Source organism: Pinus tabuliformis, chromosome 9 (genome assembly GCF_031772625.1).
Source record: "Pinus tabuliformis cultivar Carrire ecotype Pingquan chromosome 9, CPIR1, whole genome shotgun sequence".
Lineage (NCBI taxonomy): Eukaryota > Viridiplantae > Streptophyta > Pinopsida > Pinales > Pinaceae > Pinus > Pinus tabuliformis.
Genome location: NC_142307.1, coordinates 1,520,139,441 through 1,520,211,529, shown reverse-complemented (window position 1 = coordinate 1,520,211,529; position 72,089 = coordinate 1,520,139,441).

Here is a 72,089-nt window from a genome sequence, read left to right as displayed (position 1 = left end):
TAAGTTGCCCAGTGACATTCCCAAGTTCGAAGGTAAATCAGGAGAGGACCCGTCGAACCATGTGATGACTTACCACCTCTGGTGTGCGTCTAACTCCATTACAGATGATTCAATCCATCTCAGACTTTTCCAGCGCACTCTAATTGGTCTCGCGGCCAAGTGGTACATTGAGTTACCGCGAGGCACTTTTTATAATTTTAGTCAGTTAGCTACCTCGTTTTTGACTCATTTTCAGTTGCCAGTCCGATATGACAATGGCACGGAATTGTTAACTTCGCTAAAACAATCGAAATCCACTTACATTTCAGATCATATTCATGAGTGGAGACGTCGACGACGTTTAGTGAAGGTATTTATTCCGGATCAAATCTTGGCTGAGTGGTTTGTAAAATCTTTGTTGCCAAAGATCACTGAAGATGTTGCTAAAGCCGGAGTTGTTACTGAGGAGCAAGTAATTGCTCAAGCATAGTACCTTGACTTGGTCTATACTCAGTCGGGTACGTTACACGAAAAAATCCCCGATCTTCCCAAGCAAAATCAAATCACTGCAGCTCCTTCGAGATCTCATGCCGCCGATGGTATGATTGGCACGGTTAACACTAAAAGTAAGAATAAGTCTTCCAAGAATTCTTCCCCTATCATAACCTTGCCTGATTCCCCAACAGGAGATTCTTCTATAGAGATTTCCGCCGATATTCACGTTGTAGAGTCATCTACAGCCAAATCAAAATCTGGTGGGAAGAAGAAAGGAAAGAAGAAGAATAAAACGGACAAAAGTTCAAAGGAGAAACCTGAAAAGGCGAAATCCAATGATGAAAAGCGCAAACCTCATTATCCTTGTCTCATTTGTGACGATGAACATTTTACAAGAGACTGCCCTCATCGTGCAGAGGTTGCGAAGATTTTCAAGGGTTCCCAAACTCCTGCTGTTTTGAAGGATCCTTTTCCGGCTCAAGACAGTAAGATGATAGGTTCATCCTCGAATGCCAATGAAGAACCCATACTGATGATGTCCCATGTTCGAATTGCGACTCGATCGCAAGATTATGGTAGTAAAAGTCATGTTGATGGTAAAGAAGCAGAATCTTCTCATTCTAATCCATCAACCTCAGCTCCCGGTTCTGATCCACTACAGATCGAGAAACCTAATCCAGACTTGGTAATCAAACCGCCCGCTAAGGGTATACTTCGAAAGTCAGCTTTCAATCCACATGCGAGAGCGGCTCAAAATTATAACATTGTTGAGGATTTAACTGTTTCACCCTCAGCAATGTCGGCTTTGGAAGTGCTGCAATCATGTCCAGCACAACGTAAATTACTTTTTTTGGCCATAGGAGCTGTTGATGTTCAGGACCCGAACCTAATAATCTTTGATCTAGAAAATAGTACACTGTGTTTTCCTCATCAAATGGCTTTCCAGATTCCAGTGATAGTCAAAAACAGGCCTATTCATTGGACTGTAATTGATGAGGGAGCCTCAACGTGTATTATGTCGATATAGTGTTGGAGATCGCTTGGTTCTCCTTCGCTAAATCAATCCCCGACAATTCTAAAGGCCTTTGATGGCCGTGGGTTTCATCCTTTTGGCATTCTACAGGATTTGCCTATAGGGGTTGAAGGAAAAACCGTTAGTCTAGATGTGGAGGTGGTTGATGACCCTCTAGATTACAACCTTCTCTTGGGTCGAAGTTGGTCTTACGCTATGACAGCGGTCGTTTCATCGGTCTTTTGAGTAATAAAGTTTCCACACAATGGAAAGATCATAACAATAGACTAGCTGGCTTACTTTTCATCTGACCCAGCCTCTTCGGAGAGTATTTAGCATGTTGGTAAAACGACTATCCCATATAAGGATATTGGAGTAGGATTAGTTAAAGATGTCGGTTTACTGGAAACTTTTCCTTTTCCTCCAATCAACGCATCATCTTCATTTGCAACCATTCATATGATTACATCAGACACCATTATTTATGATGATCCTTGGATTGTCCCTTCTGAATCTGAGATAGACTCATTTGGTAATTCCATGCCTTTGAGTCCATATGGAATTTCCTATGAAGCCTTGCAGTCTTTTGCCGACCCATGTTCAACCGAAAATGACTTAATGAATGTGGTCCGTGAGGAATCACTTTTCACATCAACCTCGGCTTTAACTACGTTTTCTGAACTTGTTCACTCTAACGAGCAAATTCGTGAAATCCTATGTGTAGATGATTTACCATGGGAAGATCTCCATCACAGATCTTCGTTTTTACCTGAGGATGATCATTTTGAAAATGATTTCTCATCAATTTTTACAAATGAATATGTCAAGGAACCTCAGAATATAATGAAATATCCCGATTCAGAGTTAAATTTGGGAAACATCTCTCGAACTATTCCTATTGACATTTCGGTTAAGCCCGGAATTGTTGAGAACATTCATATAGGTGCCTCGTGTATAGATGACGAAATTCAATTATATAAGGCCCTATTTCAATAATTCCGCGATGTGTTTGCCTGGTCCTATGAGGAAATGCCAGGAATTGATCCCACGATTGTTGTTCATGAAATCAAGACTTACCCGGATGCTAAACCCGTCCAGCAACGTTTGCGTCAGATTCACCCATGAAAAGTGTTATGAAATCAGCTCAAGAAAAGATAGAAAAGATAGATCAACGCCTTAGAATTCAGCCTCTTCGAGGGGGCAACCTCCTTTACATTACATAAATGAACAATTCTTGGATGATTCAAATGACAAAACCTCCTTTCTACATATAGGAGTCTAAGGAGTCACAATATAATCCAGCCGACCTAACAATAATAATATAAAGCCACAAAAATAACAATAGAGGGATTCTATGGGGCACAGAAATAACAATAAGGGGGTAATAGGGGCACAACAATATAAATAAGGGGTATAACTATAATAGTAATGGGGTAATCACTAGTATTATAGGGACCCAACATGCCCCTCTCCTTCAAAAAAGTGTTGTCCTCAACGCTTGAGTAATTCTGGATACCTCTGCATAAAATTCTCATCCTCCCATGTGGAATCTTCAGCAGATAAGTTCTTCCACTTGATAAGATACTCTGAAATTGATCGATTTTGTAGCTGTCGAGTTCTTGTTTCTGTGACTGCTTCCGGTTCCAATATATTTTTCCTTCCTCGTCAAGTTCTGGCAATATTGTTTGAATTGGGAGCTTGTCGCCTATAACCTTCTTTAAACATGAAACATGGAAAACTGGGTGCAATCGAGAAGCTGCAGGAAGCTCCAATTTGTATGCCATAGTACCAATCTTTTGCAACACCTTGTACGGACCATAATACTTTGGTGATAATTTATTATCCTTCTTAGCTTGCTTTAGGGACATTTGCTTATATGGTTGTAGCCGTAGGAATACCCAATCACCTACATCAAAACTTCTTTCACTGCGATGTTGATCTGCCTGTTGTTTCATTCTATTTTGTGCCAACACGAGGTTATCCTTTAAGAGTTGGAGGACTTGTTGTTGATGTTCGATGTGATGTTCCACTGCCTGAACCTTAGAATTTTCTCTTAAATATGATGTGATGGATGGTGGTTGATACCCATAAAGTGCCATAAATGGGGTCATTTTTGTTGCTGTATGGAAGGAAGTGTTATACCACCATTCAGCCAGAGGCAACCATTTGACCCATTGTGTCTGTTTATCAGATACAAAGCAACGAAGATATCCTTCCAAACATTTGTTTACTATCTCAGTTTGCCCATCAGATTGAGGATGATAAGATGAGCTATGAGCTAACTGAGTACCAAGACAAGAAAATAATTCTGTCCAAAAATTTCCAGTGAAAATGGGATCTCTGTCACTTACAATAATCTTTGGGTTTCCATGTAGCTTTTGAACTGTTTCCATAAATGCAGTAGAAACTGTACTGGCTTTAAATGGATGTGATAATGCACAAAAGTGTGCATACTTGGTAAGTCTGTCAACTACCACCATGATGACACTCTTTCCCTCAGACTTGGGTAAACCTGTGATAAAATCCATTGAAACCTCCTCCCAACGTTGGCTTGGAATGGATAAAGGTTGTAATAGACCCGGTGTCTTAATTGTTTCAACTTTATTTTGTTGGAAAACCAAACATTCCGCCACAAACTTTTGAATATCTGATTTAAGGCCATCCCAAAAAAATTCCTTCTTAACCCTGTGGTAAGTTTTTAAAAATCCTGAGTGCCCTCCTAAGGGAGAAGTGTGCAATTCCATAAGAATCTTTTTTTTTAGCTGGGAATTCTTACAGAGGTATAAGCGATCTTTGTACCATAACGAATCATTTTTCCAGCTAAATGTATCAGAAGTACTGGAATCTTGTTGTAGCTTTCGAATAAGTGCCCACACTTCTTCGTCATTCTTCCATTCCTCCCTTGCTTCGTTTATCCAATCTGGTTGGATAATAGAAATGGCACACAACAATGCTTCCACATCCTCATCCTTTCTTGAGAGTGCATCTGCCACCACATTTTGCTTCCCTTTTTTGTAGATGATTTCAAAGTCATAACCCAACATCTTTGTGACCCACTTTTGTTGCTCTTCAGAGGATAATCTTTGTTCTAAAAAGTATTTAAGGCTATCATGATCCGTTTTTACCTTGAAGTGTCTTCCCATTAGGTAGGGTCGCCATTTCTTAAGTGCATGGAGTATTGCCAACATTTCCTTCTCATAAATAGCTTTGCTTAAAAACTTTCCCTTGATTGGACGACTTTCAAAAGCAATGGGTCTTTCATCTTGCATTAAAACAACACCAATTCCATTTCCTGAAGCATCACATTCCACAATAAAGGTTTTTGTGAAGTCCGGTGTAGCTAAGACCGGTGCTTGGCACATTGCCTCTTTAAGATGTTCAAAGGCCTTTGTTGCTTCTGGAGTCCATGAAAATGAATCTTTCTTCAATAATGTTGTTAGAGGTGCTGCTATTCTCCCATAATTCTTAACAAACTTGCGATAATACCCTGTCAACCCAAGAAATCCTCGCAGATGCTTTATGGATGTGGGGATTTTCCATTCCTTAATGGCTTTAATTTTGCTAGGGTCTACCTTAACTCCTTCATGAGATACAATATGACCCAAATATTCCACCTCCTGGACTCCAAAGAAACATTTGGATCTTTTTGCATATAATTGTTTCTCCTCCAATAGTTGTAGCACCCTGTCAACATGTTCAACATGATCCTTCCAAGACTTGTTGTAGATTAGTATATCATCAAAAAATACTAACACAAATTTTCTAAGGAATGGTTTGAAAATTGAATTCATCAAACCTTGAAATGTTGAAGGTGCATTGGTAAGGCCAAAAGGCATGACCAAAAATTCATAATGACCCTCATGAGTTCTAAATGTCGTTTTTGGAATGTCTTCAATCTTCATTCTGATTTGATGATATCCCTAACGAAGATCCAACTTGGTGAAGTAAATTGATCCATGCAATTCATCCAGTAATTCATCAATGACAGGAATGGGGAACTTATCTTTAATAGTGAGCTTGTTGAGCTCCCTATAATCCGGACACATGCGCCATGATCCATCCTTCTTGTGCACCAATACTACTGGAGCTGAGAAAGAACTTTGACTCGGTTGAATTATACCAGCCTCTAGCATTTCTGCAACCATACGTTCAATTTCACTTTTTTGGACATAGGGATATCTGTACGGCCTGATGTTTGGAGGAACACTTCCTGGAATCAGATGAATAGCATGATCATGATCACGCATAGGTGGGAGACCTTTGGGAGTCTCAAATACCTTGGAATGATTGTCCAGGACTTTTTGGAGATCTGGAGAAATAGATGATTCCAATGTGGAAACATCTAGCGAACATAATTGTGCAATTACACCTCTTTGCTCCTTTTTTAGAAGCTTTTCATGCCATTAGAGCTGATTATCTTTCCTGGTTTCCCTGCAATACCCCTTAATTCAACTTCCTTTCCTTCCACAGAAAATTTCATGAAAAGTTCTTGAAAATTAAAAGCTATTGTACCCAAGGATTGTAGCCATTGGACTCCTAGTACAACATCAGCACCTCCCATTGGAATGGAAAGCATTGGGCTAGTCAATACATATTCTCCCATGGATAGCTTGATATTATGGCACTTTCCAGAGCAATTTATTTTTCCTCCATTTGCAATCATCACTTGACACTCTGGTGCTGGATATAGGAAGCAATTCAATTCTTTTGCTACCCTACAATGAATAAAATTGTGGGTGCTTCCTGAATCAATCAACACTATTACCTTTTTCTTCTTGATTTGTCCTTCTATCTTGATGGTTTGAGGAGTGGTAATTCCCGCCAATGCATTACAAGATATGGTTGGATTTATTTGTTCTTCATCTAGGCTTTGTTCCTGGAATATATCCTCTTCTTTTGACCTTTCTTGCTCCTTTTCTTCTTCCTCTTCACAATCTATGTAGAATAATTTCTTCTCAGCACACTTATGACCTTTTGTGTATTTGCTATCACAATTGTAACAAAGCCCTTTTGCTCTTTTTTCTTCCAATTGTTGTGGTGTCAACCTTGTAGGTTGTGGAAGACTAGGGGCAACAACACTTCCGTCTTTATAGTTGTGAGTGGTATGCTTCTTAGTTGCCATAATTTTGCTTTCCATTTTTCTTGCTAACCTGAATGCCTTCTCTAATGAATCAGGTTCCCAAAGGCGAACATCATGTTGGATATTATCCTTTAAAGACCCTATGAACACATCAATCCTATGCTCCTCTGGAATATCTTTTACCCTTATGTTCAATTTTTGGAACTCCTCAATGTGCTCCATTATTGAACCCTTTTGTTTGAGACTTATCAATTGGCTAAAAAAAGTGTTGCTTTTTGTATCCTCATAATGTGCTATCAATTCTTCCGTAAAAATTGCCCAAGTGATAAATTGTTTACGAGAACAAAGCCATTGATACCATACAAACTGATTTGGTTCCAAATATACAGTTGCCATACGTACCTTTTGTGCGTTTTGCACATTATTGAGATCGAAGAATTGCTCCATCTGTAATATCCATGTGGCGGGATCCTTGCCATCAAACTTCCTCATATCGATTTTTGGAATATGGTGATTCTTTGATCCAACATTAGTATCTATGGAATCATGATTAACATTTCTTTTGTTCTCATCATGAGTTTCCTTTACTACCTTTTCACCATTAGTAAGTATTTCTTGTAGAAAATTTGTCAAATCTGTCTTCAAATCTGCCATGCCTGTCTTCAAATTTGTGTTCAAATCTATCTTCAAATTGTCCATCTTATCTTCCACGCCATTTATCTTAGCATTTGTTAATTTTTGTGAGCGTGACATTTGTTGCACTTGTTCTTGTAATTTTGATATATCATGTAGCATTTCTTCCTCTTCTTCATGAGTCATGCTAGAGCTTTCAGGTTCCTTACTAGGTGTTTGCATTTTCTTTCCTCGGGGCATCAGTTACCGATAATAATTCTCTACTATGCCCTTTGAATTCCTTCAAAATAAATTTTCAAACCAAGCTTAAGCAAAAATTTTAAAAAATCTACACACCTTTTTTCACTTTGTAGGAGCTCGATATTGCATCTGATGTATCTCTGTACTTTCCAATCATCTAGTTCTGAATTTGTGACCTGTAGTAGCTCTCTATGTCCTCTTTCCAATGCCACCAGTCTGATCCAAATTGGATTCTCCAAGAAAGAGTTATGCACAATCTCCCAAGATGCCCTGATTATAGACCTTTCCAGAAGATCGAAGTTGTATGAAGTGCCACATGTACATTTTTCGATATTTGATTCTGAAAATGATATACAAGAAACTACAGTCCGTCCTCTTTCTGTACCTTCTTACGAAATTTCAATCTGATTCCCAGAGAGAAAGTTATGACAATTTTCCCCAGGTCACCTGTTTTGAATGTAATTCAGGAGTCTGCAAAAAGACCAACTTCCTCAGATCATATCTCCGAAAATATCGCGCGAAAAGCTCTAAAATTCGGACCCAAGGTTCAGCGTGATTTCTTCTCAAATTTGTTTTTTTTGCGACTTCTGAAATGTCACAGAAAAAAAGTTATAGTGAAAATGCCACGATGACCTGTTTGGAGCAGCGAAACCCTAGAATCCAAAGCTCTGATACCAAATGTTATGAAATCAGCTCAAGAAAAGATAGAAAAGATAGATAAACGCCTTAGAATTCAGCCTCTTTGAGGGGGCAACCTCCTTTACATTACATAGATGAACAATTCTTGGATGATTCAAATGACAAAACCTCCTTTCTATATATAGGAGTCTAAGGAGTCACAATATAATCCAGCCGACCTAACAATAATAATATAAAGCCACAAAAATAACAATAGAGGAATTCTGTGGGGCACAGAAATAATAATAAGGGGGTAATAGGGGCACAAAAATATAAATAAGGGGTATAACTATAATAGTAATGGGGTAATCACTAGTATTATAGGGACCCAACAAAAAGCTGCTACAATTAAAGCAGAAGTTGAAAAATTATTGAAAGCAAGTTTCATTTATCCGATCCCGTTAACGGATTGGGTATCGAATATTGTTCTGGTTAACAAAAAGCAGGGAACAATAAGAATATGCATCGACTATAGGGACATTAATCGAGCCTGTCCAAAGGAAAATTACCCAACTCCCTATATCGATCAAATCATTGATGATTGTGCCGGCAGTGAAATATTTTCCTTCATGGACGGGTTTTCCGGATACAATCAAATCAATATTCTACCTGCCGATCAACCAAAAATGGCTTTCATTTGTCCATGGGGGACATTTGCTTATTGCAAATTACCTTTTGGGCTTAAGAATGCCGGAGCAACTTTTCAAAGGGTGATGTCTTATGCGTTTCATGACATCAAACACATTGTGCAACCGTATCTCAATGACTTGCCTGCTCATTCCTTACAACGAGCTGATCACCTCGTCCATTTACGAGCAATTTTTATGAGGTGTAGGCATTATCGGATTCGGTTGAACCCACACAAATGTGTCTTCTGTATAGAAACGAGTCGATTGTTGGGGTTTGTAGTTTCGAAAGCCGGCATTCACGTTGATCCCTCGAAGGTCGAAGCTATCATCAAATTGCCTCCTCCTTCAAGTCTTCGCCAACTCCAAAGTTTGCAAGGGAAAGCAAACTTTTTACGACGATTCATTCCTAACTATGCCGAGGTTACAAAGGGTTTTACCCGGTTGTTGAAGCAAAACACTCCATTCTATTTGGATGAGATAGCTCATAAATCTTTTGATGCACTCAAACACACGTTGACCCATTCACCATTGTTGCATCCTCCCAATTACAACCAGGATTACTTCTTGTATCTCGCCGCCTCTCATTCCACCATTGGAATGGTCTTAGTTCAGGAAGATGAATCAGGAACTGAACATGTGATATATTACCTTAGTCGAACTTTAAATCCAACTGAGCTAAAATACTCACATGTGGAGAAATTGGCATTGGCAGCCGTTCAAGCTGTCCAACGTTTTCGTCACTACATTCTACTACGCAAAACTACGGTAATTTCATATTGCAACCCTATGATCTACATTTTGACCAAGCAATTGCTAGAGGGCAAGTAATCTAAATGGATCATTATCCTGTAGGAGTTCGACTTGGAATTTGAGAAATCTAAGTCTAAGAAATCTTTAGTTTTTGCGGAGTTAATGTGTGATTTCCCACGTGCTGAAATGGAAACTGTGGCGGAGGAGCCCATTGCGGACGAATCCTTGTTTCTAATCAGCACTTTAGATCCGTGGTATGGGGATATCATCGTTTATCTCCAGACCCAATCCTTTCGGCCAGAAATATCAAGGTCAGAACGTCGAAAAATTCGATTCCAGTCCCAACAATTCAAGATTATTGGAGATACTCTTTATCGCCGTGGGGCGGATTCTGTTTTTCGACGTTGCTTAACTCACGAGGAAGCTGAAAGGGTTCTAAATGAATGTCACTCTGGAGCGTGTAGCGGTCATATGTCTGGGTTTACCACAGCCCAAAAGATATTACGCGCTGGCTACTTCTAGCCGTCTTTATTTAAAGATTGTATTACGACGGTCCGAAAATGCCACAACTGCCAGATTTTTTATCGTAAGATGCGCGCTCCACCTGCTCCTCTCCACCCTATAATTTTCGTTGGTCCTTTTGCAAAATGGGGTATCGATTTTAATACATGTAACCTGTTATCACTGAAAATTTTGTTACCAAAATTGCTCAGACTAGCTTAAAGACAAAGTATTTCCGCAGCGCATAGATCCTTTTAGCAGTTTCGCAGCGCAACATTGTTTAGGTGATTTCGTAGCGCATAACTCATAATTTTGCACTGGCTGCGCTACGAAATTGGGGATTCGCTGATCTGAGACATCTTCGCTGGCAGGCTCGATCTTAGCTTCTTCTTCTTGGTGTTTTTGTTGATTTTATGATGGTTGCTTCAGCTCTTGCCCCTGCTGTAAAGATATACTATCTCCCAAGGCACAGTTAACATTGTGCAGCTATTTCCAGGCTGCTGCTAGGAAGAAATCAAAAGACACATGGCAGAGACAGGTTTGCTTGCCTTCTAGTGAGAGTTTAAAGCTTGCTAACCTGGATAAAAGTCCTCAATCAGCTTCACTGTAAATGACAGCTGATGTTAATAGGAAGGTGGTTTGTGAAATGGGTGCTGGGGGTAATACTGATGTTCAATCAGAAAATCCAAATTCTGAGTCCTTGTTTTATGAGCCACCTCGTCTGTCAAATTGGGATATTCCATCTGCTAATTGTGATTTGATTAATTCATGTGGCTATCTTCATCAGGCATATAGTCCACTTGGTGTGCGGCAAATGATAATGTCATCAGTTGATTGTTTTACTCCTCCTGGCAACCCATGGGGATCTGCTTTCAATGACAAGAGCCCAGGATCTATACTGAAGAGTGCTGCCAAGAACTTTATGAATACTCCCTCTATATTAAGGAAACGGTTACGTGATGTTTCAACTCCTGTGGATGCAAACCAGAGTAAAAAAAGCAGCAGATAGAACAAAAGCTCATGATAATTTTATAACACCCGGTTCATTAGCTAAGAAGTATAATGAACTGTTGGAATCTCTAGATGATGTGTTGTCTGACTATTGAGTAAAGGATGGTGTCAGTGGACCTGGATTATGCCAAAGTAAAAGGCGGACTCTAGTCTCACCGCATATTTCTACAGGCAGATTTCTCTGTTTTAAGCAGTCAGCGTCCAGGAGGTATTTAGCGCGGCTGAAAGAATATTTTAGAAAACTGAAAGAGGTTTTTATTCCTAACATACTGAACTATAAAAACCTCTTTCATTTTCTTGAAATTAATTATGAGCTGGGAGAAACGAGTGACTAAAGGTTGCGCTACGAAACTGCTGTAGATGCAGTTTTTAATTTCCTGTTTTACACATCTTCTTCAAGGATCGATTCTGGGCAGCTGGAGTAGTTTTTCAAAAAACCAAAAGAGGTTTTTGTTAAGCACGGATGGGTTCACAAAAACCTCCTTCCTTTTTTCCAAATACGTTTTCTGTGTAAAGTTATGAGCTCTGTCCCAAGAGCTATTTTTCAGGCAGAACAACAGTTTCGTAGCAGCTGAAGCTAAATAATTCAATCTCAAACTAGAATTGAAAACAAAGGATTCAGTCCTCATTTGGATGATATGGGTGAAATTAAAGGTGACCAGCTGTCTTGCAATGAAAAATCTTTAATACAGTTTGAGGATGGGAACATCCTTGAAGATGTCAATGTTGACAAATGTGGCAGTGATTCCATCCATGAGTGCGTTGGTAAAGCCAGAGTTTTTAAGGCACCAAGACAAAGATGTCAGGCTCATTGTTGTTACTTGCATTAGTAAGAATCACACTGAAAACGTATATGCTTCAATGCAAACAATTATGAGTTTGGTTTGAATGAAAGGAAGACTGTGTTTTTTTTAATTTACACAGCAGTTTCGTAGCGCGCTACGAAACTGCTGTAGATGACTGTTTATGTGAAAAAATGAAATTGATGCTGAGGTCAGCAAATCTTAAAAGGGATGACTCGAGGCCAGCATGGAGATTATACAAAGCTATTCAGATATTCAAAAGGTGACAGGTGTGAGTATTTAAGGAAAAAGTGAAATTTTTGTCTTTTGTTAAAGTCTTCCTAAAGTTACTTTATAGCCGAATTATTAGGGTTCTGGTAGGGTTACCAAAGTTTTGAGTGGTACACCTGTTCAGTTCACAAAGTGTCCAGATCATAAGGCATATTGAATTATGCGTGGTTATTAGAAGAATTAAATGGCTTGGAGCATAGTCTTTTAATGCATGAAGACTAATGGGAGGCAGAGACCGTGGAAATAGGGCACAGATCCTTATCAGTTGATGAGTCATCCACATATCAAGTATCCGAAACTGCTCATTCAGTGAATGTTCCTCCAGCATGTCTTGCCTATTACTGAAGTGATACAGGTGTCAAATTTCAAGAAAGCATCAATGCACACGAGGAGATAGACTTAGAGTTTCAATGGGAATGGGACTCTATGTTTTCACAGCGCAATACCTTTGTAATTAATTAGTTTGTTTAGATATGGATAAGGCAATTAATGATAGGATTTCGAGCTCCCTTCATGCTTGTTGAGGAGTCTCAAGTAGTTGTATTTTTGGTTTTCCTATATATAGAAATGACTCTGATGTAAAAAAGGTTGGACATTTTATACAAAAACAGAGTTATTTGGGCCAATGTAAGACTTGTTACAGTAATAGTAAAACAGTGGTTATTTCTTCTCAAGATTCTCAATGGATTATTTTGTTCAAATGTGATGGTGGTGTTTTATCTTATATGTTCTTTTACAGACTTGTTATAGCACAATCACTCAGAATTCATATCTTATGCTCTGACTTCCTGTGTGTTTGGCAAGCTGTGGTTTTCGTGAAGTATGTTTGAACATTTAATGCAAAGAGCCTTGACTTCCATGAAATGACTATATTTTTTGTTTACTTAGTGTGTGAGACTCCATAGCCCAATGAGGACCGATTTGATATGTATCCAACCAGCTTTATTTTCATAAGTGTGTGAAGAGTTAGCCCTCTGTTGTTGTGATTGATTTCTATCAAAAGTCTGTGAGAGAGCCCTCTCTGATTAGGAAGGCTAATTCCTAGTCTAAAGTCTGGTCTGAAACAGTTACATGAAATCTTGCTTGGTTGCAGCCCCTAGTACTGATTTTGTGATAACATTTTGGTGCGTCTGCCGGGAGCCTGATGATTACTTATTCCCGAAATTTGAAGATTGAATTTCTGAAGGTAGCAGGAGTTCAAATGATTTTCGAGGCTGCAAAACTACCTTGGCGACTCCATTGTTGAAGAATTCAAGGTTTATATATTCATGGTGATTCCACTGGAGTTATGAAGGACCCAGAAGCTGCCATTCTTAGTTCAAGGTATGCATGCATTGATTTCTCAGGAATTCATGGTTTCCCAAATCATTTTCCCAAGGATGCATATTTTCTAAGGAATGGTCCAAAATTCAATGGAGAAGACTTGAGTTTAACGTTGAAGCATATCTCAGATTTCTGTCATTTTGCTGAGCTTCTTAGAGTTAAACATGAGGATGTTTGCATAAGGTTATTCTATGATTCACTCCAAGGAAAATGCAAACAGTGGGTTGAATGCTTTCCTGTCAAATCCGTTAAGTCATTTCAAGACTTATGGCTTATGTTCTTGGAGGAATGGATAGATAGGTCAGAGGTGGAGGTAAACTCTCCTTCAGTTGAGGGTTTCAAACAATGGAATAATGATCGTAGTAGTGGAGAAACAGTTGAAAATTTTTCTTTGTCCTTGTCCTCGTATCTAAAATCCTTTGACTGCAAGTCAGAGGATAAGATGAAATTTTTTGATGAATTTGCCAAAGACATTGAGAAAGAAATTGAAGGTTTAGAAGGACAAATTCAGGCATACAGTTTTCATGATCATGATCATTATTCTCAGAAATTTTCTATGGCAGAACGCAAGGAGACTATGCTGGTTCCTTTCTCTTTCACGATTGAGGAACTGAACACTGTGGTTGAAGATCAGTTTGCACAGCTGGAAAGTTTCAAGGAAAGACAAGCTGATCATGTGTTCTGGGATCCTATAGCTGATTACATGGAAGAGTTTTACTCTCCAGTGTTTCAGTTTTCCTATGAAGATCAGAGACAATTTCAGTGGCAGCGGTCATTACACTATCACATTGGCTCTGAAATCCGATGCAGTCAGAGACAATTTCAGTGGCAGCGGTCATTACACTATCATATTGGCTCTGAATTCCAATGCAGTCAAAGGAACCAAGTATCAGATAAAACAGAGGATTGGCTACATTGGAAATTTCATATTGATTGAACAGAAGGAAGTTGAAATGGTTAGGGTAGGTAGGTAGAGGTAAATGCAAATAAGCTCAAGGTTAGCTGAGCATGTTTTTTTTCAGTAGATGTAGTTTTCTTTCTCCTACAGTCATGCTTGTCAAGCAAGTTTCTATTTGTCAAAATGGATAAGGCACTGGAACTGCAGGTTCTTAGTGTACCACAAGGGCACACTATCCCAAGTGGAGCCACTGTTATCACTGAAAATTTTGTTACCAAAATTGCTCAGACTAGCTTAAAGACAAAGTATTTCCGCAGCGCATAGATCCTTTTAACAGTTTTGCAGCGCAACATTGTTTAGGTGATTTCGTAGCGCATAACTCATAATTTTGCACTGGCTGCGCTACGAAATTGGGGATTCGCTGAACTGAGACATCTTCGCTGGCAGGCTCGATCTTAGCTTCTTCTTCTTGGTGTTTTTGTTGATTTTATGATGGTTGCTTCAGCTCTTGCCTCTGCTGTAAAGATATACTATCTCCCAAGGCACAGTTAACATTGTGCAGCTATTTCCAGGCTGCTGCTAGGAAGAAATCAAAAGACACATGGCAGAGACAGGTTTGCTTGCCTTCTAGTGAGAGTTTAAAGCTTGCTAACCTGGATAAAAGTCCTCAATCAGCTTCACTGTAAATGACAGCTGATGTTAATAGGAAGGTGGTTTGTGAAATGGGTGCTGGGGGTAATACTGATGTTCAATCAGAAAATCCAAATTCTGAGTCCTTGTTTTATGAGCCACCTCGTCTGTCAAATTGGGATATTCCATCTGCTAATTGTGATTTGATTAATTCATGTGGCTATCTTCATCAGGCATATAGTCCACTTGGTGTGCGGCAAATGATAATGTCATCAGTTGATTGTTTTACTCATCCTGGCAACCCATGGGGATCTGCTTTCAATGACAAGAGCCCAGGATCTATACTGAAGAGTGCTGCCAAGAAATTTATGAATACTCCCTCTATATTAAGGAAACGGTTACGTGATGTTTCAACTCCTGTGGATGCAAACCAGAGTAAAAAAAGCAGCAGATAGAACAAAAGCTCATGATAATTTTATAACACCCGGTTCATTAGCTAAGAAGTATAATGAACTGTTGGAATCTCTAGATGATGTGTTGTCTGACTATTGAGTAAAGGATGGTGTCAGTGGACCTGGATTATGCCAAAGTAAAAGGTGGACTCTAGTCTCACCGCATATTTCTACAGGCAGATTTCTCTGTTTTAAGCAGTCAGCTTCCAGGAGGTATTTAGCGCGGCTGAAAGAATATTTTCGAAAACTGAAAGAGGTTTTTATTCCTAACATACTGAAATATAAAAACCTCTTTCATTTTCTTGAAATTAATTATGAGCTGGGAGAAACGAGTGACTAAAGGTTGCGCTACGAAACTGCTGTAGATGCAGTTTTTAATTTCCTGTTTTACACATCTTCTTCAAGGATCGATTCTGGGCAGCTGGAGTAGTTTTTCAAAAAACCAAAAGAGGTTTGTGTTAATCACGGATGGGTTCACAAAAACCTCCTTCAGTTTTTCCAAATACGTTTTCTGTGTAAAGTTATGAGCTCTGTCCCAAGAGCTATTTTTCAGGCAGAACAACAGTTTCGTAGCAGCTGAAGCTAAATAATTCAATCTCAAACTAGAATTGAAAACAAAGGATTCAGTCCTCATTTGGATGATATGGGTGAAATTAAAGGTGACCAGCTGTCTTGCAATGAAAAATCTTTAATACAGTTTGAGGATGGGAACATCCTTGAAGATGTCAATGTTGACAAATGTGGCAGTGATTCCATCCATGAGTGCGTTGGTAAAGCCAGAGTTTTTAAGGCACCAAGACAAAGATGTCAGGCTCATTGTTGTTACTTGCATTAGTAAGAATCACATTGAAAACGTATATGCTTCAATGCAAACAATTATGAGTTTGGTTTGAATGAAAGGAAGACTGTGTTTTTTTTAATTTACACAGCAGTTTCGTAGCGCGCTACGAAACTGCTGTAGATGACTGTTTATGTGAAAAAATGAAATTGATGCTAAGGTCAGCAAATCTTAAAAGGGATGACTCGAGGCCAGCATGGAGATTATACAAAGCTATTCAGATATTCAAAAGGTGACAGGTGTGAGTATTTAAGGAAAAAGTGAAATTTTTGTCTTTTGTTAAAGTCTTCCTAAAGTTACTTTATAGCCGAATTATTAGGGTTCTGGTAGGGTTACCAAAGTTTTGAGTGGTACACCTGTTCAGTTCACAAAGTGTCCAGATCATAAGGCATATTGAATTATGCATGGTTATTAGAAGAATTAAATGGCTTAGAGCATAGTCTTTTAATGCATGAAGACTAATGGGAGGCAGAGACCGTGGAAATAGGGCACAGATCCTTATCAGTTGATGAGTCATCCACATATCAAGTATCCGAAACTGCTCATTCAGTGAATGTTCCTCCAGCATGTCTTGCCTATTACTGAAGTGATACAGGTGTCAAATTTCAAGAAAGCATCAATGCACACGAGGAGATAGACTTAGAGTTTCAATGGGAATGGGACTCTATGTTTTCACAGCGCAATACCTTTGTAATTAATTAGTTTGTTTAGATATGGATAAGGCAATTAATGATAGGATTTCAAGCTCCCTTCATGCTTGTTGAGGAGTCTCAAGTAGTTGTATTTTTGGTTTTCCTATATATAGAAATGACTCTGATGTAAAAAAGGTTGGACATTTTATACAAAAACAGAGTTATTTGGGCCAATGTAAGACTTGTTACAGTAATAGTAAAACAGTGGTTATTTCTTCTCAAGATTCTCAATGGATTATTTTGTTCAAATGTGATGGTGGTGTTTTATCTTATATGTTCTTTTACAGACTTGTTATAGCACAATCACTCAGAATTCATATCTTATGCTCTGACTTCCTGTGTGTTTGGCAAGCTGTGGTTTTCGTGAAGTATGTTTGAACATTTAATGCAAAGAGCCTTGACTTCCATGAAATGACTATATTTTTTGTTTACTTAGTGTGTGAGACTCCATAGCCCAATGAGGACCGATTTGATATGTATCCAACCAGCTTTATTTTCATAAGTGTGTGAAGAGTTAGCCCTCTGTTGTTGTGATTGATTTCTATCAAAAGTCTGTGAGAGAGCCCTCTCTGATTAGGAAGGCTAATTCCTAGTCTAAAGTCTGGTCTGAAACAGTTACATGAAATCTTGCTTGGTTGCAGCCCCTAGTACTGATTTTGTGATAACATAACCCTCACTCGGTCGGGGGGCATGCGTATATCATCCTTGCGGTAGATTATTTTACTAAGTGGGCTGAGGCGATGCCTACATTTGAGGCAGACGGCAAGACAGCTGCAATTTTCGTGTTCAATCATATAATTGCTAGGTTTGGTGTCCCACAAGCGATAATCACTGATCATGGGCGTCATTTTCGAAACGTTATGATGACCGAACTTACAGGCCAGCTTGGTTTACATCACGATAGTTCAACCCCTTATTATCCACAAGCGAATGGTCTGGTTGAATCCATCAACAAAGTTTTAGTCATCATGATCCGACGAATCATTGGGATTCATCGGTCGAATTGGCACAACATGTTATTTTCAGTGCTTTGGGCGTACCGAACTTCAGTAAAAACATCAACAGGGTTCACTCCTTTCCAACTAGTCTACGGTTTGGAAGCTGTGTTACCCATTGAATGCGAAATCCCATCACTGCAAATGGCCATCGAGTTACTTCCAGTCACTTCCGAAGAGGAAAAGCGTTTGTTATACTTGGCTCAATTAGATGAGAAATGACGTGATGCTGCATTGGTGATCGAGACTCATGCAAAACGAATGAAAGCTCAGTATGATCGAAATGTGACCCCTCGAAATTTTTCGGAAGGAGATCTAGTCTTAGTTTACGATCAAGCTAATGATAAATTAGGCACTGGAAAATCCGTTCCTATGTGGCATGGTCCCTATGTTGTCAAGTGAAAGCTAGCCAAAGGGGCCTATGAATTGGTAGACTTTGACGGGGACTCTTTGGGTAAACCCAGAAATGGCCTTTACTTGAAGAGGTATTATGCTTAAAAGAATGGGTATGGAGATTTTTAGTTAGGATAGTTTTTCTTTCTAGCTGGTGTGTTTTAGTTTAAATAGTGTGCTTAGCTTAGAGAGTGTTTTTTCATCATTATTCCTGCTTATCTTGGTTTTACTCTTGATATTGCAGATGTCGATGCCTCTCCAAACATACATTGGTTTCGCTGATGGTGCTTGTCGTAATACACGGAACAATTAGCAGATGCAATTGCGTCTCGAATGTTATTTGCAATAATCATACATGTAAATTTAAAACCATTCCATAACATGATTTACAAGATAAGCCGGTAATAGTGATATATATATAGGAGTGTGTCAAAAAATACATCGTCCTCAATCATAGTTTGAAAAAACACCTTATGATCATCAAAAATGATAAGTACAAAAAACAAAAATGTCACAGGTGCCCACAATAGGCGATCATCCTATCACTGGTGATGATCTCTATAAGAAACCACTGCACGGGCCACCTTGCAAAGGAACCTCCTAAAAGGTCCCGCGACCCCAATCACATAGCGTTGAAGTCAACGAGGAATGTCATCTATAGTGGTCTCAGGAATATCTCCTGTCAAGCGCTCGAGATGACCCTCCAACTCGGCCAAAACCTCTGCTGATTCGTCTTATGGGGCTGGTGCGAGTGCAACTGGTTGCCTCCTCTCGTAAGGCTAGAGAGCGGCTGGTCACTGTGGACCCACATCTGCATTTGAAATTTTTACTATCAGTTTTGCGGCGATGAAAAAATAAAAAAAATTAAAATAGAAAAAATGTTGAAAAGGATTTTACCTGACTCGTCCCACTGCTCTCCTAGTGGAAGAACCATGTCTGGGTCACCACGAAAATCTATCCCAGCATAAGGGAAGTCCTGAATGGAAAAGACCTGGTTTTCCAACCATTGGAAATACTCAGGTTTTGAATCGAGCAACCTCCATCCTCTTGTCCGGGTAACGGGCCATGACTCCGACCCATCGCATCAGTTTGGGCTCTCAAGGAAGCCCAGCTCCAACAGTAAGGTGTTGTGGGATCAGCATAGGAACCCTCTCCAGGCCAAAACTCACAACCAAAGCCCCATAACCAAAGGTCTTTAGTTGTCCGTTTTTGGCCCTGGCCAGTTGGCCTTTAGATTGGCCAACACGGCATCGCACCAGTTGAAGATGGTGCCTCGAAAGCAATCAACTGCCATACGCATCTGGGATCTGGTGGCAATATGTAATGCGGCAGCTCCGCAAAGTCTGGTGACAGTGAACGCAATCACCATGAGCTTAGGACGGTATATGGTCTTTATGTCTATCCCTTTGTCTCTAGCCTGGCTATTGCAGTACTCTAGCCTGAGCCTATCGATAGACTGGGCACCTGGCCTAGCCCCAAACAGAGTCAAGTCTTCGCCTCTCTTAGGAAAACCAGTCAAGAAATATATGTCTGCCGGCTGGATTTCGAGCTGGTGGCCACCAATGAAGAAGCACTGGTCCTATATGCTCCATCTGTCAACCAACCACTGTAAGAAATCCACCTGAGCCCTCATGCCAGGAATGGCCCAGTATTTGTACAATCCGCACGCCCTCAAAGCATCAAGTGAAGGCCGATGATTCCATGCGGCAGGATCCACATCCTCATGCTCTCGTTCACGTCAATCTAGCATGATGTACTCTCTGCATCAAGTATAAAGACAAATTAAAATGCTAGAAAATATTTTGTGTGGTCCATTTTTGAGAATTTTTGGGTTAAAAACCCTTGCGATGGGGACCGCACCCTCCATGTTAGACATAGTGCGTGGGACCGCACTTTGTCTACATGGAAGGTGCGGACCCCGAGATTTTTCCCAATGGAGAAAAAGTCGGGGTCCGCAGGCCTGCAATGGTAAACCTGCGGGCCCTCGCGCGCGGGTTTTGTGCCTAAAAACCCTCCCAAAAATGAAATAAATGACTAAAACAAGAAATTAAATGGTTAAAAATGAAGAGTGGGATGATGTGGATTACCTGGAGAAGACGGCGCTCGATTCCGACTGTTGGATTTTCCGCAATCTTCACAGGAAGTTTTCTGAGCAAAAGCACTATTTTCTCACCCAAACTCAAACGGTAAAGATGAATTGACAAAGGCCCTTTTTATAAGTTTTTTGAGTAAATAAATTGCAAATTTGTTTATGTTTCACTTTGAAAAGGTATTTTGCGACATTTTTATCCATTTCAAACAGGTATGAGTAATGTTTGTGTTTTTGTGCAGAATAAAGGATTATTCAGCCAAAATCTATCATTTTCGGTGAAAAAACATGTAGAGTCATCTTTAAGCTCTTTTTTGACTCCTAAAACATGAACATATTGCCGAGTGTTTCTTTTAAACTCGTTAAAATGGAATTAAAAGACAGTCCACTTACAGCTCTTTTCCGACTGTAAAAACATGAAAAGATTACCGGATTTTTGTCGTTTCAAATTCAATATTGGTTATAAAACGACGTGTCATTGATCACTTTTTTACTTTTTCGGGTCAAGGGCACTAATAATGAAAAGTACTCCTTGGTCATAAAAGATCAAGCGGTTATCTCAAGTATTATTTTATACTATTTCGGGCTTGGGAGACACAAATTTACGAAAAAGGTCAACCCTGGAGTCTTCTTAAGTTTTTTCAGACTCTCTAAAATTGAAAAACACTAAGTTTCTCCTAGACTGGACTCGTTAAAATTTCACAGTAAAGGACCTGTTCAATTACAAACAGGAACGAACCACTCCTTCTTAGGGTTCGAATTTAAACTAAGTTGGACTCATCCGAAGGATGAGCTTATAATCAAGCAAATGTTATCCTCCTCAAGCTTGTCAAAAATAAAGAGGTACTTGCCAGAAATGGTGGGGGAAAAGAGAGAAAAATGAGCCTGTTTGTCATACTTTGTAACCACTCTTGAACACAACACTTTCATTCACCTGGGTTGGGAAATCCTTTACCTAACAGTTGATAAAACCGCATGGAAAGTCTTCAACCGATTTCTGGGTATTAACTTTGGGTCAATTGTCACCAAGCCATCTGTCGTGTCGTTATGTGTTCAAGAGGTCACTGCCAATAAGCCATTCATTTGCAAAATATCTGTCATCCATCTTGACCATCCCTGAGTCAGTCCTTGCAACTAAATTTCTTCAACTTGATCTATGATTTCTTGTTGTGGGCTTGCCTACGACGGATCACTTTCTATCGACATCAGCTCATTATCTAGAAAGATGATCTAGGAATCGTCAGTACCTTGAGATCTGCATGCCTCAATGGCAGGTTTCTCGCCTTTGACGATAGTTTACATCATTGACTTTCGATCAAAGGATTCCGTGACATGTTCGACATCAATACATTTATTCACATCTCATGGATTGTACTGGGTACTTTGAGAGCCATTGACATCACTGGTGGTTTCTCTCACAATTATTAACAGTTTACATCATTGACTGGTAATCAAGTGGTTTCTACCATGTTCAACATCAACACATTCATTCGCATGGATAGAATCGTACTGTTTCGGGAAGTAGAAATGAAGACCCTGGATCTAGTTTCCACAATCCAGGCTGCGAGGAATTTTGTATTCATTATATACTGGACTATTCATAAACAGATGGCTGCGTCCATACTGTGTTCACATGAGTATTTACTTGTGATGTTTTACAAGATCATTCCTATATCAGAGCAATAGTTAGTTTTTCTAGTCAGTTTTGGTCTATGGGAATGCCTACCTCAGTGATGATATGATCTCATATATATATTTTGCATTGAATGTTTTTACAGGTTCCAACCGGGCTCTCCACGAGATGATACTCGAAATGATAAAGTACTTCACTCTTCCTAAATGATAAGAAATCCTCATCTACTACAGACTTCGCACTTTAGGGGGCAATCTGTTACACAAAAATATCGTCACCATGATTATTTGCAGTCAGTATGGGTCTAACATCACTTGTACTGTCCTCCTAAGCAAGTCTCAAACCTCAGCTCTTCAAATCAAGCTTTGGAAATGAGAGAAATACATTAAAAATCAATGTAACTCTCGTTCTGCACTTTCTCTCATGGTCACCTGCGGTCCCACAATTTCTGTGTACAAAAACTGCGGACCTGCCCGCTCTGTCCCTAACGGTGTAGGTGCGGACCCTTGTGAAAGTCAAAAGGCGCAAGTTTTATCTTAAAAAACTCACTTTGGGTTAATTCTAGAGGTTTCTAGAACGAATTTTGATGTGGATTGTTCGCTCTGAGGTGGTTCATGCATCCCAAAAGTGAAGGAGCTAATCCCTTGATGAGAGGAGCTATCCCTTTGAAGGAGGGCTTTATCCCTTTGAAGGAGAACCTAGTAACCTCCCTCCATTGCACTATAAATACAGGCATTGGGCTGGTTGCTGGAGAGGTTAGAAGCTGAACATTTTTGAGGGTAAATGTTGGTGAAAACAAGACTTCCTAGTTGAGCTTAAGAGGAGAGATCACACATCTTTTTGGCTTCATTGGGGAGTGAGTGAAACTTGTCAAAGTAGAGGAGACTTCTTGCTGGACCCTGGGAGGAGCTTGTACAGCGTCAAGGCAAAGGTTGTAAAGTTCTTCTTCTTTTGAATTAATACAATCAAACTCATTTTTCTCAACAAGTATCTTATGTTATTTGTTTCATGGACTCCTTGACTTTCATGTTAAATATGTTTTATGCAATTGGCTTTTCAAGTGCTATTTAATTTGTTTGCCTTGTTTGTGTTTGCAGATTCGGGAAAAGGAGCTCATTTGGATCGAAGGAGCGAGGGCATCCACAAGCTTGCATTGGACCTAAGGTAGGCCCTAAAAACACTTGTTTGCTATTGTTCATCAAAGCATATTTAGAGAAAGATAGTGTCTGGTTGGTTTGCTTGTCATTAGGTCTTCTTTAGATTCTAGGAAGGTCTATCTTGTCCGCAAGATCGACTTATTCCGTGTGACAAGGTTGTCAGAGAGGATTGCGCAATTCCTGGAGGCAACTATTGGTTGCCCTCTAGGAATGCGCAATTTTCAAGGGGAAGCGGCTCATCCGGTCGCTGGACCAAGTTTGGGTAAGTAGCCTGTGAGGGGAATGGATCGACTGTGCTCGACAGGCTGCCTTTGTGCAAGGAAACTACTAAAGCTTGAGTACTTGATGAAGCAAGAAAAATTTTCGTGCAAGGTTGGTAGGGAGGCTTCAAAATAGGTTAAGGAAAAATTTTGGAGGGTGGTTGTAGATGCTACAGCACTTGGCGACACAATAGTAGAACTCCAGCTCTTTGCACAGACCTTGTTCGTGAAAAGCAAGTCTCACACCTCCGGAAGTATAGTTCAGTTCTTAGCTCATTTTCGTTTCACACTAACTTGATGTAAGATGTAGCATCTTCCAGACTCTTGGTCGATTGACATACATTCCAAGCCAAGGCAACACAGTTGTTTCGATTGGGGTTGAGGGGTATATAGGTGCACAAGCAGTATAGTGGTCAGAGTCTTAGTTTCATCTCTGGTGTTGCTCCACTACTAGTAGGCCTGGACAGTACCTCGGTGGAGTCACATAGGAACACAAGCATGGCTTCGTAGCTAAAGCGCCTGGTTAGTACCCCGACGAAGTTACTTGCATCACCTCCCTGCGCAAGAAGCCTTTCTCTTCTTTCGCCTTATTCACTTTTAGTTTGAATTTTTTGACTTTTCATTTTTACTGTGCATAACACTTACTCATTTTAGAGGCGGAAGAGGGATCCTGACTTATTGAGAGCAGAGGAGGTTGTTCCAGCAGAGAAGTAGTTTATTATATCTCTGACATGCTTGTTAATTTCCCCCCTCACCTTACTCTACTTGACTGAGTTGACAAGGGTTAACCCAAAAACAATAGACTAGAGAAGGTGACAAAGATTAGCGTAAAAGCGTTGTGTTTACACCAAGGTTCACTTGGAAGAGAACATATTTTCCTTCAACATATCATGGACTAAAAGTAACAAGTTCATCATACAAAGGCAAGATGATAGATAACCAAGTAGTGATAGTTGTACAAACGCTCTTGTACTTTACCCAGCTCGTTTCATGAGTCACACATGGTTTCATGTAAACTAACCTACGAATGAACAAAACACACAACAAAGAAAAGCAAGAGCAGAAGTAAAAGTGAAAGAAAAACAAGTAAGCAAACAAGAAAGAAAGGCGTGAAAGTAAACAAGCATGCAAGAAAACAACTGAAAGCAAACACTTCCTACTCCTACACTAACAGTGCATGGGCCTGATCACGTGAAGTGATACTTCCAATGTAGCCACCATGAATTGGTAGACCCATGTGGGTGAAAGCTTGGTCTGCGAATAACCCAGTTGTGCGGACCAGCATACAAGAAAGATATGACAGTGAAGATAGCCACACTTCGTGTTTCAAGGTGCCCATGCAACATAAGTGAGTGCATGTGCCTGACGGACAGTCTGTGGACTTATCATGGTGTTGTGTGACACTACATGCAACTTTGAAGCAAAATCACACTCTTGACTGAGACATGCAAGCAAATGAAAGAAACAAAGATAACTTGCGTCATGCACGAGTGCTTGCAATGTAAGACTCCTCCAATGCATGAGCAATGGGATCGTGTAGTTCGAGTGGAGGAAGTGTGATCTGTCTTTGAGATGGATCTTCAATGCATACAGATGAGTGATGAGGAGCCTTGGGTGACTGAATAGTTTCATGATCGGAAGTGAGACTAACCCCAAGAAAGTGAGGGCCTGACATAATCATCAGCTCGAGCTGAAGTGCCTCGATAGCCTTAGATGTCTTAACTTCATCATCAGGTAGATCATCATAAACCAGTGGCTTCGAAAGATTAGCTACGATAGATTAATGATCGTGATCAAAATTGGAAGCAAATGGATCATGACCGCCACGATAAGAAAAATTAATGAATTCTTCAGCATCCTCATGATTAGATGAAACAAATAGAGGGGTAGATTGATAGTGAATGAACTCATCCTCTGTGTTTCCGGAAAAGATAGATGAAGGATCAAGTGGATCTTCAATTAATAACTTATCCTCTCTGTTGTCAAATGATGAACTAGCGTCCGGTGAGTCCTGCGAGTGATCAACAATGGTTGCATCCGTAGATGAAGACACACATACAAAATCATGGATGGCAGGTTCACTAAAGAAGCTAGGAAGGAATGGAGGGGGCTAGGATGGAAGGGATTCATCCTTCGCCGAGTGTTGATGTTCAAGCTCCCACTCATACTCTTCATGAATGACAGTGCATGTTGGTTGTGCAACACCAACTCCGTCAGTGGGTTGTTCCTCATTCACAACAGGTGAAGAGTCCAAAATGGACAAACACAAGACAGCATCATTCGGAGGAACACCTGGGTGCGAAGATGGAAGTTGAAGAAAACAATGCATATGGGAACTCGAAGGACTAACAACCAACTCTGCATGAAAATTAAGTGGAGTGATGTTGGGAGGGTCTGAAGGATGAACAGAAGTGTGAACATGATCCTCAACATCACTAGGCGATGGTGGAACTATTGAATGAGAGGGAGGGGGGCAGTCCATTGAGAGAGTGCCTACTCCCACATGGGATTGCGCAGTTCCATCAACAAAGAAGGTTGAACGAGGCTTGACATCAAGCTTTCTCTTGGGATAGGTAGATTTCTTAAGACAATAATCGAACCAGTCCCAAATATAAGCAAACTTCATCTGGTTCTTCGAAGCTTGAAACTATAACTCACGAAAGCGCTGCCAAAAATCAATAACAGATTCATGCAGAGCCCTCTGTTGCTATAACATTTTTCGGTCAAGATGGTCTGGATCAAAATGATGGATGTGTCTTCAATAATATCAAAGAAGTGCTCACATGAGTGCACGGTGTCAGCTGGTAGGCTGAGCACCCAATGAAATGGGGATTCGTGAAGTGTGAATGCAAGCAGCAGACCGGCCTATTCGTTAGTAAACTCATCTTTGTCATAAATCATGGAAAGGAAGTTATGTAAGTGCTCAGGCTAGGCCACTTCACCTTCACCATCATACATGTGAGTGGACAAGAGATTGAAAAGCTTCCCCGAGATGTTGACATCTTCACGATTTGAAAAACACCTCAAGGGAAGAAGAATGCAAGACTCCATGAAAGATATGCAAAGGTTCAAAACTGGATGAGAGGACATTGATTGTCATCAGGACATCCTAGCACCAGAAATGTTGATGGTGCTAGACCTGCCAACATTTCAAGGGTATCTCCTCAGTAAGAAGTCCCAATTAGACCTCAGACCATTTGGTGTAGGAGTCCTAGCAGTGGGTCATAAGGTAATTCCTTGACCACGATGTCGCACAGAGGCAAGTAAGATAAGTCTGTTAGTAGCAAGGGTGTGACTAATGCAGTGAGTCAAGGAATGAGTATGAGAGGTTCCAAAACTTCAAAGGGAGAGGAAGGTGAAGGTGGGTTCCAGGTTGAAAGTTATCAATCCCAACTCAGCTATGAACACACAACAAAGGACATGCACAGCTTCCAGCAGAGCAGTCGACACGGATGCAGTAGTCCCAACATACAAGGTAAGATAACACGAACAACACTCATGTATCAGTCCGAGATGAATGTGACGGTTGATATAAAAAGGTTTAGAGAAAGGTCTGTCTAGTTTCCATCAGAGCAGTCGACATGGACGGTGACAACATTAACAACATATGCAACATAGTAGCAACAAGATTCATCTAATTAGATGTGAATCAATTCATACACAAGTACGTAAGTTAAACAACATATATCATTAAGGAAATTGGAGCAGTCCAACTACAATAACAACATATGCATGAAAATGTGTTGGCTTTTATTATATAAATAAGTGTAAGTCACAATCATACAATATACCATGTAAACTTGCTAGCCTTATCAGTAGAATTTACAGCCACATCTGCCTGCTCCTCCAAAGAGATGTACTAGCTCCATGTAGTGGAGAAGCCAAGGCGCATTACAATACTATCCAAGCCTTCTTCAAGATAGTCTTAGTAGAAGCTTGTCTGACCAAAAGCCTATACAATGAGTTATGAAGGACTATTTATAGCAAAGGGCGGGGTGACCCTTGACATTCCCCTTTGTGACTATTCAACTACCCCGATGACTCTTCACCTACTCTATGACTATTACATTCACTTTTGAGACTTGACTTACACTTGACATGACTCAACAATACAAAGCACATGTACCCATGTGAAACATGGCCTGAACAAGCGAAACTAGACACCACTCTGACTTAGAAAACTATAGAAGTCCAACTGCTCAACATCTTCATGTTGATCGATAGTAACGTATTTGTGTCAAGATTGGTAGTCTCTGATAGTGTCCATGTGTTTCAATGTGACATCCGTCGAGAACCTTAACCTTGCCTCCATGGCATCCGGGTACACTGCTTGGGCTCCTCTGTCCCACTCATATGAAAGAATGCACAAAAATGTCCTCAATGTGGCCGAACCAACAACATACTTGCGCATGATGTCTGCACTGATAGGAAAGTATGGACTAGTGGCTAAGCTCATCAACTCATTGAAGTAAGAGTCAAGCTCTTGTTGGACCTACTTCTTAGTCTTTTCTTGGGTAAGAGTCCCAAGTGATGGAATCACATATGTGTGCAGAGCATCCTCCATGCTCTTGAATAGTCGTGCATGGGAAGCCTGTATGCTAGTGATGAATTGCAGTAGGTCTTCATAGTTCAGGATCGGACTCCAGATACGTGCTTGCAGCTCAACTGCATTGGCCTTCATCATCTTGGGCAAATGAAGCAGGGCTCCTTTATACTTCATCGTCCATGCTTGCATGTTATCAATGGCAGCATGTATGTTCTTCAAGATGCAAGCTCTTCTCACACATGGATGCTGCCATCCATGATGATGATCGGAGAGGTGGGAGCGGGAGGAATATCTATGGTCGAGGGAAAAAGCCATTTTGGAGTTTTATAAAAACTCTACTGTATAAGTGGCGATTTGCTTCTTGATGCATGGTACTGAACTTGGAGTACAATGCCCGCATAACCATGTCCAAGGACAACACTTCCTCCAGTATTTCCTTCTTCAGTTCAACTTGGGTGGAATTTTTCACCAAGTCTCCTCCCTGCTTGGCCACTTGTATCTCCTTTGCCATTCGCTCATTCTCAGCTATGAGGAAGCGAACAGTGGAGCTAGTGGCTTCGGCATACACTCTAGTTGCGTCAGCCAAAGCAGCTGGGTCCTTGTGCACATTGGTCACGATCACTTTTTCTTCAACTTGCTCAGGGGATGTTCGGTCCTCCTGAGTTGCTACTCTGTCAGGGTGCACAATCTATGTTGAGATTCATCAAAGGAGCTGACACGCATCTCTGGCTCTGGCTAACCCCCAAGGACCTCAGTGCATCCTTGGTCATTCGAGACTTTCTCATCATCTTGATGTATTACAGCAGGCGAGTCGACCTCTCTATGGTGAGGCATGAGGTCAGTGTCCTGTTCCAATTCTGGCTGCTCCATGTTTGAATCCAACTATTCGAAAGCCTATTCTATCTCATGAGCAAACTCTTGCCCCTATGAGGGCTCACCCTTTTCACCTGATGCCAGTTGTTCAAAAGAATCAACTACTTGTATGGGTGTTGCTTCATCTGTCTGCACGTGATGTGCCCCCTGCTGAATCTACTACTGCTGCACTTCCTTATTCTCTTGGTGCAGCTCTTGTTCTTTCTGAAGTTGCTCCCTCAGCTCATGCAACTCTTTCTCTATTTCTTACATTCTCTTCTTATCTCTTTGCCTTCTCACAATTCTCTTTTCACGTTGCTGCCTCTTATTTTGAATAGCCATAGCTACTTGTTCTACAAGTGGATCTACTTGAAACTTGCAGCTTTGTTCCTCCTCCATGCAGTCGACAATATTTCTCTTCCCTTTTTCGTGTGCAGGTATGCTTGGCTCTACTGCCTCTATTGTTTCTGCTATTGTTGTTCTTGCTACTACTGCTGCTGTTGCTACTACTGCTTCTACTACTGGTGTTTTCCGTGGTGCTGCTTCATGTTGCCATGCTAACCATTCTATGGCAAAACCAACATGTTCATTGGGTCTAGAATGATGGTAACAATACCTACATGATTCTTCCTCGGCCCAATGAAATTCCCCATGGATCCAATTGAACTAAACTCTCATGCAGTTATCCTTGACAGTGCAATGTGGGCATACGGGTTGAAGCTTCAAAGGTCGAACGGGTACTTTTTCATTTGTTCAGATTCAACATATGCTTGCTTGGCACTCTTGATCTCATATAACCCAATCTACAATAGAAGAGTGGGCCAAGGTTCCTTCTTCTTCCGCTACAGCTGAGTTGTTAATCATGTTGAGATATGATACGCTACTTCCTACATGACCAATACGTCCAAAGTAAACTTTAGCAGAACATGCAGAGGCTTCTCTGCACTGAACACTTGGATGAACGTGTCATCTGGTGAGGCATACCAATCTACAATTCCTAACAATGCCTTCATCGCTTCTTCTAACATGCAAGGTGGATCCTGTTCAAATATCAACCTATACATTGGGGTGACAAGATGGTCAGATTTCCATTTGACCACTCCTTTGATTCTGCACACAGAGAATAGCTTGAAATATGTGCTCATAATAGTCTCCACCGGTGACCATGTGTTATAGACATATTTGGGCACTTCAACCCCAATCTTATATGTTAATAAACTAGGGCTCTTTAGCCCCTAAAAGAGTTGTTTCATACCCTAAAAGATCATGGTCAACTGATTACATCATTCCCCAAAAGTTCCACCTGAAAAACCATCTAGAACTGGCTTAAATTAGACCATACTGACTACTCCACTATCAGGGTGTGATGCATACTGACTTCTACACTAGCCAGGTGCAATGCATAATGATGAGGCCTTCTGTGCGGTGCGATGAGCGAGGATGGACAAATGTCTAAGACAGTTTGCTAAGTGGATGCTCATGGAATCTTCTGGAAACTTCTCCTATGACACTTGCCTCTCTGAATTCGCCCAGGGATGAGTATGAGATCCAAGAAATCTCCAAGTGGAACCAAATGTAACAAGTGGAATGACACTAATCAAAACCCAAAGATGACTCACACCCTTGCACACATCTATAAATGGATCCCTCATCTAAGAGATTCGGAGGCTGGAATATTGTGAATTGCAAGGAAGTGTTGATAGTTTGTATTTGAGAAAGAGCATTGTATTGTTGATGGGATCTTGCTATTTCATGAGGTGAAGAGGGCTTGATGCTGGGAGGATGATGCTAGATCAGACAACTGGGTTGTAATTCTCCCTTCTATTTAATAAAATTCTTCGAGTTTTCTTCCATATAATTGTGCAATTGTGAATGTGATTATTTGTGAATGCCATTGTATGTTCATTATATTTCTGATTCCGTAATGATTATGATATAATAGATCAAGATGCTTTGACGGTTCTTTTTTACTGTGTTTCTACAGGTACTCTCCAAGCGGGATAAGTACGGAGAGGAGTTGCAAGCTCTGTCAAGGGGGAGAGAGACCAAGCAAGGAGTTAAGCGGAAGATCCAGGTTGATTCCTTTGTATTTCTCTTATCTATTATACATAGAAGAAATCACGAATTGTTTTAAACTGTTGTTTCTAGGATCACTGCCAAACCTAGAGGGCTAGTCGATCGAAAAGACACTAGTTTTCCCAGAAAAAAATTGGCGACTCCATTGGGGATCGAATAGATGTTTGTTTGTTTTTATTGTTTGTTTTATAAACTATAGACAGAGCCTGAAGTCAGCCAGGTAGCCTTCGAACTGCTCTTGCTCTGCAATTGCATAGTAGATGAATGCTGCTTCAGTCAATCTCTGGCTTAGTTTATGAATTAAACATTTGACTTAAAAACATTCTATATGCCTTTTTGGTAGCTCAGTAACCTCTCAAGACATTCTTCTGTACTTTGCTCTTTACTATCCATCATAGCTCAGCTTAACTCATTGAAAACAGCTGCAAATTTGAACCAAAACCCACTTCAGTTGCGCTCCCTGGCCCATTGCACTGTCTGTCACTGTCAACCAATATGCATCACACCTCTCGAGTCTAAAAAGTGCGATGCATCCCTATTTCTGTGAAGCCCAAGTGAGATGACTGACTGAACCTATTTCCATTTTTGAAATTTGGGTTTTTGTCCTTGTTTTCAGCTCTGTTTAGTTGGTTTTTACTGCTTATGAACAGTACCTCATTACTGAAGCCCGCTTGCATCACATAGATCAGCCTCCATTGATTAGGATTAGTAAATGTTTTTATGTATTTTTCCATCATTTACAATCCTTTTTCAAAACATTGCTTAAATCCATCTGTCGTTTTGGTACAAAAAGTGTCGTAACTGTCATTTTGTGTCAAAAAGAGAAGTGGCATGGAGTCTTCCTTCCCTAGATAGTCGATTGAACTTTTTGTCATGTATTTTTTGATTTTTTGATATTTGAAGTGTCGAAAGAATTTTATATTCAAAATTGAAAAGTGTTGTTTAGTCTTCCTTTCTATTTTGAAAAAGAAATTGTCGAAAATGTCGCTTTGAAAGAAATATTTCAGATCTTTGCTACATTTAGTTTTCTTTTTTGGAATTTTTTACATTAAAGAGAACGAAAAACAAATACAGGCATTTGCATTTGCATTTAGTTTGTGTGTGAAATATGATCTAGGAAAATGCACTAGTGTGTGCTCTTTGCTCTTTGTTTGAAAGAATTGTAATTTTCTTTTCCTAGTAGCTAGGATTTTCATTGCTCAAAATAAACAACGATTGTTTATCATTATAGATTGCATTTTAGGAATTTCAAAATCATCATCATGCGGTGAACCATTGAAAGGAAAACTTTAAACAAGATCAACTTTAAAATAAATCTCAATGAAGTTAGCAATGCTTTGGAACTTAACGCAACATATCTAGAGGTCAAGGCTAGAGACATGTTCCGACGTCGTAAAATCTAGTAACTATCATTTTCATTGAAGGTTGGGTGATTCCTCCTCCTTGATACGACAAGTGCTAGCATGGACTTGTGCTCCCCGTACCATCGCATATATATTGGGAGACCACAATAGGCTTATATCCTTTATCCATTTGAAGCTGATTCTGCCACCTTATTGATCGCAATGCAATGAACACAACATTCGAGAAGATTGACTACCGTACATAAGTCCTTGGTAATTTCTCTTTAATTTATCACCAAGGTGTATTTTGTAGTTTTGTGATTGGTTTGGTAATCCCTCTGTCTAGATTTTCTAGAGTAGTCACTTTCGTTCCTTTTTTACTCTTTAAAAGAAAAGGTCCATCTGAGCACTTGTCACTTCAGGCTCATTAAAAATTGAAGGGGACTAAAGTCATCTTTAGCTTTTTCTCGACTCTTAAAAACTGAAAAAGCAAAGTTGTGTCAAAGCGTCATTAAAATTTAGTAAATACAGAATAACATCCCTATTACTTAGTTGATCTTAGGTTGAGGTATATGGAGTCCACCAATCAAGGAATCCCTCTCGAGGGGAAACCTAGCCCTTTTGCTTCTTGGGGAAATATTGGTGTTCCTCATATGGCCACATTGTCCCTTCCGGGACTTACCATTGGCCCGCCAGTATGGCTGCTCTCAACCTCTGTGGTTCAAAATGTCGTGATTCCTCAGCTTTCGAATCGATCTCCAGTTGATACTGAAGTTCACCCTTCTCCTTCTTCCTCGTTTGTTTCTTCCTCCCCTTCTTCCTCTTCGCTTAGTAAAAGTATTGATACTAGTAACCAGGTGGCTAAAAAAAAGAAGAAAGGGAAGAAGAAGAAGAAGAAGAAGAAGCCAATTCAGCAAGGGGGAAACCAGGAAACCATTGCTCTAAATGCAACATCTAATGAAAATATGTCCATTAAGCCTCACAAACCTAAATTTCCATGCATAATTTGTACGGGAGACCATTTTCATCGAGATTGTCCTTGATTTCCTCAGATCTTGAAAGAATGGTCTTCCTGTTCACAGCAACCTGTGTCATCAACCTCTAGAGATCATGTTGGTAACACACCATCAACTAGTAATAGTAAAGTTCATGGACAGAAGGGAAAAGTCAAGCTTCCATGTAGGTTATGTGAAGGTACACACCCCTTTCACCTTTGTCACTATTTGGATGAAGCCAAAAGAGTGTTGGATAACCGTCCTGCTTCACTAGGTGATGAACCTGCTGACTTAAATCAACCGTTGATTGAAACCACTCTCTCTTAACGTGAATCCTATGAGTCTATGCCCGACCAAAGTCAATAGGTCGAGGTGGCAATTGACCCGATTTCACCTTCAGCTAATCATACCTTCCCCTAAGAGAGTGAAAAAGATACCGCTCAGTTCTTTTTGTTTCCTTAGATTCAAACAAAATTGGGGGAAAGCCACCTGTTCCACCAAAACAAGAGGAAAATCCTCCAGTTCTCGTAACTCAAGGGGTTAATTCTCCCTTTTCTACGGTACCCCCTCTAAGTAGTCTAGTTACTTCCTTTGATTGGAATCAACTGGTAGAATCCCGCCTTCCTTCTTATATGCCTTTCCAGATCATGGTACAAGTATGTAATATGATTGTATCCGACACTATTATAGATGAAGGTGCATCAGTGAGCATCCTTTCCTCAACTGCTTGGCAAGCGCTTGGTTCGCCACCGCTTGTGCTTGTTACACAGAATCTGTTGGGATTTAACAAAGGAACCAATCAACCGTTAGGGTTCTTTCCTTAGTTACCTATCACTTTGGGAGGAAAAACGATTTATTTGAACGTGATGGTAGTCCTAGGACCTTTAGATTACAATTTACTTCTTGGGCGTGACTATGTTTATCACATGGGAGCTATTGTTTCAACACTCTTTCAAGTGATTTGTTTCCCTCATGAAGGGAGAATTGTCACCATTGACCATCTTCCATTTCTCGGTCCAAATATAACTCCTAGTCAACCATCGTTCCTAAATGTTCCATTTATACCAATGGTATCATCCCCGCCACGGGTTAATTATGTGGCAACCTCTTCCATACCTACATCAACTGACGATCAATTCAGTGATGTTGTACATTATGTACTAGGGGCATTGGAACCAGATCTTTCATTCATGACCCCTTATGAGTTGTGATCAAGGGTCTCCGAGGATAGTTTTTTGACTTGTGTCAACCTCATTAAAAAATGAAACCAAGGATCTGAGTAAAGTTCCTTGTCTTGTATCAAGCTCGTTAAAAAATAAAACAAGGACCCCTGGAGCAAAGTTCCAGTCGAGTCTTCCACTTGATCTCGTAAAAAAACATTCATTCCATCCACCCGATAACCATGAGTAGTCTGGTGAATGTAATGAAGCTTAGGGGGCATGCACACTTGTCTATTCTACGGACGAACCCAGCTGAAAAGATAAGTTTCCCTGTAGGTTATGTGATTAGTCTGACACACCATTCACCTTTGTCTATCCTGCGGATGAAGCCAAGGAAGTTTTTTGTCTGCTCTGCGGATGAAACCATACTGCATAACCACTGTAGGTTTCCATATAGCTACTGGAGACTCTCCTTTTCACCATGCTAGGGGCATGCAAACTTTTCATTTCTTTTTTCATTTTCTAGCTTTTTAGCTTTTTCATTTTCTAGTTTTTGTTAGATTTGTTGTTTCTAGCCTTCTTAGTTTTGAACTTGTGTAGAAATAGAAACTAGACCAAGCATAGGTTTGTTCATTTCAAGCTTGTAAAAACTATGAAACCCACACCGAGCATAGTTCCCATTGGGGTCAAGCTCCTTAAAAAATGAACCCACCTCGAGTAAATAAACTTTGTGATTGCCATTCTATCAGCGTTTTGAGCCTTGGTTGTGTACCTACCATCACCTCCATTCTTTTGGCCGATCATACACTTCCACTTGGTTGTTTACCATTTTGAGGAACATTTGCAATGAGTGGTCTTGTTAGCCAACCTCTTCACATCACCATGTTTTGAGAAGTTCCAAACTTACCCGGAACTAGTTGCTACCCTAGACACCACTCGTTCCCAAAAAACAAGCCTTCTTTAAACCCTTTTTAGACTTGTTAAATATGAAAAGATTGTCGAGCAATTGGCCTTTCCAGCTCATTAAAGTGATGGGAAATGCCATCCCTCCTGTATATTTTAATCTTTTTCGGACCTGAGGGATTATCTCACGAAAAAATTCGAGCGCTTGTCTTTTTCGGCTCGTTAAAGTGATCGAAAAGTCATCCCTTTTGTATTATTTTAATCTTTTTCGAACCTAAGGGATTACTCTACAAAAAAGAACCTCTAGAGTTTTCTTTTTGTCCCTTTTCAAACTCTCTAAACATGAAAAGGACCGAGTTATCCTTGTCATTAAACTCATTAAAACAATAGCAACAAACTCATCCTGAACGAGACAGAGTTTCCTTTTCATCCTTTTTCAAACTCTTTAAACATGAAAAAGATCGAGTTATCCTTGTCGTTAAACTTGTTAAAACAATAGCGACAAACTTGTCCACCCAGACAAGAACGAGTTTCACTGTCGCTAGACTTGCTAAAACATAGTGACAGGTTTGCCTGAAGGGAAAATTATAGAACAAGCATATGTTATCCTCCTCAAGCTTTACAAAAATAAAGAGGTACTGGTCAGCAATGACTAGGGAAAAACAAAAGAAAACTTGAAAAATTTATGGTAGCAGGTCGCTCTTGAACATGACACTTTCACTTCGTCTCTGTGATTGAGTTGGGTTGGGTTATTCCGCTCACCAGTCATCTCACCATTGGTCTTTCACACCATCCATATTTTGGGGTTAACGCTACCAATTCATCTCAGTGTCGCTGATATGTTCAAGAGAAGTCATTCAGTCGAGAATTCACCATCTAGTTAATGTCTCATCCACTGCAATACCTTCAACCTCCATTTTTCATGACCGCCATTCCTGAACCTTGTGTCGTCAATCGTTTTCACCTCCAGAAAATCATTTTCTTCATTTTGTGTCGTAGATGTGGGATACATTAAGGCCCTCCTATGACAAGTCACTTCTTGTCAATGTCAGCTCATTATCCAAGAAGTTGACTTAGAAACAACCCTTTCAGTACTTTGAATCTTGCATGCCTCAATGGCAAGTTTCTCACTTCCGGCGACAGGTTGACATCAATGGCCTTCGACTGAAAGATTTTGCGTGGTGTTCGACATCGAATCATATATTCACACCACGTGAATTGTACTGTAGTACCTTGAGGGTCATTATCATTATCACTGATTCCTCTTGCATCTATTAATAGCTCACATTATTGGCTGGTAATCAACCGATGTCTTTCCATGTTCGACTTCAGAACATCTTTTCACATGGATCGACCTGTACATCGGGCAAATATTGAACGAGTTTGAAGACCCCGTATCTAGTTTCATCCATCCGGGCTGCGATATATTTAGGGATATAAAGACATCAAATGTACACAGAAGCTGCACAGATGGTCATCCAAGCCAGGGATGATGACTCTACATATGAAGAATCACCAGTCTGCAACTGCAGATGATTATCTGTTCTATGTACATGAAATGAATTTATAAAAGTTGAGCATGGGAATGCCCACCTCAACTAGATCATGAAAAATTATATTTTGATGATGTATTGTATTGTATCTTATACAGGTCACCTTCCAGTTTCGAAACCTCAGATCCTCATGATAAAGCATTTCACCCGACATCAAGATTTATGACTTCATGCTTTAGGGGGCAATTGTTATAGACATATTTGGGCACTTCAACCCCAATCTTATATGTCGATAAAATAGGGCTCTTTAACCCCTTAAAGAGTAGTTTCACACCCTAAAAGATCATGGTCAACTGATTACATCATTCCCCAAAAGTTCCACCTGAAAAACTATCCAGAACTGGACCATACTGAATACTCCACTGTCAGGGTGTGATGCATACTGACTTCTACACTAGCCAGGTGCGATTCATACTGATGAGGCCTTCTGTGGGGTGTGATGAGTGAGGATGGACAAATGTCTAAGACAGTTTGCTAAGTGGATGCTCATGGAATCTTCTGGAAACTTCTCCTATGACACTTGCCTCTTTGAATTCACCCAGGGATGAGTAAGAGATCCAAGAAATCTCCAAGTGGAACCAAATGTAACAAGTGGAATGACACTAATCAAAACCCAGAGATGTCTCACACCCTTGCACACATCTATAAATGGATCCCTCATCTAAGAGATCCGGAGGCTGGAATATTGTGAATTGCAAGGAAGTGCTGATAGTTTGTATTTCAGAAAGAGCATTGTATTGTTGGTGTGATCTTGTTATTTCATGAGGTGAAGAGGGCTTGATGCTGGGAGGATGATGCTGGATCAGACAACTGGGTTGTAATTCTCCCTTCTATTTAATAAAGTTCGTCGAGTTTTCTTCCATATAACTATGCAATTACGAATGTGATTATTTGTGAATGTCATTGTATGTTCATTATATTCTAATTCCGTAATGATTATGATATAATAGATTAAGATTCTTTGACGGTTCTTTGTTATTGTGTTTCTACAGGTACTCTCCAAGCGAGATAAGTACGGAGAGGAGTTGCAAGCTCTGTCAAGGGGGAAAGAGACCAAGCAAGGAGTTAAGCAGAAGATCCAGGTTGGTTCCTTTGTCTTTCTCTTATCTATTATACATAGAAGAAATCACAAATTTCTTTAAGCTGTTGTTTCTGGGATAGCTGCCAAACCTATAGGGCTAGTCGATCGAAAAGACACTAGTTTTCCCAGAAACACCATGCCCACTCTAAGCCCAAGCATGCATGTCAGGCATAGAATGCATCTAGAATTTAGGTGGACATATAAATCTCTGCATGCATGCCTTCGGGCAACTTTCGAGCCTTCGTGACTTGCTCCTTCAGCTGATGAGCCAGTGTGCCAGACCAGTTGCATGGTCTTCCTTCTCTAGCAAGTTGGTCCAGCGCGACCACCCAACTCTGAGGGAAGGTCTCAGTGCTTGCTTGTCCACTTAGTCGACATGTGAATATGACCAATTATTGGTATGCCTTTCTCAATATCTTTTTCTTATAGATCGGGTTATGGGTCATCTTGAAACAAGATGGCTCCTTTACCCAATCCTTCATAATGTCTCTTGAGTGACCTCTGTAGTTGGGCAAGATGAACGGAGGAGTCATGATAGTCATAGGCTCGTACATCTTGTACACCTCATCATAGTCTCGTGCCCAGAAGGTTGCAAGCTTCTTCCCACTGACACTACTCAAGGTCATCGTTACACGGCCAGTGTGGGAGACAATCCAGTGAATCATATCCCCACATGGGAATGTATGGTATCTGCATGCAATCCAGTATAGCCCAGACTTATGAATGTTCATGTACACCTAATGGTCTTCAAGGTCTTCCAAAAAATTACCTGTGAATGTTTCATTCACCTCTTGCCACTTCAGTTTGATGTCCTTGTCTTGATACAGCTTCGTATCTTCGTAGATCGGCATGCAAGAGACACCTGTTCAACTATTGTTCCAACTGCAACACCATCAGTGTCTTGGGATCCTATTCTCTTGGAAGCCATTGAGATAGATGAACACCTGAAATATATGGAAACAAGAAGCATGCATGCCAATAAATATATCAGTGAAAAGAAAGAAAATCTGAGGAAGGTCGCAGCACATACCTAGGAACTGATGAGAAAGATTGCGCAAATTTCACTGGGAGACTGAGTGACTGGCCACCAGAACTGTGCAAAAGGTAGTCTAGACTGACTGGGAGGCTGAACTAGTAATTGGATCTACAAAATGCAGAATTCAGTTGGGAAGTTGGCTGCTGGGATTGTGTAATGTGCGATTCCAGCTGGGACAGACTGCTGGCCTGGAGACAGTTTTGCGCAAATTTTTGGGCCAAGCAGCCACTGACCTCTAGAAATGTGAAATTCAATCCATGAGGTAAGTGTTGGGTCAAAATGTGCAAATCTGGAGAGGAAGGTGAGCCTTCCTTCTCTAGCTTACGCAATGAAGCCTTGGTGAAGTCGGAGACCGGGTCAAGGTTGGCCCAACTTGTCGACGAGAAATTGAAAGCAAGTAAGTTGATGAAATGCATGACGACACTAAGTGATAGCAAAAGTGATAAACAGTGCATGCAAAACATGAATGGAAGATTGAGAAAACAGATCAACATGCATATGGGTGAGGTCGTTCACCGGTTGGGCGAATGTTCGTGCAAAACAGTTTCATGCATGTGACAACAGTGAGATAGCAACCAAAATTGAAACATAGATACGACAAGCTAGAATATATGTAAATGACAATAGGAGTTCAAAGAAATCAAGCAAACAACACTCACACAAGCGAATACACAAAAAGTGACAGAAATGGTGAAAAAGACAAGTTGAGGCCACTTACCTGTGAATAGCCAAGTCGGATGTGTCGAAGAGTCCTGGATGTGTTGTGGGATGTCAAAGCTCGAAGATTGATGTGAAAGAATGAGCTCTGAGTTATCAAATAAATAAGTTTGGTCTCTAGGCATGTATGCCACAAATCTAGGAAAAAGAGACACTTGGAGGGAAACTTCTAAAACAACTTTGCATGTAACCCCTGGCTGCTAAAAATAGCTCCCTAAATCATGGGATGCCTTTTTCATATTTCCTCTTGCTATTCTGGCAAGATCAAGTCATGCATGCATGCAAGTCAAGTTTCCCCGTTCCTTGGTGGAACTGGTTAACTGGACTATCCATGCATGCTAGTGCTCAATTGCTTAGAAAAAATGTGCATTCCTGACTGTAAGTAGGGATGACTGCCCAAGGAGATTGCACAGTTTATGGACCCAACAGCTGACTATTTCCCAGATTTGTGCAAATCTTGGGTTGAGCTTCCTGTTGGTGAGAAAAATTTCCCAATTCCTACAGGGAGGGTTGGCTGGCAGGATTGCGCAGTCCAGAAGTCCAATAGACTATCAGAGAGGATTTCACAATTCCTTGAGGGAATTGTTGGTTTCCCTCTAGGAATGCGCAATTTTCAAGGGGAAGTTGCTTAGCCTATAGTTGGACCAAGTCTGGGTAAGTAGCCTGTGAAGGGAATGGATCGACTATGTTCGACAGGCTACCTTTGTGCGAGGAAAGTACTTAAGCTTGAGTACTTGATGAAGCAAGACAAAGTGTTGTGCAAGATTTGTAGGGAGGCTCCAAAATAGGCTAAGGCAAAATTTTGGACGGTGGTTGTAGTTGCTACAACACTTGGAAACACGCTGGTAGAACTTCAGCTCTCTACATAGACCTTGTTCGTGAAAAACAAGTCTAACACCTCCGGAAGTATTGTTCAGTTCTTAGCTCATCTTGGTTTCACACTAACTTGATGTAAGATGTAGCATCTGCAAGACTCTTGGTCGATTGACACACATTCAAAGCCAAGGCAACATAGTTGTTTCGATTGGGGTTGACGGGTATATAGGTGCACAAGCAGTATAGTCATCGGATTCTTAGTTTCATCTCTGGTATTGCTTCACTACCAATAGGCCTGGATAGTACCTTGATGGAGTCACATAGGAACACAAGCATGGCCTCGCTGCCAACAAGCCTATTCAGTACCTTGGCAGAATTACTTGCATCACCTCCCTGCATAGGAATCCTTTCTGTTCTTTCGCCTTATTCATTTTTATTCTGTACTTTTCGAATTTTAATTTTTTCATTTTTTTCATTTTTATTGTGCATAGCACTTATTCATTTCAGAGGCAGAAGAGGGATCCCAACTTATTGAGAGAAGAGGATGTTGTTCCAGTAGAGAAGTAGTTTATTATATCTCTGATGTGCCTGTTAAGGTTTTCCCCCTCACCTTACTCTACTTGACTGAGTTGATAAGGGTTAACCAAAAAACAATCAACTGGAGAAGGTGACACTAGTTAGCATGCAAGAAATGTGTTTACACCAAGGTTCACTTCGAAGAGTACATATTTTCCTTCAACATATCATGGACTAGAAGTAAAAGGTTCATCATACAGAGGCAAGATGACAGATAACCAAGTAGCCACAGTTGTACAAACCCTCTTGTCCTTTACCCATCTCGTTTCATGAGTCACACATGGTTTCATGCAAACTAACCTACGAACGAACGAAACAAGCAACAAAGAAAAGTAAGAGAAAAAGTAAAAGTGAAAGAAAAACAAGTAAGAAAACAAGCAAGTACACAAACAAACAAGCAAAGCATGAAAGTAAACAAGCATGCAAGCAAAAAACTGAAAGAAAACACTACTCCTACGCCTACAATAATGGTGCATGGGCCTGATCACATGAAGAGATACTTCCAATGCAGACCTCGGCGCATTGGTAGACCCATGTGGGTGAACATGTTAGGCCCCTATACTACTAGTGTAGGGGCCTAACAGTCTGTGAGTAACCTAGTTGTGTGGACCAACATAAAAGAAAGATATGATAGTGAAGACAACCACACTTCGTGTTTCAAAGTGCCCACAGGACATAAGTGAGTGCATGTGCATGACGAATACTTCGTGGACTTATCATGGTGTTGTGTGACACTACATGCAACTTGGAAGCAAAAGCACACTCTTGACTGAGACATGCAAGCAAACGAAAGAAACAAAGATAGCTTGCATCGCGCATGAGTGCTTGCAATGTAAGACTCCTCCAATGCATGAGCAATGGGATCATGCAACTCGAGTGGAGGAAGTGTGATCTATGTGTGAGATGGATATTCAATGCATAAAAATGAGTGATTAGGATCCTTGGGTGATTGAACAGTTTCATGATCAGAAGTGAGACTAGCCCCGAGAGAGTGAGGGCTTGACATAACCATCAGCTCAACTCGAAGTGCCTCGACAGTCTTGGGTGTCTCAACTTCATCATCACATATATCATCACAAGCCGGTGGCTTCGAAAGATAAACTGCGATATATTCATGATCGCGATTGAAATTGGAAGAAAATGGATCATGATGACCATGATCAAAAAAATCAATGAATTCTTTGGCATCCTCGTGATGAGATGAATCAAACATAGGGGTACATTTAAAACAAACAAACTCATCCTATATGTTTTCAGAGAAGATAGATGAAGGATCAAGTGGATCTTTAATGAATAACTTATCCTCTCTGTTGTCGAATGATGGACTAGCGTCCTGTTGAGTTCTGCGAATGATCAACAATGGGTGCATCTATAGATGAAGACACACATACAAAATCATGGATGGCAGGTTCACAAAAGAATCTAGGAAGGAACGCAGGGGGCTCGAATGAAAGGGAGTCATCCTTCGCCGAGTGTTGATTTTCAAGCTCCCACTCATACTCTTCATGAATGATAGCGCATGTTGGTTGTGCAACACCAACTCTGTTAGTGGGTTGTTCCTTGTTCACAACAGGTGAAGAGTCCAGAATGGACGACCACAAGACAGCATCATCCAAAGGAACATTTGGGTGCGAAGACGGAGTTCGAAGAAAAGAATGCATATGGGAACTTGAAGGACTAACAACCAACTCTGCGTGAAAATTAAGTGGAGTAATGTTGGGAGGGTGTGAAGGATGAACAGATGTGCGAACATGATCCTCAGCATCACTAGGCGATGGTGGAACTGTTGAATGAGAGGGAGGCAGACAGTTCGTTGAGACATTGTCTGCTCCCATATGGGATTTTCCAGTTCCATCAACAAAGAAGGTTGAGTGAGGCTTAACATCAAGCTTTCTCTTGGGATGGGCAGATTTCTTAAGACAATACTCGAATCGGTCCCAAAGATAACTGAACTTCATCTAGCTCTTCAGAGCTTGAAAGTGTAAGTCACGGAAGCTCTGCCAAAAATCAATAATGGATTCATGCGGAGCCCTCCGTTGCTATAAAAGCTTCCAGTCAAGATGGCCTAGATCAAAATGATGGAACATGTCTTCAATAAGATCATAGAAGTGCTCACATGAGTGCATAGTGTGAGCTGGTAGGTTGAGCACCCAACGAAATGGGGATTCGTGAAGTGTGAATGCAAGCAATAGACCGGCCTATTCATCAGTAAACTCATCTTCCTCATAAATCATGGGAAGGAAGTTATGTAAGTGCTCAGGCTAGGCCACTTCACCTTCACCATCGTATGTGTGAGTGGAAAAGAGATTAAAAAGCTTCCCCGAGATGGAGACATCTTCATAATTCGAAAAACACCTCAGGGGAAGAAGAATGCAAGACTCCATGAAAGATATGAAAAGGTTCAAAACTAGATGAGAGGACACTACTTGTCATCAGGCCCTCCTTCTAGCACCAGAAATGTTGAAGGTGTTGGACCTGCCAACATGTCAAGGGGATCTCCTTGATAAGAATTGCCAATTAGACCTTAGACTGTTTGGTGTAGGAGTCTCTGATAGTGTCCATGTGTTCCACTCTGACATTCTTCTGGAACCTGAACCTTGCCTCCATGGCATCCGGGTACACTGCTTGGTCTCCTCTATCCCACTAATCCTAAAGAATGTACAACAATATCCTCAATGTGGCTAGACCAACAACATACTTGTGCATGATATCTACACTGATAAGCAAGTCTGGACTGGTGACAACGCACATCAACTCGTCAAAGTATGAGGCAAGCTCCTGCTAGACCTGCTTCTTGGTCTTTTCTTGGGTGAGAGTCCCAAGTGATGGAATCGCATATGTGTGCACAACATCCTCTATGTTCTTGAATACTCGTGCATGGGAAGCCTGTATGCCAGTGATGCATTTCGGTAGGTCTTCATAGTTCTGAATCTGACTCTAGATACGTGCTTGCAGCTCAACTGCATTGGCCTTCATCATCTTGGGAAAATGAAGTGGGCTCCTTTATAATTGATCATCCATGCTCTCATGTTATCAATAGTAGCATGTATGTTCTTCAAGATGTGAGCTCTTCTCACACATGGATGTTGCCATCCGTGAAGATGAACGACTACTTGATGCACAGTACTAAACTTGGAGTACAATGCCTGCATAACCGTGTCTAGGGACAACACTTCCTCCAGTATTTCCTTCTTTAGTTCAGCTCGGGCAGACATTTCCACCAAGTCTCCTCCCTGCTTGGCCACCTATAGTTCCTTCACCATTCGCTCATTCTCAGCTATGAGGAAGTGAACACTGGAGCTAGTGGCTTCGACATACACTCTATTTGCATCGGCTAAAGAAGCTGGGTCCTTATGCACATCGGTCATGATCACTTGTTCTTCAACTTGCTCAGGGGATGTTTGGTCCTCCCGAGTTGGTAGTATGTCAAGGTGAACAACTCTATGTTGAGATTCATCAAAGGAGTTTCGCGCATCTCTGCCTCCAGCTCACCACCAAGGATCTCAGTGCATCCTTGGTCATTCGAGACTTGCTCACCATCTGGATGCATTGCAGCAGGTGAGTCGACCTCTGTGTGGTGAGGCGTGAGGTCATTCTCCTATTCCAATTTCGGCTACTCCATCTCTGCATCCAACTGTTCGAAATCTTGTTCTATCTCATGAGCAAAGCCTTGCCCCTACGAGCGCTCACCTTGTTCACTTGATGCCAGCTGTTCAAAAGAATCAACTACTTGTATGGGAATTACTTCGTCTGTCTGCACGTGATGTGCCCCTCGCTGAATCGATTGTTGTTGCGATTCCTTCTTCTATTGGTGCAACTCTTGTTCTTTCCGAAGTTGCTCCCTCAGCTCATGCAACTCCTTCTCTGTTTCTTCCATTCTCTTCTTATCTCTCTCACTTCGCGTGATTCGCTTTTCGCGCTGCTGCCTCTTATCTTGAATAGCCATAGCTCCTTGTTTACAAGTGGATCTACTTGAAACTTGTAGCTTTGTTCCTCCTCCATGCGGCCGACAATCTTTCTCTTCCCTTTTTCATGCACAAGTATGCTTGGCTCTGCTGCCTCTGTTGTTGCTGCTACTGTTGGTGTTTTCTGTGATGCTGCTTCATGTTGTCGTGCTAACCATTCTACATCGAAACCGACCTATTCATTGGGTCCGAAATGATGGTAACAATACCTCCATGAGTCTTCCTCAGCCTAATGAAATGCCCCATGGATCCAATTCAACTGAACTCTCATGTAGTGATCCTTGACAATGTAATGTGGGTCACATGGGTTGAAGTTTCGGAGGCCGAACGAGTACTTCTTCATTTTTTTAGCTTCAACATCCGCTTGCTTGATTCTCTTGATTACATATAACCCAATCCACAACATAAGAGTGGGCCAAGGTGCCTTCTTCTTCTGTTGCAGCCTAGCTATTAATCCTGCTGAGATATGATACACTACTTCCTTCATGACCAGCACGTCCAAAGAAAACTTTGGCAAAACATGCGGAGGTTTCTCTGCACTGAAAAATCAGATGAACATGCCATCCGGTGAGGCATACCAATCTACAATGCCTAACAATACCTTCATTGCTTCTTCTGACATGCGGGGTGAATCCTCTTCAAATATCAACCTGTACATTGGAGCAAAAAGATGGTCAGATAGCCATTTGATCACTCCTCTCAACATGCACTTGGAGAATAGCTTGAAATATGTGCTCACAATAGTCTCCACCAGTGACCATGCCCATTCTAATCCCGGGAACGCATTTCGGGCACAGATTGCATTTGGAATGTAGACGGACATAAAAATCTTTGCATGCATGCATTCGTGCGACTGTCGAGCCTTCGTGACTTGCTCCTTCAACTGATGAGACAGTATGCCAAACTAGTCGCATGGTCTTCCTTCTCTAGCCAATTGGTCCAGTGAAACCACCCAACTCTGAGGGAAGGTCTCAGTGCTTGCTTGGCCACTCAGACGACATGAAAATATGACCAAGTATTGGTATGCCTTTCTCAATATCTTTGTCTTATAGATCCAGTTAGGGGTCATCTTGAAACGAGTTGGCTCCTTTATCCAATCCTTCAAAATATCTCTAGAGCGACCTCTACCGTTGGGCAAGATGAACAGAGGGGTCATAAGATTCATGGGCTCGTCCATCTGATACATCCCATCGTAGTCTCATGCATAGAAGGTTGCAAGGTTCTTCCCACTGACACTACTCAAAGTCATCATTTCGGGGTTATTATGGGAGACGATCCAGTGAATCATATTTGCACATGGGAATGCGGGGTATCTGCATGCAATATGGTACAAGCCGAGCTTATGAATGTTCACATACACTTGATGGTCTCCAAGGTCTTCCCAAAAAGTATATGCAAATGTTTCATTCACCTCTCGCCACTTTAGTTTGATGTCCTTGTGTAGATACAACTTTGTATCTTCGTAGATCGGCATGCTAGAGGACACCTTTTCAAATGTTCTTCCAATTGCAACACCATCGGTGTCCTAGGATCCTATTCTCTTGGAAGCCATTGATCCAGATGAACACCTGAAAGATCTGGAAACAAGCAGCATGCATGGCTAGAAATATGTCAGTGAAAACAAAGAAAATTTGTGGAAGGTCACAGCACATACTTGGGAACTAATGAGAAAGATTGCCCAAACTTCACTGGGAGGCTAAGTGACTGGCTGCAAGAACTGCACAACAGGCAGTCTGGACTGACTGGGAGGCTGAACTAGAAATTGCATCTACAAAATGCGGAATTCAGTTGGGCAGTTGGCTACTGGGATAGTGCAATGCGTGATTCCAGCTAGGAGAAACTGCTAGCCCAGAGACAGTTTTGCGCAAATTTTTGGGCCAAGCAGCCACTGACCTCCAGAAATGTGCAATTCAGTCTAGGAGGTTAGTGTTGGTCTAGAATGCACAAATATGGAGAGGAAGGTGAGCATTCCTTCTTCGGCTTGCAGAATGAAGACTTGGTGAACGCAGAGACCAGGTCAGGGTTCGCCCAACTCACCAATGGGCAACTGAAAGCAAGTAAGTTGATGAAATGCATGATGACAGTAAATGAAGTGATAAACAGTGCATGCAAAACATGAATGGAAGATTTAGCAAATAGATCAACATGCTTGTGGGTGAGGTCATTCACCGGTTGGGCAAACGTCCATGCAAAATAGCTTCATGCATGTGACAACACTGAGATAGAAACATAAATCAAAACAAATCTAGGACAAGCTACAATATATGTAAGCAATAGTAGGCGTCTAAATAAATCAAGCAAAAAGAACTCACACAAGTGGATACAGAAAAAACGACATAAATGTTGAAGACAAGTTGAGGCCACTTACCCGTGAATAGCTTAGCTGAATGTGTCGAAGAGTCCTGGATGTGCTGTGGGATGTCATAGCTCCAATATCGATGTGAAATAATGAGCTATGATGTGTCGAATAAATAACTTTGGTGTCAAGACGTGCATGCCACAAATCTAGGAAAAAGTGACACTTGGAGTGAAACTTCTAAACAACTTTGCATGTAACCCCTGGCTGCTAAAAATAGCTTCCTGAATCATGGGATACCTTTTGTATGTTTCCTCTTTCTATTCTGGGAAGATCAAGTCATGCATACATGCAAGTCAAGTTTCCTCAGTTCCAGGTGGAACTGGCCAACCGGACTGTCAATGCATGCCAGTGCTCAACTGCTTGGAAAAAATGTGCATTCCTAACTGTAAGCTGGGCTAACTACCCTAGGGGATTGCACAATTTCTGGGCCGAGCAACTGACTACTACCCACAATTGCACAAATCTAGGGCTGAACTACCTATTGGTGAGAAAAATTGCACAATTCCTGTTGGGAGGGTTGGTTGGCAGGATTGAGCAAACTAGAAGACCAATAGGTTGTCAAAGAGGATTGCGAAATTCCTGGAGGGAACTGCTAATTACCCTCCAGGAATGCGCAATTTTCAAGGGGAAGCTTCTCAACCTGCAACTGGACCAAGTCTGGGTAAGCAGCGTGTGAGGGGAATGAATCAACTGTGTTCAACAGGATCCAAAACAGGCTAAGGAAACATTTTGGAGGGTGGTTGTAGCCACTACAACACTTGGCGACACACTAGTAGAACTCCAACTCTCTACATAAACCTTGTTCGTGAAAAGCAAGTCTAACACCTCTGGAAGTATTGTTTAGTTCTTAGCTCATCTTGGTTTCACACTAACTTGATGTAACATGTAGCATCCGCCAGACTCTTGGTCGATTGACACACATTCCAAGCAAAAGCAACACAGTTGTTTTGATTGGGGTTGAGGGGTATATAGGTGCACAAGCAGTATAGTCGTCAATCTTAGTTTCATCTCTGGTATTACTCCATTGCCAGCAGGCCTAGACAGTACCCCAGTGGAGTCACATAGGAACACAAGCATGGCTCCTCTGCGATAGAGCGTGGTGAGTACCCCGACAAAGTTACTTGCATCACCTCCCTGCGAAGGAAGCCTTTCTCTTCTTTCGCCTTATTCATTTTTATTTTGAATTTTTTGACTTTTCATTTTTTCATTTTTTTCATTTTTATTGTGCATAGTGTTAGGGTCCTATAATAATAGGATTCATAATTTTGAATTGGCTATGGTAAGTCTTGTAATATTGTACATACTTTTGATTTCTGAAAAATGTTTTCCCATATTAAAATTAAAAAATGTAAAGAGGGTATGTCCTAAAAGAATAATCAAAGGACAAAAAGAAAGGAAAAGTAAAAAAATATGAACCCCAAAAAGAGATAAAAATAGATCATGAAAGTGTGCAAATTCAAATGCCACTACCTTTTACGTTACTTTGAAAAATAAGATTATGTGCAGCTTGTCAAGAATGCCACAATCCATGATGGTCAAATAGTTTAATCTTGACTCATTCATGCTTTAAATTTCATGTTGATAGATAGAGAATAAAGTTCTAGCCAAACTGTTTAATCTTGGTAGATTAGTAGTTAGGTAGAGAATAATAATCAACTCATCAGTTTAATCTGAGCCATTGGAAGTTATAAGGTTTGAATTAGATAGTTTTCTTATCAAAAGAAAATGAATAAAGGGTCAACAAGCTCAAATGCATCCAATGAATGAAGAAAAAATGTTAGGGTAAATAAAGGGTAGGTAGAAGAAGTTTCGCAAGTGCAGAAGGTTGCTAAGTCAAAAAAGCACATTCATCATGCTTAATCCTATGTTTCATGTGCAGGAGGAATTGTGAAAGAGAAAGGATATTCACTGAAGATTATTTACTAATTTCCCCTCATTTCACTACACCCCCACATACTTATTTGCTAATTTCCCCTCATTATCCCTTCATTACTCATAAAAAACCTTTCCCTTCATTTTGACCTTTTATCCCTTTGTTTCACACATTTCCCTACACCTTACCCTTAAAAAATTCCCCCCTTCCCAAAACCCCTTTCCCTAGTGTGAAACACATTTCCATCACAAATAATACTTCCCCCCCCATATTAATTTCTCATTTCCCCTTAAAAACCCACAAAAAACCCTTTATCCTAAGTTTTTCCTAAAGTCCCGCTTTATAAATCCCCCACGTTATAATTTCTCGACACCCTTTTTAACCCACCAACCCTTGGTACAGTTAAAAAACCCTGTCATATAACCTATGGTCCCACCTTTATTAACCATTGGCTTATATTAAAAATCCCGACATTATTCGTTAATTAATTACAATTCTTTGTAATTAAACCTTGGGCCCTACCAACCACTTTCTCGACTCCATTCGTGAAACTCAACTGCACGATATCCCTCTTATCTCCCACCCCTAGATCCAACGACTGACAACCATATCACGCAGATTCATCATCCGACTGTTAATGGCCTGAGAGCATGTGAGATTTGCTATTTTGGTTGGGCACTGTTCTGCTACACAGCGGCACCAGGTTATATCGCGTGCTCAGGAAAAATACCACCCGCCATCCAAAAGTGGTGCAATATCACACAAAACCATCTCCCCACCTAAACCAAAAACTTCCCACTGTTCATTCAATAAATTCCGCACCAAAATGTAATCGTTATCGGTTAAAAGGCCAAAAATTCCCCATTTTACTCTTTTCGCTCGTTTTTGCTGTAAAACTCTGTTAAGCCAATTGTGACACCCAGAACCTCTGAGCAACCAATTTAGCCACCTATTGCCATCTGAAGACACTGCAGACACCAAATTGAAACAACAAATAGCCAGTTCAAGCCTTATACCATCTGCAGCTACCACAGAACCCCGTTTGCACACCAAAAACCGTCAAATTCCAGGTATTCCTGATATAACCATAACAACCATGTAATTTGAAGTTATACACAGTAATTATCCAAGGTTAATTAATTAAATTAATTATAAAAACTTCCTAAACTGAAGAAAAGCCCAATATGCAACCAGACCCCTTTTTACAGATTGAAATTATCCTCCCACTGTTCCAGACCTTCAGACCTTACCCCTAAAGCCACAGAAATAGTAATTTGGTTGAATATACCAAATTATGGCTTCCAAAACCTCTCTTGATGTAAGACCTTTGCAAACCCCTCACCTGGATATTGACCACCTCCCTTTAGCCGACAAAGACTTCCAAATTAAAGATATTGCTTCCCCTGCCCACTTACTGCAGCTCCATTGCTGGAGTAAAGACCAGTTTTTGAACCAGAATGATAACATTCACCTATGGGAGTCCAATTTTCCCAAGTACTTGTTCCCACAGGTACACATATTCCCAAAAATCATCCACTTCTACCAAGCTTGCTATGTTCCCATTCAAAGAGCCATAATCTCCCTTGACCAGCAAGTTTTGCTCACCATTACTGCAGAATCAATTAATCAAATACTACAAAATCCAGCCAGTCCCAAATGAGACCCCACTTTCCATTGAAGGTTTGCTTGAACTCTACATAAAGCTAGACATTCCCAGGAAGGCTCAAATTTTTCAAACTTTCATCATAGAGGAGTCTCATACTCCTACAGATAGTCCTCCATATGCTTCCACCATTTTCTTTGAGAGAGGCAGATAGATTATTACCATGCTCTATTGCATTCTAGGTTACACCACAAATGAACATGTAGATTAGGTTGTTCTTGCTTTCCTTTCTATCTTTTGCTCAGGCGAGCCTCCTACTATAGTTTAAAACTTTGCTCAGTTCATAGCAGACAGAATCCATGAACATTTTATCATATTACCAAATGAGAGAGTTTTGAAATACTCAACAGTATTGTTTCACATGTTCATATATTTTCAGTCAGATAAGTTTCCAGTTAGCATTCAAAATTTAAACACCAAGGGCAATCCAATATCTGTCATCTTTTGGACACCATTGATTCAAAGATATTACACTGTTTTTTCTTATAAAGAGTTCATTGACTCATTTGTTCATCCTGTTATAAACATGTTAACCAGTGGCTATCAGCATAAGGTAAGTGAGAAGATTAAGAGAGTTTTACAGTTGGCAAAGAACATTAGAGTGGGAGACTGGTATCTATACCAGGACCACATAGAAATCAGAATATATGGATGCCAACTAGCTCCCTAGAAACTGCCCAAATAACTCCCCATGAGGATATTTGCATTAGAGTACTTTAGGAAGATTATAAACTCTGATGAAGTCAATTTCCTATCAGCTAGGAAGAAAACCCAGTTCAAAATGAAAAATCAATTTGGCCCCTTTATTTGTAATACTATGGAAGCTAGACCAGAGGTAGATAAAATTTTGTAGCAGATGAATTTCAAGAATAGTTTTATGTGGCAATATGACCCTCATGGAGTCATAAATAAACTAAGGCTCAAAGTCAAATTGGGTCCTTTCATACATCATCCCAGGCTAGACATTGAGAGATTTTCCAACCAGTCAGAATGGTTGGAAAACACTTTGATAGATATGGACAGTATAGTAGTAGATGTGGAGAATACTTTGATACATATGGAAAATCAGATTGATACTAATTCCTTTCTGTAGGTTTCATCCCTAGAAGAACAAATGAATATTACTCCCATCCTACAAACTCCAGCAAATGAAGAAAGGAATGTGAAAAGAACCAGGGAAGAAGGTTCTAGTTCAGAAATGGACACTACAGATGAACAATTTGAGATCAGTTACAGGAAGAGGCCCAAGCTTAATCCTGTAACTAAACAAGAAGACACCATTTACACAGTGGAAATTACTGACACTAAAATAATGGTTGGAAGGAATAAAAGCTCAATAGCTTCAGAAGAAACACACCATCCTTCTACCTCAAACACCCAAGTTATTGAGAAACAACTCAGCATTGAGGTCTCTTCATCCAACAAGTCTGTGGATAAAGAGAAATACAAAAAAATTAAGTTGAGGAATGAGGCATTGAAGGCTGAGACTTATGCGCAGTACTTCAAGCAAACACCTACCAATCAAAATAGGTTAATGTCAGCCTTTGACATTAAGACTAAGAAGATGCAAATGACATTCATGCAACCTACAGTCCAGTAGCCAAGATCATCAGCAGACTATAAGAAAACAGATTTTGAAGTTTTGGCTAGGGATGTTCACCCCATTGACCAAATTGTGTTCCATAAGAAAGCAGGTGAGATGATCTATTCCACCATGACAAATAAAGCTATGGTTGTGCAAAAACTTCAAAGTTCATTGGATAATATCACTACACAGTACAGGCTGGAAAAGGCCTCCTCACAGGCCAATGACAACAAAATCAAGTCACTAGAAGACTTGGTGATTGAGCTTGGGTATAATCCTAATGATGTCAAAGCTGTTGAGAAACTAATAAAGAAGAAGACTGAGGATATTGCTGCTTTGAAGAACCAATTGAAGCTACCTCATTCGGAGCATCCACAGACAAAGGAAGTCCTTGAAAGCCAAACTCAGCAGGAGGAGATGATGGACCTCATTCTGCAATTGAATGATCAGTTAAAATAAATGGAGAAGGAGTTGGACAACTTAATACAGCTGAAACGGGGCAACCTTGAGACAGCCACTGCCACTGCCATTCCAATAGTGACTATAGTAGTTCCATCAACTTTGGCAGCTTCATTTGCCCCCACAGTTCCATGGGCTACAGCACTTCCAGCTACAACAGCATCTACATCAATGACAGGTTCGACAACAGCAGCAGCTCAGCCAAGTGACGAGGCAAGAAAATTGGTCAAAGCAATGGAGGACATGTCCATTCAGACCTCTGAGATAAATAGACTCAAAGAAAAGTTAAGGAGTCTGGAGGATGAGAAGAAAATTTCCCAAATTATGCACAAGGATGAAGTTCAGAAGTCAACCAGGTTGACTGAAAGAATGAAGAGCTTGGAAAAAGAATTGACATTAAAGGAGCCACTTGGCCAAGCTAAAGAACAACTATGGGCCAATATCATTGACTCTATCAATGATATTTGGCCATCTATACAAGTCATCTTTGAACAAAATGACTTAGTCAAAGAGGCTATAGAAGAAATTCAGAGAGTTAAGGTTGAACTTGGAGACATGCCTGAAGAAGCCACCAGATTAATCCACTTCCTTAACTCTAAAAACAAATATGAATTGCAGGAGCTAGACATAGCTGATAAGATTGGCACCATACTAGAGGTGAAAAAGGTGCTCACCAAGAGGAATTTGATGATGAACCTTGAGGACAAATGCCAAACCATGCAGTTGGCTATAGACAGGTTCATGGTAAAGTTTGATGTTTTAAGGCAGAAAGGTCTGCCAAATCCTTTGGTGATAAATGACAAATTGATGCCACAGGAAGACTACAATAGGAGAATCAGAGAGGTGGCAAGAGATCAAGCCAATAATTCCTCTATGAAGGGAATGCCTACAGGAAAGGTTCTGTACCAAACATTTGAGAACCTATTTTACCTCCAGCATGAGGTAAAACACCTTTTTGTGAACAAGCCCACCTTTGCTAAGTACACAAAAGGAGATGAAATTTACAGAAAAATGGTAAATATCAAATTACTAGATGCAGACACGTGGGAAAAGTTAAATGACTTACTATAAAAATGCACAGTAAAAATGAAAGCAGCACAGTGAAAGAAAAGTGACAGATCAGCCAGATGAAAGAGTATCAGGTGAAAGTGTATCAGTTGAAAGGGAAAAGTAAAAAGAACAACCAGCGTAGAAGACCAACAACAAAGGAGAATAAACAGCAAAAGATCAAAGCATAAAGACAGCACAACCAAATAAACAGGGACAACTTACATCAGTTGAATATCTGTCTCTATCTTCTTGCAAGAAGATATTTCTTTTTTCCTAGATTAATTCCCAAGACAGTTTGGGATATTTTGTAAACTATTTTTGTATAAATAATTCATAATTCGAAGTATAGGGTGTGGATTTATAGACATTTCTATAGTTGTATTGATCTGTAACCTATGGTTCATTGTGCCAATTTTTCAAGTCAGCAGACTGGACTGAATAATAAAGAGATTGCATTACAGGATTCATGTGTTGAGCTACTTCAGTGGAGTATTTTCTTTGTCAAATTAGTTATTTTCTTAAGTGTTTCACAAACTTGCATGTTATCTAAATTGAATTATTTAACTGGAATTATATTACAGAATTTGTTTAAGTACACTCTGTCTTAAAAAGTTAATCATTTTATTGTTTTCTTCTGATATCTAGATTAGGGAACCCTTCATTTCTCCTTAGTTTCGATTGACCCCTACCATTTCCTTCATTATACAGATTAGGGAACCCTTAATTTCTCCTTGGATTTGATTGAAAACCACTTCACCATCCAGCCTTAAGATCTAAATTTACTCAGCTACCTTGCCCTGTAAACACTATCTGTAGAACTTGATCCAGACATGTTTTCTTGACACTTGACCCCATAGCCCAATTGTAAAAGACATCCCTCTATCCATCTAAGTCAGTAATCCCACCACCAATTCAAAATCAAAACTCAAGTACAATCATAACTAGCCTAAAATCAATTAACTAAACAAAGTTAATTCATAAAGAGAGAGCCCTCTCTAAGCATTGGGAAGGCTAGATCCTAATCTCCAAAGTAGGTTTGTGGTTACCTCTATCATTTCTTTCACAACTCTAGAGAAATTTTGCAGTGATAACATATTGGCGACCATACTGGGGACCTGTCCTCAGTTTAATAAAACTTTAAGGAAATATTAAATCTTATCTTTTGCCCCTTAAGGTCATTTTAGAGTTGATAAAAAGTTTCATAAAACAATTAAAAAATTAAAATTTCGGCTTTGAGGAGAACACACTATACCAGGGAAAATCGAGATCCGAACCCTGCTACAATAGTTGATAACCTTGACAGAATTTTAAGAAAGCCAAAAATGGTAGAAACTCAAGCAAGTAGTACCCAGTTAGTTAAAGCAAATTCACTCCCCAAGGAATTATCAAGTTTAGAGAATATTCAGTTTGATTTGTCATTTGAGCTTTCTTTGTTTAGAACCAAATCAGAAAATTCAATTCATGAAACTGTGATAGACCCTAATTTTATTCGATTCATTGAGTCAAAGAAGGTTCCTATACATCCAGATTTAGATCAACATGTTTTGGATACTTTTGACAAACTAGAAGCTCTAACCTCTACTTTGATCAGACATATAGACGAGGCCTATCTTCAGCAATCAGTTGAATTAGCTATCTTAACTGCTGCTACCCCTGAAATTTCTACAAAGTCTTCAAAAACTGTAAATACAACTTCATTTACTACCACCTCACCTATAATATCCACCACAGTTCATTCCCCTAAACCAGTTATTCCTCAACTTCCTCTCCAACCAAACATCTCAAGCTCATCTAGCTCATCTACAACCATCTCAAGTTCTTCTTCAAGCACCACTACTTTGCCCCCTAGTCAAACCAAAATCTCAGCCATGGTAGACAGATATGCACCTTTGGTCCTACCAGCTCAACTACATGCCATGCCCCAAGATTACCAAAGTAAGATCTTTCTGTTTGATGCTACTGGCCAGTATACTTCCCAACAACATGTAAACAAAATGACTGACTATTTTGAGTTGCATGAGATTGATGAGTCTAATGTGCAAATGAGGTTATTTGCCCAAACATTAACAGGGGATGTTAAAAAATGGTTCAAAGGTTTACCTGCTAATCATATTGCAGATTTAGCTGCTTTCCATAGATTGTTTATTGATAGATGGGAAAGAAAGAAAAACCCCTTACAAATACTATCTGAATATGAAAACATTAGAAGAGCTCCTAATGAGTCTGTTCAGGATTATTGTACTAGGTTCAACAGTATCTATAATGCAATCCCTGCTAATATTAAACCTCCACCAGACCTAGCATTAATCAAATTCCCTGATGGTTTTGACACTGATATGTCATACCAATTAAGAGAAAGAAACCCTGAAACATTAGAACAAATGCAAAGTAATGTTGTTAGTGTAGAAGCCAATTTATTAGCTAAGAAAGCTAGGATGAGAAATGAAAAAAGAGTAGTCATTAAAGAGGAAACATCCACTTCGGATGGTAAAATAGATAGTTTAGCCAAAAGTGTAGAAAGGATAATGGATAGATTAGAAAACATGGAAAGAAAATCTCAGTGGGAGAATCAACAAGCACCCCCAATTAGAAACCCCAACTTTAGGAAAAATCCTAACACTAGAAAAAATGTTATACCAGATCAACAGATTAGGCTTCATTTCCAAGAAAATTATGTTGTGGGTTCACAAAACCATGAAGAAGAGGAGGATTCCCATATAAACCTATTAGGGATTAAAAACGAAGATGTTGTTTTTCTTACACAAGAAGAACAAGAAATGTACATGTTACAACAATTGAAATTAGAATCTGGGGAGTCCTTTAACTACAAACAAGGCTATGAATCTGCTATTTATGATGTCCACAAATAGTATAGCCTTAGAAGCAAAAAGAATAATGAAATTCCCACTAAGAAATCAGTCCAAAACCAAACTAAGAAAGTAATAGAAGCTCCTATGTACAAAGTTCTACAAATTATCCCTAGAGGAACTCAGGAGACTTCCACCCCAAAAATTATAGATATAACCTCAGCTAAAACTCAAACTAAAACTGTTGCTCAAGCCATTCCAAAAAATACAATTCAAAACAAAATTGTTGGTAAACAAACTGAGTTTCTAGCTACTGATAAAGAAGATAAAAGTACACAAACCACATTTGCTAAGGAAGACCTCATACAATCAGGCAAAACTCAATTGCCATTCAATATAAATAATGAGATAGCCAAGTTTAAAATATCAGTTCCTTTGACTGAGCTAGTGAAAAATGAATCATACAGAACACAAATAATTGAAACACTAAACATAGGTGAAGGAGAAGATGTTGTAAACCTCAACGATGATCAACTTGAGTTATTATTTGGTCGAGAAGTGAATGGAAAACATCAACAAGGGGGTATCCCTCCATTCTACATTAGCTTAAATGTTCATGATAAAATCTTACATAATGCTATGCTAGACTTAGGGGCATCCCATAACCTAATGCCTAAAGCAATCATGGAAAGATTAAACTTAGATATCACCAGACCATACAAGGACCTGTTTTCCTTTAATTCAACTACAATCAAATGCCTTAGCCTGATTAAAGATTTGTGTGTGACTCTAGTCCAGTGCCCAGCAAAGAGTATTGTTATGGACATAGTAGTTATTGATATCCCGGCCAAGTATGGAATGTTATTATATTGCTCATGGGGAGAAAAATTGCAGGGATCTCTACAGCTAATCATGTCATATGCCACCATCTCTATTTTTGGTCAGCAAAGAAAACTTTACAAAGAAACCATGATGAAATACATGGTAAGTAGTTTAGAAAAACCACAGAATTACCCCATATATTCCAAGCATTCTGATATGGACTCCTTTATCTTGTATAATTCAGACAATGGCAAAACTGAAATCACAGCTGTAGAAGAAGAAAATACAAAGCACCTAATAGTGAAAACATATTTCATGAGTCTCTATGGCATTTATATTTCGATGGCTCTGTAAATAGATTAGGAGAAAGAGCAGGAGTTTGGATTCACAACATGGAAAATAATCATTCTGAAGGTCATGCCATTAGATTAAAATTTAAATGCAAAAACAAGATGGCAGAATATGAAGCTTTAATATTACGACTACAAATTGTATGAAAACTTAGAACCAAGAGAGTTTCTATCATGGGAGACTTAGAATTGATTATAAAAAAAATTAAAGGAGAATATTCTGTGAATAATCCTAGGCTTAGCCAATACAGGGAAACTGTCTTAGATTTGATCAAGGATCTTCTTGAAACTGATTTTGCTGCTATTCCTAGGAAACAGAACATGCAAGCTCACAGTTTGGCTACTTTTTCTAGTACTTGTAAATTACCTTTTTAGCCCAACCACCAGTACACAACAGAAGTAAGACACAGACCTGTTATACCTGACAATTTGAAATATTGGCAGATTTTCTCACAAGATTCTCAAATCTATGATTTCATGAATGTTGAAGGAGAGTTTCAAAATGGTAACATAGATACAGATTGTACAGTAGATAACATCATAGATAGTGAGATAGATATAAATGCTTTAGATGTATATAAACCCACTAAATTCACTAAAGTAGAAATAGACAACTTAGAAAAGTAGAAATAGAAGAAATAATCAATGATGATTAACAAATTTTAAACCTTAAAAATAACTTTTTGCCTAAGGGATTAGTCCCATTAGAAGATTTATTTGATTCAAATGATGTAGCTAGGAAACCAAAAATGGAGCCTTTGAGAGCAGACATAGAAGAATGTAACATAGGAACAAAAGAAAACCCAAGCTTATCAAAATATCCAAAGCATTACCTCCAGATGAAAAGCTGAAATATATAAGTCTATTCAAAAAGTTTAAAGATATCTTTGCATGGAGTTATGAAGACCTCAAGTCTTATGATACCAGCATTATTCAACATAAGATACCCATCAAAGAAGATCAGAAACCCTTTAAACAAAAGCTTAGGAGAATTAATCCAGTTCTTATGCCATTAATTGAAAAAGAAGTAAAAAGGATGTATGATGCACAAATCATAGCACCAATTAGATATTCAGATTGGGTCTCTAATTTAGTCACTACTAGAAAGAAAATAGGAGAAATCAGACTCTATGTTGATTTCAGAAACTTGAACAAAGTGTCATTAAAAGATAACTATCCTCTCCCTAAAATGAACCATATTCTCCAGAGGGTAATAGGATCATCCATAATTTCATTGCTTGATGGATTCTCTGAATAAAACCAAATCTTAGTTCAACCAGAGGATCAAGCAAAGACTGCATTAACCACTCCCTGGGGTACTTTCATTTATTTAAAGATGCCTTTTGGATTAAAGAATGTTGGAGCAACATTCCACGGATCAATGGACATAGCGTTTGCAAAAGAAATCCATGACTTTCTAGTGGTTTACTAAGATGACATCACATTGTTTTCCAAATCAGATAATGAACATCTAGATCACCTGAGAAGAGTTTTTATTAAATGTAGAAAATTTGGTATTTCCTTAAATCCCAAAAAGACACTCTTTGGTCTAGAAGAAGGTAAACTCTTGGGGCACATAATATCAAAATATGGAATTAGAATAGATCCAACTAGAATAGAGGCAATCCTGAACATCACTCATCCTAGAAACATCAAAGAATTACAGTCATTTTTAGGAAAAATAAATTTTCTTAGGAGATTCATTTCTAACTTAGCAGAATTAATTAGAGAATTAAATAACATGTTAAAGAAAGATTCAGCACTTAAGTGGAAAATAGAGGCTAAACAGTCTTTTGAGCCAATCAAAGAAGCCCTTACTAAAACACCAGTGCTCATAAGTCCTAATTTCAAAAAAGATTTTATAATTTCTTCTTTTGCTTCAGAACATACTATTGCAACAGTCTTGTTGCAAAAGAATGATCAAGGCTATGAGCAGCCTATTTCATTTTTCAGCAAATCTTTGAGAGATGCTACACTAAAGTACAACATAATGGAAAAACAAGCACTTGCTTTAGTAAAATCTATTAAAGATTTAAGATTGTACATCTTGTATTAACATATCATTTCTTATGTTCCAAATTCAATAGTAAAGGACACTCTGACACAAAATGGGCCTGAAGGGAAGAGAGGCAAATGGATTGCCACTATTTTGTAATATGACATAGAAATAAAGCCTAAAAAACTTATCAAAGGCCAAGGTTTAGCTAAACTCATGGCTAAATCGAACTGTCAGGCCTTAGATATAAATTTCATTGGTTCCCTAGATGAACAAGAAGAGATGGCGACTCCATAGATCAGTGAAGCTTTCATAGATTCACCCTCATATGTAGATATTATATTTGTTTTACTAAACTTACAGGCTCCTCCTGGTTTATCTAGAACTAAAAGTAGATTTTTGAAAATGAAATCAATGAAATATTGTATCATAGATAATGCTTTATTTTGGAAAGATAATGGTGGCATTTTATTGAATTGTTTATTGAAATATGAAGCTGACAAAGTTATGCAAGAATTTCATGCAGGAGATTGTGGAGGACACCTATATTGGAAAACAACTGTTGATAAGTTCCTAAGGGCGGGTTTTTACTGGCCCACCCTCTTTTCAGATGTCAAGAAACATGTGACCTCTTGTCACAAGTGCCAAATATTTTAGGGCAAAAGGAAACTCTTACCATTACCTCTCAAACCCATCTCCACAGAAATGCCTTTTCAACAATGGGGTTTAGACTTCATTGGGGAAATTCACCCATCCTCCTCAGCCCAACATAAATGGATTTTGACAGCCAATGTTTACTTTACTAAATGGATAGAAGTCATCCCTTCTAGACAAGCCATAGACTCTTGTCATCATTTCATTCCTTGAGAACAACATCCTTTCTAGATTTGGATGCCCCCAATAGCTCATCACTAATAATGCAGCTACTTTCAAATCCAAGAAAATGGTTGACTTTTGTAACAGATACCACATTACCCTTGGCCATTCCACTATCCATTACCCTCAAGGTAATGGACTTGCAGAATCTTGAAACAAAAGCCTTGTCAATATCATCAAGAAACTGCTAGAAGACAACAAGAAGACCTGGAACAAAAAGTTGGTTAATGCCTTATGGGTAGACAGACTAACTACCAAAAAATCCATTGGTACATCTCCTTACCAGCTACTATATGGTATGGATGCTATTTTTCAATCCTCTTTAGGAGTACCAGTGATGAAAATGATTCAAGAGTTGCGAGTAGAAAAAAATGATATCCAAAGGAGGATAAATCAGACAATACACTTGCAGCAAACTAGAGAAGAAGTCTATGTCAAATCACAAGTGATCCAGGATAAAATCAAAAATATTTTTGACAAGAAAACCAAAGCTGATGATTTTTACATAGGTGATAGAGTACTCAAATGGGATTCTAGAAGTGAAGAAAAGGGTAAACATGGCAAATTTGATTTCCTATGGCAAGGCCCTTATATCATTTATGGTTACAGAGGTAACAATGCATTTTTCTTGACATAGTTAGATGGAACAGATCTACCAGGAGGACCAGCCAATGGTAGAATGCTGAAGCATTACTTATCCACAGATTAGATGTAGTTCATTTTACTTTTCTCATTGTATATAACCTTGCAGAGTTTAGATTGGATTGGATGGTAATATTTTGAGGTTGAAGCCCGAAGAGAAGGCCCTAAGCTTTGAAAGGTGTACCATCATATGTATGAATAAAGTAGATCATATAGGATCAGTTACAAGGAAGCCACAGTCAAAGTCTTAAAGGCTACTGATCTTAAAGTTCTTGACATTTCACCAGGAAATGCCATCCCCTTGTGGAGCCACTGTTAGGGTCCTATCATAATAGGATTCATAATTTTGAATTGGCTATGGTAAGTCTTGTAATATTGTACATACTTTTTCTTTCTGCAAAATGTTTTCCCATATTAAAATTAAAAAATGTAAAGAGGGTATCTCCTAAAAAAATAATCAAAGGACAAAAAGAAAGGAAAATATCAAAAAAGTAAAAAATTATGAACCCCAAAAAGAGATAAAAATAGATCATGAAAGTGTGCAAACTCAAATGCCACTACCTTTTACATTACTTTGCAAAATAAGATTATTTGCAGCTTGTCAAGAATGCCACAATCCATGATGGTCAAATAGTTTAATCTTGACCCATTCATGATTTAAATTTCATGTTGATAGATAGAGAATAAAGATGTAGCCAAACTGTTTAATCTTGGCAGATCAATAGTTAGGTAGAGAATAATAATGAGCTCATCAGTTTAATCTGAGCCATTGGAAGTTATAATGTTAGAATTAGATAGTTTGCTTATCAAAAGAAAAAGAATAAAGGGTCAGCAAGCTCAAATGCACCCAATGAATGAAGAAAAAATGCTAGGGTAAATAAAGGGTAGGTAGAAGAAGTTTTGCAAGTGCACAAGGTTGCTAAGTCAAAAGCACATTCATAATGCCTAATCCTATGTTTCATGTGCAAGAAGAATTGTGAAAGAGAAAGGATATTCACTGAAGCTTATTTACTAATTTCACCTCATTTCACTACACCCCCACATACTTATTTGCTAATTTCCCCTCATTATCCCTTCATTACTCATAAAAATCCTTTCCCTTCATTTTGACCTTTTATCCCTTTGTTTCACACATTTCCCTACACCTTACCCTTCAAAAATCACCCCCCCTTCCCAAAACCCCTTTTCCTAGTGTGAAACACATTTCCATCACAAATAATACTTTCCCCCTATATTAATTTTCCTTTTCCCCTTAAAAACCCACAAAAAACCCTTTATCCTAAGTTTTTCCTAAAGTCCTGCTTTATAAATCCCCCATGTTATAATTTCTTGACACCCTTTTTAACCCACCAACCCTTGGTGTAGTTAAAAATCCCCACCATATAACCTATGGTCCCACCTTTATTAACCATTGGCTTATATTAAAAATCCTGACATTATTCGTTAATTAATTACAATTCGTTGTCATTAAACCGCAAGCCCCTCCAACCACTTTCACGACTACATCCGTGCAACTCAACGGCATGATATCCCTCCAATCTCCCACCCCCAGATCCAACGGCGCATATCCATATCACTCAGATTCATCATCCGATTGTTAATGGCCCGAGAGCACATGAGATTCGCGATTTTGGCCGGGCACTGTTTTGCTATGTGGCAGCACCGGGTTATATCGCATGCTCATGAAAAATATTGCCCGCCATCCAGAAGCGGTGTGATATTGCACAAAACCACCTCCCCACCTGAACCAAAAATATCCCTATGTTCAATCAATAAATTCTGCGCCAAAATGTAACCGTTATCGGTTAAAAGGTCGAAAATGCCCCATTTTACTCTTTTCGCTTGTTTTTGCTGTAAAACTATGCTAAGATAATTGTGACACACAAAACCTTTGAGCAACCAATTTAGCCACCTATTGCCACCTGAAGACACTGTAGACACCAAATTGAAGCTACAAATAGCCAGTTCAAGCCTCAGTACCCTCTGTAGCTACCACAGAACCCCGTCTGCACACCAAAAACTATCAAATTCCAGGTATTTGTGATATAACCAGAACGGCCCTGTAATTTGAAGTTATACATAGTAATTATCTAAGGCTAAGTAATTAAATTAATGAAAAAACCTTCCTAAACTGGAGAAAAGGCCATTGTGCAACCAGACCCCTTTTTACATATTGAAATTACCCTCCCACTATTCTAGACCTTCAGACCTTACCCCTAAAGCCACAAAAAGAGTAATTCGGTTGAATAAATCAAATTTTGGCTTCCCAAAGCTCTCTCGATGTAAGTTCTATGCAAACCCCTCACCTAGATATTAACCACCTCCCTTTAGCCAACAGAGACTTTCAAATTAAAGATACTACTTCCCCTGCCCACTTACTGAAGCTCCACTGCTGGAGTAAAGACAAGTTTTTGACATTCACCTATGGGAGTCCAATTTTCCCAAGTGCTTGTTCCCACAGGTACACCTATTCCCAGAAATCATCCACTTCTACCAAGCTTGCTATGTTCCCAGTAAAAGAGCCATAATCTCCCCTCACCAGCAAGTTTTGTTCACCATTATTGCAGAATCAATTAATCAAATACTGCAAATCCAGCCAGTCCCAAATGAGACCCCACTTTCCACTAAAGGTTTACTTGAACTCTACATAAAGCTAGACCTTCCCAAGAAAGCTCAGATTTTTCAAACTTTCATCATAAAGGAGTCTCATACTCCTACAGATTGTCCTCCATATGTTGCCACCATTTTCTCTGAGAGAGGCATATAGATTATTACCATGCTCTCTTGCATTCTAGGGTACACCGTAGATGAACATGTAGATGAGGTTGTTCTTGCTTTCCTTTCTATCTTTTTCCCAGGCAAGCCTCCTTCTACTGTTTACAACTTTTCTTAGTTCATAGCAGACATAATCCATGAATAGTTTATCAGATTACCAAATGAGAGAGTTTTCAAATACTCATCAGTATTCTTTCACATGTTCATATATTTTCAGTCAGATAAGTTTCTAGTCAACATTCAAAACTTAGACAACAAGGGAAATCCAAGATCTGTCATCTTTTGGACACCATTGATCCAAAGATATTCCACTCTTTTTTCTTATAAAGAGTTCATTGATTCATATGTTCATGCAGTTATAAACATGCTAACCAGAGTCTATCAACCCAAGATAAGTGAGGAGATTAAGAGAGTTTTACAGTTGGCAAAGAACAGTAGAGTGGGAGACGGGTATCTATACTAGGACCACACAAAAATCAGAATATATGGATGCCAACTAGCTCCCTACAAATTTCCCAAATACCTCCCCATGAGGATATTTGCATTAGAGTACTTTAGGTAGATTATAAACTCTGATGAAGTCAATTTCCTATCAGCTAGGAAGAAGACCTAGTTCAAAATGAAAACTCAACTGGGCCCCTTTATTTGTAATACTAGGGAAGCTGGACCAGAGGCAGATAGAATTTTGAAGCAGATGAATTTCAGGAATAGTTTTATGTGGCAATATGACCATCATGGAGTCATATATAAACTAAGGCTGAAAGTGAAATTGGATCCTTTCATACATCATCCCAGGCCAGACATTGAGAGATTTTCCAACCAGTTAGAATGGTTGGAAAACACTTTGATAGATATGGATAGTACTGTAGTAGATGTGGAGAATACTTTGATAGATGTGGAAAAGTAGATTGATACTAGTTCCTTTCTGCAGGTTCCAGCCCTAGAAGAACATATGAATATTACTCCCATCCTACAAACTCCAGCAAATGAAGACAGGAATGTGAAAAGAACCAGGGAAGAAGGTTCTAGTTCAGCAATGGACACTATAGATGAACAATTTGAGATCATTTATAGGAAGAGGCCCAAGCTTAATCCTGTAACTGAACAAGAAGACACCATTGACACAGTGGAAATTACTGACACTAAAACAATGGTTGGAAGGAATAAAAGCCCAGCAACTTCAGAAGAAACACACTAGCCTTCTACCTCAAACACCCAACTTATTGAGAAACAACTCAGCATTGAGGTCTCTTCATCCAGCAAGCTTGTGGATAAAGAGAAAGATATTAAAGAGAAATACAAAGAAATTAAGTTGAGGAATGAGGCATTGAAGGCTGAGACTTATGCCCAGTACTTCAAGCAAACACCTGCCAATCAAAATAGGTTAATGTCATCCTTTGACATTAAGACTGGGAAGATGCAAATGACATTCATGCAACCTATAGTCCAGTAGCCAAGATCATCAGAAAACTATAAGAAAACGGATTTTGAAGTTTTGGCTAGGGATGTTCACCCCATTGACCAAATTGAGTTCCATAAGAAGTCAGGTGAGATGATATATTCCACCCTGACAAATAAATCTATGATTGTGCACAAACTTCAAAGTTCATTGGATAATATCACTGCATAGTACAAGTTGGAAAAGGCCTCCTCATAGGCCAAGGACAATAGAATCAAGTCACTAGAAGACTTGGTGATTGAGCTTGGGTATAATCCCAATGATGTCAAAGCTTCTAAGAAACTAATAAAGAAGAAGAATGAGGATATTGCTGCTTTGAAGAAGCAACTGAAGCTACCTCATTCAGAGCATCCACGGGCAAAGGAAGTTCTTGAAAGCTAAACTCAGCAAGAGGAGATGATGGACCTCATTCTGCAATTGAATGATCAGTTAAAATAAATGGAGAGGGAGTTGGATAACTTAATACAGCTGAAATAGGCCAGTCTTGAGATAGCCACTGCCACTTCCATTCCAACAGTGACTACAACTGTTCCATCAACCTTGGCAGCTTCATTGGCTCCCACAACTCCACTAGCTACAGCACTTCCAGCTGCAACAACATCTACATTAGCAACAGGTTCGACAACAGCAACAACTCAACCAAGTGATGAGGCAAGCAAATTGGTCAAAGCAATGGAGGACATGTCCATTCAGACCTCTGAGATAAATAGACTCAAAGGATAGTTAAGGAGTCTGGAGGATGAGAAGAAAATTTCCCAAATTATGCACAAGGATGAAGTTCAGAAGTCAACCAGGTTGACTGAAAGAATGAAGAGCTTGGAAAAAGAATTGACATTAAAGGAGCCACTTGGCCAAGCTAAAGAAAAGCTATGGGCCAATATCATTGACTCTGTCAATGATATTTGGCTATCTATAGAAGTCATCTTTGAACAAAATTACTTAGTCAAAGAGGCTACAGAAGAAATTCAGGGAGCTAAGGTTGAACTTGGAGACATGCCTGAAGAAGCCACCAGATTAATCCACTTCCTTAACTCTAAAAACAAATATGAATTGCAGGAGCTAGACATAGCTGACAGGAATGGCACCATACTAGAGGTGAAAAAGGCGCTCACCAAGAGGATTTTGATGATGAACCTTGATGACAACTGCCAAACCATGCAACTCGCTATAGACACATTCATGGTAAAGTTTGATGTTTTAAGGTAGAAAGGTCTGCCAAATCCTTTGGTGATAAATGAAAAATTGATGCCACGGGAAGACTAAAACAAGAGAATCAGAGAGATGGCAAGAGATCAAGCCAATAATTCCTCTATGAAGGGAATGCCTACAGGAAAAGTTTTGTACCAAACATTTGAGAACCTATTTTACCTCCAGCATGAGGTAAAACACCTTTTTGTGAACAGGGCCACCTTTGCTAAGTACATAGAAGGAGATGAAATTTACAGAAAATTGCTAAATATCAAATTACCAGATGTAGACACGTGGGAAAACATAAATGACTTACTGTAAAAATGCATAGTACAAGTGAAAGCAGCATAGTGAAAGAAAAGTGACAGATCAACTAGATGAAAGAGTATCACGTGAAAGTGTATCAGTTGAAAGGGAAAAGTAAAAAGAACAGCCAACGTAGTAGACCAACAAGAAAGGATAATAAATAGCAAAAGATCAAAGCATAAAGACAGCACAGCCAAATAAACAGGGACAACTTACATCAGTTTAATATACGTCTCTATCTTCTTGCAAGAAGATATTTCTTTTTTCCTAGATTAATTCCCAAGGCAGTTTGGGATATGTTGTAGACTATTTTTGTATAAATACTTCATAATTCAAAGTATAGGGTGTGGATTGATAGACATTTCTGAAGTTGTATTGATCTATAACCTGAGGATTCATTGTACCATCTTTTCAAGTCAGCGGACTGGACTGAGTAATAAAGAGATTGCATTAGAGGATTCATGTGTTGAGCTACTTCAATGGAGTATTTTCTTTTTCAAATTTTTTATTTTCATAAGTTTTTCACAAACTTGCATGTTATCTAAATTGAATGAATTAACTGGAATTATATTACAAAATTTGTTTAAGTACACTTTGTCTTGAATAGTTAATCATTTTAATGTTTTCTTCTGATATCCATATTAGGGAACCCTTCATTGCTCCTTAGTTTTGATTGACCCCTAACATTTCCTTCATTATCCGGATTAGGGAACCCTTAATTGCTCCTTGGATCCGATTGAAAACCACTTCACCATCCAACCTTAAGATCTGAATTTACTCAGCTACCTTGCCTTGTAAACACTATCTGTAGAACTTGATCCAGTCCTATTTTCTTGACACTTGACCCCATAGCCCAATGGTAAAAGACATCCCTCTGTCCATCTAAGTCAGTAATCCCACCACCAAATCAAAATCAAAACCCAAGTACAACCATAACTAGCCTAAAATCAATTAACTAAACAAAGTTAAATCATAAAGAGAGAGCCCTCTCTGAGTATTGGGAAGGCTAGATCCTTATCTCCAAAGTAGGTTTATGGTTACCTCTATCTTTTCTTTCACAATTCTAGAGAAATTTTGGAGTGATAACACATAGCACTTATTCATTTCAGATGCGAAAGACGGATCCCAACTTATTGAGAGCAAAGGAGGTTGTTCTAGTAGAGAAGTAGTTTATTATATCTCTAACGTGCTTGTAAAGGTTTTCCCCCTCACCTTACTATACTTGACTAAGTTGACAAGGGTTAACCCAGAAACAATCAACTAGAGAAGGTGACACTAATTAGTGTGCAAGCGTTGTGTTTACACCAAGGTTCACTTTGAAGAGTACGTATTTTCCTTCGACGTATCATGGAATAAAAGTAACAATTTCATCATACAGAGGAAAGATGAAAGATAAACAAGTAGTGATAGATGTACAAACCCTCTTGTACTTTACCCAACTCGTTCCATGAGTCACACATGGTTTCATGCAAAATAACCTACGAACGAATGAAACACACAACAAATCAAAGCAAGAGCATAAGTAAAAGTGAAAGAAAAACAAGTAATAAAACAAGCAAGCACACAAACAAGCAAGCAAAGCATGAAATTAAACAAGCATGAAAGCAAAAAACTGAAAGAAAACACTACTCCTACTCCTACACTAACGATGCATGGGCCTGATCATGTGAAATGATACTTCCAATGCAGCCACCAACGCATTGGTAGACCCATGTGGGTGAAAGCTTGGTCTGCGAGTAACCTAGTCATGCGGACCAACATACAAGAAAGATATGATAGTGAAGACAACCACACTTTGTGTTTCAAAGTTCCCACGGGAAATAAGTGAGTGCATGTGCATGAAGGACAGTATGTGGACTTATCATGGTGTTGTGTGACACTACGAGCAACTTTGAAGCAAAATCACACTCTTGACTGAGACATGCAAGCAAACAAAATAAACAAAGATAACTTGCGCTGCGCATAAGTGCTTGCAATGTAAGACTCCTCCAATGCATGAGCAATGGGATCATGCAGTTTGAGTGGAGGAAGTGTGATCTGTTTGTGAGATGGATCTTCAATGCATACAGATGAGTGATGAGGAGCCTTGGGTGATTGAACAGTTTCATGATCGGAAGTGAGACTAACCCCAAGAGAGTGAGGGCCTAAAATAACCATCAGCTCAGGCTAAAGTGCCCCAACAATCTTGGGTGTCTCAACATCATCAACAGGTAGATCATCATAAACCGGTGGCTTCGAAAGATCAACTGTGATAGATTGATATTCGTGATCAAAATTGGAAGAAAATGGATCATGACTGCCACGATCAGAAAAATCAATGAATTCTTCAGCATCCTAATGATCAGATGAATCAAACAGAGGGGTATATGAAAAGCGAACGAACTCGTCCTCTGTGTTTCTGGAAAATATAAATGAAGGATCAAGTGGATTTTGAATGAATAACTTATCCTCTCCATTGTTGAATGATGGACTAGCGTCTGGTGAGTCCTGCGAGTGATCAACAATGGGTGAATCCGTAGATGAAGACACACATACAAAATCATGGATGGCAGGTTCACCAAAGAAGCTAGGAAGGAATGGAGGGGGTTCGGATGGAAGGGAGTCATCCTTCACTAAGTGTTGATGTTCAAGCTCCCACTCATAATCTTCATGAGTGACAGCGCACATTGGTTGTGCAACACCAAATCCGTCAGTGGGTTGTTCCTCGTTCACAACAAGTGAAGAGTCTGGAATAGATAAACACAAGACAGCATCATCTGGAGGAACAACTGGGTGCGAAGATGGAGTTCTAAGAAAATAATGCATATGGGAACTCGAAGGACTAACAACCAACTTTGCGTGAAAATTAAGAGGAGTGATGTTGGGAGGGTGTGAAGGATGAACAGATGTGTGAACATGATCCTCGGCATCACTAGGCGATGGTGGAACTATTGAATGAGAGGGAGGCGAATGGTCCATTGAGACAGTGACTGCTCTGACATGGGATTTCACAATTCCATCAACGAAGAATGTTGAGCAAGGCTTGACATCAAGATTTCTCTTGGGATGCAGAGATTTCTTAAGACAATACTCGAACCGGTCCCAAAGATAAGAAAACTCCGTCTGGCTCTTTGGAGCTTGAAACTCTAAGTCACGGAAGCACTTCCAAAAATCAATAACGAATTCATGTGGATCCCTCCATTGTCGTAACAGTTTCCAGTCAAGATGGTTTGGATCAAAATGATGGAATGTGTCTTCAATAAGATCACAAAAGTACTCACATGAGTGCACGGTGTCAGCTAGTAGGTTGAGCACCCAACGAAATGGAGATTCACGAAGTGTGAATGCAAGCAGTAGACCGACATGTTCGTCAGTAAGCTCATCTTCCTCATAAATCATGGAAAGGAAGTTATGTAAGTGCTCAGGCTAGGCCACTTCACCTTCACCATCGTACATGTGAGTGGGCAATAGATTGAAAAGCTTCCTCAATATGGGGACATCTTCATGATTCGAAAAACACCTCGGGGGAAGAAGAATGCAAGACTCCATGAAATATATCCAAAGGTTCAAAACTGGATGAGAGGACACTGCTTTTCATCAATCCCTCCTTCTAGTGCCAGAAATGTTGATGGTGTTGGACCCACCAACATGTCAAGGGGATCTCCCCGATAAGAACTCCCAATTAGACCTCAAACCATTTGGTGTAGGAGTCCCAGCAGTGGGCCATAAGGTAATTCCTTTACCGTGATGTTGCATAGAGGAAAATAAGATAACTTTGTCAGTATCAAGGGTGTGACTGATGCAGTGAGTCAAGGAATGAGTATGAGAGGTTCCAACACTTCAAAGGGAGAGAAAGGTGAAGGTGGGTTCCAAGTTGAAAGGGATCAGTCCCAACTCGGCTAGGAACACACAACGCAAAGGACACGCACATCTTCTGGCAGAGAAGTTGACATGCATGTGGAAGTCCCAACATACAAGGTAAGATAACACGAACATCACTCACGAATCAGTCCGAGACGAGTGTGACGATTGATATAACAAGGTTCAAAGAAAGGTCTGTCTGGTGTCCGACAGAGTAGTCGACACGGATGGTGACAGCATTAACAACATATGTAACACATTAACAACAAGATTCATATAAGTGCATGTGAATTAGTTCATACACAAGTATGTGAGTTAAACAACATATATCATTAAGGAAATCAGAGCAGTCCAACTATAATAACAACATATGCATGAAAATATGTTGCCTTTTATTATATAACTAAGTGCAAGTCACAATCATACAATACACCATGTAAACCTACTAGCCCTATTAGGAGAACATTACAACCACATCCGCCTTTTCCTCCAAAGAGATGTACTAGCTCTGTGCAGTGGAGAAACCAAGGCGCATTACAATACTATCCAAGCCTTCTTCAAGATAGTCTTAGTAGAAGCTTGGCTAACCAAAAACCTATACAATGAGTTATAAGGGACTATTTATAGCAAAGGGCAGGGTGACCCTTAACATTCCCCTTTTTGACCGTTCAACTACCCTCATGACTCCTCACCTACTCTATGACTGTTACATTCAATTTTGAGACTTGACTTACATTTGACATGACTCAACAATACAAAGAACATGTACCCATCTGAACAATGGCTTGAACAAGCCAAACTATACACCACTCTGACTTAGACAACTATAGAAGTCCAATTACTCAACATCCTCATGCTAATCGATGGTAACATATTGGTGCCAAGATTGGTAGTCTCTGATAGTGTACGTGTGTTCCGCTGCGACATCCATCTGGAACCTAACCTTGCCTCCATGGAATCCGAGTACACTACTTGGGCT